The sequence below is a fragment of the Nothobranchius furzeri genome, chromosome 13, assembly GCF_043380555.1.
Source record: "Nothobranchius furzeri strain GRZ-AD chromosome 13, NfurGRZ-RIMD1, whole genome shotgun sequence".
Taxonomy (NCBI): Eukaryota; Metazoa; Chordata; class Actinopteri; order Cyprinodontiformes; family Nothobranchiidae; genus Nothobranchius; species Nothobranchius furzeri.
Window position 1 is genome coordinate 25,478,695 of NC_091753.1, and position 72,089 is coordinate 25,550,783.

The window sequence follows — 72,089 nt, forward strand, 5'->3', positions numbered from 1 at the left end:
CCCAAGGACACAACGACAGCGACAGACTGAGCGGGGCTCGAACCTGCAACCTTCTGATTACGGGGCGAGCACTTAACTCCTGTGCCACCGTCGCCCCAAATAAGGTGGAAAATGTCTAGATATCGGCCATGGAAATCAACCCATAAAAATCAGCAGTATCAGCCATCAGGTGACCATGTCTGCCTCATATCGGCATGGGTATTGGCAAAAACACAACATCAGTCGACCTCCACTTCATTTGGTTTAATCAGTATCAGGACTGAAGTTAGTAGGAGGAGGTGTGTGAGAATCGGTCATCATCAGTCAACAAACTGCAGAAGCATCTGAATGAGGAGGAACTGAGAAAATCACAGCTTTGCTTGATTCCCAATTTCTAAAAGAACAAGATGAGAAATATGCCTGTTTGATCCTCTAAAACACCTACTCTGCTTATTGTTGTTAGGATTATAATATAGCAGGAAGATCTCCATCACAGCCTCTCCATGGGATGCTTCCTTTCCTCCTTCCTGCTATTTTTCCTCAAAGATTCCAGAAGAGGAACACAAAAACAACTAAATAATCAATAAAAAAATAAAAAAATAAACTCAGAAATGAAACATCACGAACACCTTTTCAACCTTTAAAGTTACTGAATTGACTCACTGGAATACACGAGTCTCCTGTTGCGTCAGTGACGCACAGCAGTGTTTGGAAACATTAAGAAAAGCGAATTAATGAAGGATTGAGTTCCTCCACCTGTTCTGTGGCTGCATGTGCGCATGCATGAGGAACCCAAAAAAACAACACGGAAAATGGGATTTGGAGAAGGATCACCGTGAGATTGAGGGAGGGACTAAGTGTGTGCGTGATATTTCTTCCTCTGCGGGGCTCGCAGCGCGCAGGTACAGCATCTTCTGCAAGTCCACCGCTCGGTTGACCGGCGCTTCCAGCACTGCAGGAAAGTTTCCAGTCGGTAAGTGCGAACGTTTATGACTTTAACTCTGCTGTATTCCATTTCCCGACTTCTAAAGGACAATGTTTCCTTTCCTCTTGTGTTTACTGTGTGAAAGTTTCAGTTTTTCCTGACAAGAATTCTTAGGAGCAGTGCGCTTCCAGGAGACTGTCCCAAGACGCGCCACGTTAGATCTAATTTAATTATTTGTCGCAAAAAATCTTTTTCATTAAAACCCACAAACTGTTGTTTCAGAATTATTGTCTCGTTTTCAAATAACTCGTGGGTTCCAGATTTTTCTTAATAAAACGAGATCACAGCAAATCTGAAAAGTCAACATGCTGAAGGATTTATTTACACATTCAGATCGGTTGGATTTAAAAAAGCACAAGGTGATGATGTAAGCATCTGAATGGAAGAAGTAATTTGAGTTGGATTCACTCAATGGGCACTTTTCCCCCTGAAAGAAGAGCATCTGAGTCTTTTTGAGCGGCTGAACATCTGTACGCATTGAGCGCTGATGGCGCATCTCTCCTCCGCCTGTCAGCAGCTGCCTGCCGCAATCTAGAAATGCCAAAATGTTTCATATATGAATGCGAGAAAGATGCAAGGCTGCCCATGTAGGCTACGCCATGTATCCGCCGATGTAATCTCGCTGTTTAGTTTCTAGTGTCCTTTTGTTGATGCAGCTCCTACCGCTCAGTGTTAGTGAAGTGGTGAAGGGAGGAGGAGGAGAGGAAAGGAAAGGAGAAGAAGAGGAGGAGGGGTAGGAGGAAGAAGTGGGCTCTATGAGTGAGTAATGAGGGAAAGATCGGAGGATGCTTCAGAATCAGATGAAAATAACTTTTAATGAAATAAAAAATACAAATGATTTATAATAATTGAAATACCAAATAGTAATAAAAGTTACATCAGGACAACATTAAAAGAGTATCTGTGACCGAGTCACAGATCCAAAAGCCACATAGAAATAAGACGTAGAAACATTGAGAAAAGGGACTTGTCTTGTCTCTAGGGGCAGATCATTCTACAGTCTAAGGGCAACCACTGACAACAACTAGCAAACACTGATCGGTAGGGATGGATGCCGTTCACATTTGAATCAATTCGGTACCAGGTACCCAGCTCCATGGACTTCCATTCCTCTTCCATGCCCTCTGGAATAACTAAGATGAGGAGTATTATAAACTACAAATGAATCTAAAACAAACTTTGATAAACACCTATTTGTATTTTAATACAGTGGTGTTTCGCAAACTAAACCCAGATCCATGTACTCCTAATCCTCTGCATTCCCGTCTGGACTAACTGTGTGATGGTGGGTCTTTGTAGTTTTTTTTAAACTGCAAAGCAAACGTCTTTGCTGCGAATTAAATTTACCGTCTATCTTCATTCCTTTTGAACAGTCACTTCTTTCTACCCAGAAGTCAGAATTTCCGAGAACCGAGGAGAAAGCGAACACGCCATTAGCTGATAGCAATTTAAAGCTTCTTTCTGGAGTATTTATCTTATCCGATGACGCCATCTAGTGGCTGACAAGCATATCACACTCCTTCTGTTTTTTGATTTCTCGTTTCTGTTTATAAATGTGCTTCTGTAGCCAACAGACAGAGCTAAAACAAGCTGTTTTACGAGTATTATTCTCATGTCATGTTGTGTTTTCATATATTTACATTTTAGAGACTACTTGTCCGTGAAAAGTTAATCAACTCTGCATCAGCCGAGGTATTCCTTAACTTGGAAGCAAGTAAGCGGTAGTCTAACACTATTGGTTAGTTCTGGTCGGCGCTCAGTTTCCTATTGCATGGAGCTCTGCAGGGCAGAGGGCGTGCTTAGCAAAAAAAAAAAAAAATAAAATAAATGAAGTATTGCACACATCATATTAAAATAAGATAATCACTTTTACGGATTTATAACAAATCATACGTAATTTATGAAAGGGGAAAACTCCAGAAAGATACTTTAGGCTAAAGTATCAAGCTCACATTATCTTAAACAGTTTGCTTACCTGCTGGAGCAGATTAAGATGATGATGCCTCACTTCAGTCACCCATCGCATTTAGTGAAGTGGACCCAAACTTTAGAGCGCTTTCTTTTTACCACGCTGCCTTGTTTACAGCTCGCCCGCAGCGACTGACAACATAATGCTCTCGAGCTGCTGGCCATCTTGGCAAATCGCTGTCTCGCAAGCTCTTATTAATGAAGGAAAGGTACCAAACTCTATGGTACCGAAACAAGGCACCGTTTCATATCACGTGAATCGGTCCTCAGTCAGTACCACAGAATTCGGTTGGTGCCTTAAAAACAACAAACACATTTTGTACCCATTCCTACCGATCGGCCGATCACAGAGGCTGCACGGGAACGAGATGACACAGAAGCTCCTGTAGATAACACATCCTGACAGAATATTAAAAACAAACACAAGAGTCTTTACTCAGTTTTACAAAGTGCTTTATGATGCGTTTAGAATAGCATTGAGTAGACTACGCCTTTATTATCACACACATGAGAATGTTATGTATTACACAGCTCTTAGCAAAATGAATGTAAATGAAGACTCAAAGATTTCTCTACGTACGTAACAATCAAACAAGGATTACAGAAAATGTATAAAAACTAACAAATAGGTGTTTCACATACACTCGTCCAGTTCTTCACATTATATTTTCCTGCTCTCTGTACTCACTTATACAATATTAAATATACTCCCCGCCCATTAGACGACGTCAGTACCGCTGGGCTGAAGTAGTACGATAAAACAAAGCTAGAAAAACATTTATTAAAAGATACTGAATAAAAACAGAGATCTAGAGTTTACATTCACCCCAGCTTTACCTTCGAATGAGGAAATTAAGTTTAAGGTTTTTGAAACTCAACACAAGTTTTGTGTTTCTTTCCTTCCTTGTTCCCTCATTGCTCCTCTCTACACAAAGTGTAAACAGTGTGATAGATAGGCCATTCCACCCAGCCTGGACTGTTTGTGTGTTGATCCATTCAGCAGGCCCTGCTTCTCCTGTCCACAGCGTCTGTGATGAGTTACTACATGGATCCAGTTTCTTCCTACCCAGCCCTTCACCCCTGTGACCGTCTGGGCACAACGGTAAGACCTCTGTCGTAAATTATGTCTGCGTTTACGCTACCTACCACACAGCTGGCTAGCAGTGAGAGTGTGTGTGTTTGAAATGTCTGCATGTATATTAGCGACTGGATTTCATCACTTCATGGCTGAACGTGTTAAATAAGTTGCACCAACAGTTTCTTTTTTGTACATGTTGTTCCTCATGATTTTGCTAAACATTAGGAAACAAAAGCTGTTGAACAAGACAAGAGTTCTCTGCGTTGCACAAGCCCCCCCCCCCCCCCCCCCCCCCATTACTTAGCAATAAATATTGTAAATCGTGAAACTTGCAGGCCTCCAACGTTGCCTCTAACCAATCAAAGAGCAGTCAGACAAATCCTCACCAACTAACTCTTTTCCCAGCTGAGCCAACGGCGTGGTCTGTGTGCAAGAACACAGAGACCCTTAACGCTTTCCAAATGAGAGACCTGAGCATTGAGTCAGAGCGACAGCAGTAGCTGAGAACATTTGGATTCCTGTCAGGTGAGCGTTTGAAGGGTGAAGGCCAGAGAGCAGCAAAATAAATGCCTCCATTTGTATGCAGAACACCAGCACATTAGGATAATAGACTGGGGTTACATGCAAATGGCAACCCGACCCCGAACCGATAGACAACATGGATGGATTCAGCTCCCAAGGCCCTAATTGGCTCAGGTGGTGAGGCTTGGCTTTGAAATTGTGAATACTGTATACCAGGGCTGCTTGGTCAAAAGGTGAACCCATGTCACCTTGGTGCTTTTATTCTTTTGAATCTCCATAGATTATCAACAAGAAAACAGAAAGTTCGATGTGTTTTGAATTTGCTTATTGTAAAATAATGGTCTTGAACGTATTTCAAAGCTACGAGAAGTGATGAACAATCAGATTTCCTGTTTGCTTGTTGTAGCTTGTAAGGAGATAATATCTAAAAATCAACGTTTGCATCCTTTTGTGTCTTCATGTAGGTCTCTACTGCCTCTATAAAGTCTCAGAACATGAATATAAATCTATCCATCCGTTTTCTGTCAGTGTTTGCTTTTAGGAACTATATACGTAAAACAAGCTGTTTCAAAAACTCCCTAATTGTGATGTCACAAATGGGGAAAGTAGTGCCTGCAGGAGAAGCTGTGGCTCTACTCTGAGCCCCTCCTTGGTATCTGAACCTCAAAGTTTAGAGCTGCCTGAGTGGGAATGGGTGGGCGTAGCCACCCAAAGCTTGTTTTCTTAAAGTGACAGAGCCCTGCATTGGCTCATTCTGGAGGGTACTGAAAATGATGAAATTGTTTTATGTAAGAGGGATTTTATGCAAAGAACTTCATAAACATGTTTGGAATGGACCATAAAAATATTCTAACTTATTATAACTAAGAAAAAGTAATCATATTTCCCCATTAAAACGTATGCCTCTACACAAAAGTAACGATTCTATTTAAAGCATAAAGCTTTTCTGATGTGACACCATCATACTACATTTGAAGGGTCGCCTAATTTACTGCTTTTATTCAAGCTGTGGTTAAATATTTCCCCACAAAGCATTTTTATGATTGAGACACCACTGGATGACTACACGGCCAAAGGAAAACAATCACAGTCAAGCATCCCTGTGAGGAACTCAGTAGAACCTGTCTGATGTGACAGAGGTTGAGGCCAAATTTCCACCGCCAGGTCTGGTAAGGTGTGGCGTGGGTGACCATCGGCGGTGTGTACAGGTATGGATCAGAGTAATTCTATTGCAGTTTGGGCTCTCATGTCAGCAGGTGGGGATATACGACTCGTCATGCGCGATTTAAAAAAATAAGTTGTGCAACTATTCACAATTTTTTTTGTGTGTTACAATAAATGGTCTACAGAGCTAAAGACAAAACAAAATGCTTACCCACGAGCTCCACGCGTGACTCCAGAGTGCGGTCACTGAGCACCCCCTAGGCTCTGGAATGCGTTAGTATTAGGCCGGCCTCTTCCCTGTCTGGTTTTAAGTCTCTTTTGAAAATCAAATTTTATGTTGTGTGTTGTTTAGAATGTTTTTAATTGCTATGAAGCACTTTGGTCGGTTTTATTCGGTTGTAAGGTGTGATACAAATTAAGCTGGCTTGGCTTGAGTCCAAAGGCCTGCCTTGCTCCGTAAATTTCTCCCATTTCCACTCTGAAAAAAACAACAAAACAAAATCCACTCCGGCTGTTTCTGTCCTAACTTAACCGGACCTTGCGCTTCCAGGTCCTTTTGTTGAGTGACTCTCGGACCATTACATTTGAGTTGGTCTAGCTGCTCCTGAGGGTGGACTGTCACGATGACGGTGAAGAATGTATAGAGCTTTGAAAACGATCAAATCTTTTTGCCACTTGCTGGTATCTTCTCACATTCATGTTCAAGTAATGAAAATATAAACAACAGAACTCTGTTTGTTTTGATTTTGGCATGTAGTGACGTATTTCTGTCCTTGTATCCGTGGACTGTGTTGTTGCTCCGCCCTAACCATACCTCTCCAGAAATTTCTGGACCTACAACAGAAGGGGCCCCAAAAAGTCCCCTGACTGGCGTGGGTTGTCTGGACCGGTTTTACAATGGGGACAGATAAATTAGGGAGCCTATCCTCCCCATTCCATGCCAAAAAGGGCAGTGGAAATTAAGCTTTAAAGAGCTCAAAAAGTAACACATCATGTTTTGTGACGAAGAAACGTACAAACGAAAGAGCCAAACCAAACTCATGCAGACCCAGAAGAACAAAATGATCTGTCTCAAATGAACCACACAACATTTTTTCCAGAACTATTGGTAAAAAGAACATGTCAAAAGAACATCATACCAGCAGTCCAACATAGTGGTGGTATTGTCATGATCTGGGGCTGTATCAGGACCCGAACCTCTTAACTGATGTAACCATGAATTCTGCTTTCCATCAGAAAACTCTGAAACAACAGTGTTTGACCTTTAACCTGACACTTCAAGCTGGAAAACCGTCCAACATGTGTGTCTTTAACAATTCTGTCAGAAATAGAGAGACAAAATTCTCCAACAGTGATGTGAGAGACTCATGACCACAAACATTTGAATATAATTAAGGGTATTTGTGGTCTTTTCCACAGTTTTGTTCTCTAAACTGTCAAAAGTGGCTCTGTAACATTGATTAAAGCCTAAAACAGCTCAGACACTAAACATTTTTCTTTAAAAACATGGATACAGAAAAATCTGGAAATAACTTAGATTATAACTGGATTATTGATGTTAAAGTGAGTAAATTTAGATATTTTCCCTGCTTAATGACCAGAAGAACACGAGACATTCACAGACGAACAAGAATAACACATATTGTTCCCTGAAGCAGCAGCAGCATGGGGGTTTTAAAGCTTTGTGATTGTTGAGCAGCAACGTCAGGAACATTTTTAAGTGGATAAATTGATTGATGGCAAATTGGTCTTAGGTGAAGGGTGAGACAAAGAACGGTTCGAAGGATCGTTCATGGCGGTTAAAACGAAGAGTCGGAGTACCCGGCCCGGAGGGTTACCGGGGTCCCACCCTGGAGCCAGGCCTGGGGTTGGGGCCCGTGAGCGAGCGCCTGGTGGCCGGGCTTTCGCCCATGGGGCCCGGCCGGGCCCAGCCCGAACCGGATACATGGGCTCGTCCAACTGTGGACCCACCACCCGCAGGAGGAACATGAAGGGTCCGGTGCAATGCGAATCGGGTGGCAGACCAAGGCGGGAGCCTTGGCGGTCCAATCCCCGGACAAGAAAACTAGTTTTTGGGACATGGAACGTCACCTCGCTGGCGGGGAAGGAGCCGGAGCTTGTGGCAGAGGTTGAGCGGTACCGGCTAGATATAGTCGGACTCACCTCGACACATTGCATTGGCTCTGGAACCCGAGACCTGGAGAGGGGTTGGACACTCTACTTTGCTGAAGTTGCTCCGGGTGAGAGGCGGAGGGCTGGGGTTGGCTTTTTGTTAGCCCCGAGACTCTCTGCCTGTGTGTTGGGGTTTACCCCGGGGGACAAGAGGGTAGCTTCCTTGCGCCTTCGGGTCGGGGAACGGGTCCTGACTGTTGTTTGTGCTTATGGGCCAAATATCAGTTCAGAGTACCCACCCTTTTTGGAGTCCCTGGGACGAGTGCTAGATAGTGCTCCATCAGGGGACTCCATTGTCCTGCTGGGGGACTTCAATGCTCACGTGGGCAATGACAGCTTGACCTGGAGGGGTGTGATTGGGAGGAACGGCCCACCTAATCTGAACTCGAGCGGTGTTTTGTTATTGGACTTCTGTGCAAGCCGCAGTTTGGCCATAACGAACACCATGTTCGAACATAAGGATGCCCACCGGTACACTTGGTACCAGGGCAGCCTAGGTCACAGGTCGATGATAGATTTTGTAGTCGTATCATCTGACCTGTGGCCGTATGTTTTGGACACCCAAGTGAAGAGAGGGGCGGAGCTGTCAACTGATCACCACCTGGTGGTGAGTTGGATCAGATGGCAAGGGAACATGCCGCGTAGACCTGGCAGACCCAAACGCATAGTGAGGGTCTGCTGGGAACGCCTGGCAGAAGAACCTGTCAAGACGGTCTTCAACTCCCACCTCCGGCAGAGCTTTGACCACGTCCCGAGAGCAGTGGGGGACATTGAGTCCGAGTGGGCCTTGTTCCACTCTGCGATTGTCGAGGCGGCTGTTGCTAGCTGTGGTCGTAAGGTGGCCGGTGCCATTCGTGGTGGCAACCCCCGTACCCGCTGGTGGACACCAGAGGTTCGGGGAGCCGTCAGGCTGAAGAAGGAGGCCTACAGGGCGTGGCTGGTCTGTGGGTCTCCGGAGGCAGCAGACAGGTACCGGATAGCCAAGCGGGGTGCAGCAGTGGCAGTTGCCGAGGCAAAATCTCGGGCGTGGGAGGAGTTTGGTGAGGCCATGGAGAAAGACTATCGATCGGCTCCAAAGAGGTTCTGGCAAACTGTCCGGCGCCTCAGGAGAGGAAGGCAGCAACTCGCTCACACTGTTTACAGTGGGGATGGGGAGCTGCTGACGTCAACTGAGGCTATAGTCGGACGGTGGAAGGAATACTTTGAGGAGCTCCTCAATCCCACCAATGTGCATTCCGAGGAGGAACCAGAGCTGGGAAGCCTGGGGATGGACTGTCCGATCTCGGGGGCAGAAGTTGCTGAGGTAGTCAAACAACTACACAGCGGCGGAGCCCCGGGGGCAGATGAGGTTCGTCCTGGGTATCTCAAGGCTATGGATGTTGTAGGGCTGTCGTGGTTGACACGTCTCTACAACATTGCATGGTCATCGGGGGCAGTTCCTAGGGAGTGGCAGACCGGGGTGGTGGTCCCCATCTTTAAGAAGGGTGACCTGAGGGTGTGTTCCAACTATAGGGGGATCACACTCCTCAGCCTCCCTGGAAAGGTCTACGCCAAGGTACTGGAGAGGAGGGTCCGATCGATAGTTGAATCTCAGATAGAGGAGGAGCAATGTGGTTTTCGTCCTGGCCGTGGAACTGTGGACCAGCTCTATACCCTTGCAAGGGTGATGGAGGGGGCATGGGAGTTTGCCCAACCAATCCACATGTGCTTTGTGGATTTGGAGAAGGCTTATGACCGTGTCCCCAGGGGCACCCTGTGGGGGACGCTCCAGGAGTATGGGGTGGGTGGCTTTCTGTTAAGGGCCATTCAGTCCCTTTACCAGAGGAGCTTGAGTTTGGTCCGCATAGCCGGTAGTAAGTCGGACCTGTTCCCAGTGAGGGTTGGACTCCGCCAGGGCTGCCCTTTGTCACCGGTTCTGTTCATCACTTTTATGGACAGAATTTCTAGACGCAGCCGTGGTGTGGAGTGTGTCGAGTTTGGTAGCAGGAGAATCTCGTCTCTGCTTTTTGCGGATGATGTGGTCCTCCTAGCTTCATCCAGCTCTGACCTTCAGCTCTTGCTGGGTAGGTTCGCGGCCGAATGTGAAGCGGCTGGGATGAGGATCAGCACCTCCAAATCTGAGACCATGGTTCTCGACCGGAAAAGGGTGGCTTGCCACCTCCGGGTCGGGGGAGAGGTCCTACCTCAAGTGAAGGAGTTTAAGTATCTCGGGGTCTTGTTCACGAGTGAGGGTAGGAGGGATCGGGAGATCGACAGGCGGATTGGTTCGGCGTCTGCAGTGATGCGGACACTGAGCCGATCTGTCGTGGGGAAGAGGGAGCTGAGCCAGAAAGCCAGGCTCTCGATTTACCGGTCGATCTACGTCCCAATCCTCACCTATGGTCATGAGCTTTGGGTAATGACCGAAAGAACGAGATCGCGGATACAAGCGGCCAAAATGAGTTTCCTCCGTAGGGTGGCCGGGCTCAGCCTTAGAGATAGGGTGAGGAGCTCGGACATTCGGGAGGGACTCGGAGTAGAACCGCTGCTCCTCCGGATCGAAAGGAGCCAGTTGAGGTGGTTTGGGCATCTGGTCAGGATGCCTCCTGGACGCCTCCCCGGGGAGGTGTTTCGGGCATGTCCTGCTGGCAGAAGGCCCCCAGGTCGACCCAGGACACGTTGGAGAGGTTACATCTCCAATCTGGTCCGGGAACGCCTTGGGGTCCTGCCGGAGGAGCTGGTGGACAAGGCCGGGGAGAGGACGGCCTGGAGCTCCCTAATTGGTATGCTGCCCCCGCGACCCGGACCCGGATAAGCGGAGGAAGACGAAGACGAAGACGAAGACGAAAATATAACATTCAGACTGCATGAAGATCTAAGTGGTTGAGTTACTATCTCTGCCTGACCTGACTAAATGCTGCTTCATGGTTCAGAACGTTTTCTCATTTGCAATCCTCCCTAATAATTGATGAAACTCAGCTGATGAGAAGGAAAACTGTCAAGAAACCAGAAAGAAGCCAAACATATAACAGCATAAATTCACTGCATGAGGTTTCTAATCCTATGGAAACTTCCAGAGAGCGTTTAACACTAAGATGTTGACTTTATCTCCATGTCAGGCTTTTGCATTAGTTTACTGTGTCCGAAATGTTACGAGTAGCAAAATAATATATTAATTTATGAGATTAGCTTGGGATGAGGATCAGCACCTCCAAATCTGAGACCATGGTTCTCGACCGGAAAAGGGTGGCTTGCCAACTCCGGGTCGGGGGAGAGGTCCTACCTCAAGTGGAGGAGTTTAAGTATCTCGGGGTCTTGTTCATGAGTGAGGGTAGGAGGGATCGGGAGATCGACAGGCGGATTGGTTCAGCATCTGCAGTGATGCGGGCGCTGAGCCGATCTGTCGTGGTGAAGAGGGAGCTGAGCCAGAAAGCCAGGCTCTCGATTTACCGGCCGATCTACGTCCCAATCCTCACCTATGGTCACGAGCTTTGGGTAATGACCGAAAGAACGAGATTGTGGATACAAGCGGCCGAAATGAGTTTCCTCCGTCAGGTGGCCGGGCTCAGCTTTAGAGATAGGGTGAGGAGCTCGGACTTTCGGGAGGGACTCGGAGTAGAACCGCTGCTCCTCCGGATCAAAAGGAGCCAGTTGAGGTGGTTTGGGCATCTGGTCAGGATGCCTCCTGGACGCCTCCCCGGGGAGGTGTTTCGGGCATGTCCTGCTGGCAGGAGGCCCCCGGGTCAACCCAGGACACGTTGGAGAGGTTACATCTCCAATCTGGTACGAGAACGCCTTGGGGTCCTGCCGGAGGAGCTGGTGGAGGTGGCCGGGGAGAGGACGGTCTGGAGCTTCCTAGTTGGGATGCTGCCCCCGCCACCCGGATCCGGAAAAGCGGAGGAAGACAACAACGATGAGATTAGCTTGATGTACCAAAGACCATTTTCCCTGTTTTCCCTCCTTGTGTGTGCTCAGTATGCTGTTTCAACATTTGGACAGTGAGACACTAGCCAGTGACCATAAGAATGCAGCAATCGGTCCACAGCGCTGTCCACTGCCTCGTCTCTCAGACGTAACCAAACACTTCTGACTGAGTCAGCACTAATTGCTGAATCCTGATAAGTTATAGAGATGCTGCACTTTCCCTCCATGTTTCACTGACATGTGAAGTAGGGAAAAAATAAAGGTTTCTCTCTCTGATTTAATGCTCCAGAGATGGGAATTGTGGCATCAACAAGTCAGACAATTCCCACCTTTAGCTTTTTCAGCAGCAGGAACTGAAAACTGGGAATTTCCATCTTAAACTGAAGCAAGCTGAGTTCCTGCAGTGCAACCGTTTGTGTGAATCTGGAAACGTTAATGCACACAAGCTAAACAAGTAAAAAAAAAAGCTTTAATTAAATAAGTCACAAATCTGATGTAAGTGAAACTAATGGAGAGGATTTTAATGTTACAGAAATATTTATTACATGAGCTGATGAAGGTGATAAAGATCAGATGCAGAAATGATCCTACAGCTGCCAGGAATCACCTCCAAACTGTTGACTGGTTTACACGTTCAGGTTGTTCCACACTCAAACCGATCAGAAGATACGGCGCTGTTTGCTATCTTCATTCTTATAGCTCCACCATGCCTCTCTAACCTTCCCCTCTCGCTGCTCTCCATGCGGATCTCTGCAGAACCCTAAGAGTTGATCTCCCTGATTCTCTCACCACATCAGCCATCCGTGAAGCTGGACAGCTACTGATAAACGCTGCCAAGGCCAAAGTGGCGCTGTGTATCAGATTGGCAGTCACTCATTCTACCAGGCTGATGCACGGATGACACGTGACATTCAAAAAGTCAACTTTGCTCTTGGTGTTTTTATTTTTTATGCTGCTGATAAAACATTAAACAATTTCTGCGTTTGAAGGAAGTTTGCAAAAATCCTGAGATTTATAAAGACTTTGTAGCATTAATGACCAGTCTAACACGCATGCAGCTAAAGGCACAGCAGAGCTGTCACTTCACTAGATTGTTACACAAACGTCAAACACCATCTCCTAATTTTTGTTGACACATGAAAACTAAAATGCTAGAAGAGGCCTAGTGAACGGCCCTTTCCCCCTGCCTCACATCAGATGTTATACCTCTACTCTCAAGCGCTGAGTTCAGATGTTCCTTCACTAGTGCAGCCTTTAGCGGCAACATTTCTGTGATTAGCAGCACAGAGGAAGAGGAAAAGAACCGTACGACGACGCTCATTTAGCTGCAAGGCTTATTTGTGCAGAAAAACAATAAAATCATACAAGTGGTAGTTAAAACCCAAGGTTGTACTCTTTGCCAAATCTGATGAACTGTTTAGTTTATTCATTCGGCAATAAAAGAACTCCCACATTTGATTTTCAAAACTTTTGAAGAGGTTGTTGCATTAAATAACTAAATAAATCAAAAAGCATCTAAAGCTGCACTGCCACACTTTTTATGTCATTTTCAGTCAATGTATTTAAATTGTTTAATGTAAAGCTTGAATTTCTTCCAGAGGTCTTCATTTTGCCCTCCATTCGGGTTTTAGTGGCAACCATTTTTATCTCTGAGTCCCATAAATATAAAGCTGTTCTGTTTCTTCCAGCTAACTCCTGAGATACAAGCTGATGTTTAATGGCCTAAGTGTTCTCGGGTTTTAATTGAAGGAGCTAAAACACGTACATTAGTATGACTCTCACATCTATGGGCCGTGGAAAATTGCTTTTCAACAGCCACCCTATGCAGATAAATCACCCCGCAGTAAAGACGTGCAGAAGCACTTTAACTGTGGAACTTGTGCGCTCCTGCGACTGAACTGCTTTTTCTTTACAGAGACCAGCTGGAGGAGTTGCAGTGGGCCCTGAGACCCACCTCCCAGGTGTGGTTCACCCCCAGCAGCAGTTTTACCCCTCACAGCCCCTTCACCCCCACGACATACCCCTGCAGGAGGTACCGGACGGCCGTGACATGTGTCCTACAGGTAGGAAGGAAACACACTTGAAATCAAACAGGTTGTGGTTTCAATCAAATCATGCAGTAAATAAAAATTTTGAGCATATTTAAGAACACTCTCTCCTTCCAAAGGGTTTTAAACACCAGCAACCAAAAACCCTGGCTGTTACAGCTCTCTGAATGATTTTCTCTGGTTTTTAGATCTGTTTATGCATCACGCTGAATTTATTGTTCTCAGTAAAATGTGCAACTTTCACTGAACTCCATTTCAAAAGATGCTTGAATGAACTTTATGATTTTCGTGGAATTTCCTCCAAACTTCCGCCTTGGCATCAGTCATCATCCTAATTTAGGCCCTGAAGTCAAATTTGTTGCTTCATGTTGTTGTCTGTGTTATTAAACTGGGTCCCCATGTAGGTGAACAGATTTATCTTCTAAAATAACACACACACACACACACACACACACACACACACACATGCATGCACATACACACACACACATGCATGCGCATACACATACACACACACATGCATGCACATACACACACACACACACACACACACATGCATGCGCATACACATACACACACGCATGCATGCACATACACACACACACACACAAACACACACACACACACACACACACACACACACACACACACACACACACACACACACACACACACACACACACACACACACACACACACACACAGTACTTGCCTGCACTGTTATTTCTGGAGCTGCTGCTGATGCTGACCCTGAGGCCAATGCCTTTACCAGATATCACTCCCCCAGTCCCTCCAGTTCCATTCTCCCTCCTCCCAGTGTGTTTCTGGGGACAACTGAATACCCTGAATTCCTCTGCCTCCTGCTCTCTGGTTCTAGTTTTTATTTCATTGTTTTCTCATATTAGTTTTTTTTCTCTGTATTTAAAGCTGGAACATTCTTTCCAGTGCATTTGCCTTGCACGCGTTTGACTCTGGCCTTCTTTAGTTGACAAGAGTGATTGATGCTGGAGGACTGGGATGCATGCCAAGGAAGGAGGGTGGGGGAGTGCTGGGGGACACAAGCTTTCTTCCGTCACCTCCCTGAGCTGGATGCAGGGGGCAAGACAGAAGGGGCCAAAGGGCGGCCATCTTTTTCCCAAGCCTCTTGGTCTCAGGAGAGGTGGTGGTGGTGGTGAAGGGAGGGGGGTGGAAGCAAAGTGAGCATATTTGTGAGTTGCATGAGAGGGAGTTTGGATTTGATGGGATTTGCTGATGTTTGTTGCCAGAGACACACACTCCTCTCTGGCCCTTGCTTCATTCCTCCCAGCTCTAAACTGTTGACGCAAACGCTGATGCTGGGTGGAAAAAAATGACCGAGCCCTGACCCGATGTGTTTTCTTTTTCTTGTTTGCATCTCTAATCCAAGCAGAACACATTTCAGCTTTTTTAGACACCTGGAGACGTTAGAGTCATTTGCATCTTGCCATAGAGAGTTGCTGAGGTTTCTGTGCTAGGAGCGTAGGTTGTTATGAGTTGCTGCAAACCTCAAAAAGCAGCAGAAAAACCCTCTGACACACTCTCTGCGCCCGGAGTCGTTGGGCCGACTCATTTCTCTCAAACTGAACACGGTTTCTCACTAAACTGAGGGTTGGATCCTTTGATGTTTGACTCTTTATCTCAACGGTTGCTTGATTACTTTTTGAACAACCTCAGTTTGGAGAAATTTAGATCTTCTTAAAACAACTCCAGCCCCCAAATTGTCACACTGGTTCTTAAACCGCCATATGCAGGTGAAACTGGAAAAATCAGATTAAGGTGCAAAAGTTAATTTATTTCAGTAGTTCAAATTTAATAATTGAGGCAGACTCGTTACACACAAAGCCAGATATTGAACCCTTTAATTCAAGATTCAAGATCATTTTACTATCATTGCACAGGTGTGAAACGAAATTGACTTTAATTTGTTATAGTTGCGGCGATTATGGTTTACAGCTTATGAAAATCCCACACTCTAAATCTCAGACAATAAAAATATTGTGAAGACTCAAAGTGTCACACTCTAATCAGCTAATGAATCCAAAGCACCTGCAAAGTGTTCCTGAGCCTTTAGGTGGTCTCTCGGTCTAAGTTGGATTTCTGAAATAAAAATCACACTATTCTAATTATTTGAGTTTCTCCTGTATGTGTCAACTTTTCATTATTTACAAATAAATCATTTTCGTCTTCGCAGAAACAAATGGCAGCAGCAGCTAGATGTGGCTGCTTTACACGATTAGAGTTGACACCCTCCTGTTGTGTAGTTTATTATTGAAGGCTGCTTGATTAAGGGGGAAAAATCATTCACACAGTAGTTTAAAATGATATATTGTTTACTATCTGGTGTTCATATTTTATTTTGTCCATATTTAAAACTCACAACAGCAAACTTTATGCACTTAAATTAACTTTATAATTCATAAATTCAGCCATTTATCAAATAAATATTCAGGCAGTTTAAAACATACAAACATACCAACTAGTTAAGCCTATTTATCTACAAGATAAATCAGTCAGACGATCAAAATACAGACAGACCTCTGCTATAAAAGCAGAGAAGAGCTGCTAGAGAGCATAATTGTTAAGACAGGAAGTCAGTGTGAAGAAGGTTTTATTAGAAGGGTTGGTAGTCAGGGCTGCACAGTGGTTAGAGCTGTTGCCTTGCAGCAAGAAAGTCCTGGGTTCGCTTCCCAGCCTGGGATCTTTCTGCATGGAGTTTGCATGTTCTCCCTGTGCATGCGTGGGTTCTCTCCGGGTACTCCGGCTTCCTCCCACAGTCCAAAAACATGACTGTTAGGTTGATTGGTCTGTCTAAATTGTCCTTAGGTGTGTGTGTGTGTGTGTGTGTGTGTGTGTGTGTGTGTGTGTGTGTGTGCATGATTGTTTGTCCTGTGTGTCTCTGTGTTGCCCTGCGATGGACTGGCTCTCTGTCCAGGGTGTACCCCGCCTGATTGCCCGTTGACTACTGGAGATAGGCACCAGCCCCCCCGCGACCCTGCGTGGACAAGCGGGTTCAGACAATGGATGGAAGGATGGATGGGTTGGTAGTCAGAGATCAAACACAGAGCACATGGAGGTCATAATTGCAAATAATGGAGCTAGATTTTTATGTGCACCGTATACGTGCTTTATTTTTGCACAAATAGCAAATTTTAAAATCCCAATAACCGGAGTTTACAGATTTCAACTCTGAAATCACAACAATATGTACCTACACCTTACATGTTCATGTATTTGTGATTTAAGAAGAAAGGTGTTTTGTGTGATTAATCAATTACAATCATCCAATATTCTCAAATTTTAATATAATGAAATGCAAAAAATGACTTTCTAATATTAATAGATTTAGTCGTTTTGTGACATTTTCACCAACAACAGCAGTTTCAAGGTTATGCACTGGAGGTACTTAAAATTGTATTTGTTTTTTTTTTTCTAATCTAATCTTTGAAGGCATTCAACAGAACTCTGAAACCAAACCTGCTTTTTCACATAAAATTCATACAATTTATTTATCTTTTTGTCTTTCATCAAGGTTTTTTTGGCTAATGTCACCCTTTTTCTTTGGTTGAGTTTTTTAAAAATGAAGGACGACAATGTGAGAAAAGAAATGCCTAGCAGATGCGAAGTGGGGATGTTGGATGGTAAAGAACCATTGCATGCTTGGTCCTGAGCCCAATGTCACACACACAGCTTCCTGACGACAGCCATGCCATGCTGGTGTTTACACTAAAACAGCTCTAACCCCTCACAGTCCAGCACTAGCAACAACAGGACCTGCCTCCAAAGCCCCAGTCTGGAAATAAATCTCCACACTTACACGTATGGGAGAAAAAAAAGAAGAAGATGAGTTCATCTGTGCAGTCTCATTGAAATCCAGGCACAGATATCCCACGTCCACTCCTCCAACATCCTGCAGTGATGCACACTCTGTGCGTTCATTCATTAAATTCACACCCCACACTCAGGCGAGTATTGTGTTACAGCATCCTTCCAATCAGCAAAACACACACACACACACACACACACACACACACACACGCACACACACACACACACGCACGCACGCACGCACACACACACACACACACACACACACACACACACACACACACACACACACACACACACACACACACACACTCACACACACACACACACACACACACACACACACACACACACACACACACACACATCCAGTCCCAGGTGCTCATGAGTTCACTGTACGTTTAAACGTGCACTCACACTTAGCGCACACAGACACAGCTGTGGTCTGGCACCCGGGGACCATTGGCCTGTGTTTTATTTGATGTGATGTGACAGCTGGACAGTTGGAAGAGGAGGGGGACGGGGGTGGAGAGAGGACAGATAAGGAGAAGGATAAGGCTGGGACAGGGATAGTGGGAGGAGAAGAGGGGAGGAGTATCTGAGACGTGGAGCTTTGGGTTGTTAGGGGGTGGGGGGGTAGTGGCTTTGCTGCTGATGAGGGGCACGTCCTCACGGGCGCAGGCCCATTTTTTATGTCTAAAAGTAAACAGGCAGCCTGCTGAGGTCTGGGGGGTTATGGGAAAGGAGGAAACAGTGATGCTAATCAGACCAGCGCACACTTCCCCCTCTAACAATATAACAAAACAAGAATGGAAACATGGAAAAGCAACAGAAAACAGCAGAGCTGCAGAGGGCTGCACATCAGCTAGGGTCCTGATGCACAGCCTGATGAGAGCACAGAAACTCAGTCAATAAACACAGAAAAAAGACTATTTGCTTTAAGTACTCCAACCATTTGTGTATTTCTGAGTTAGTAAATCTAAGAAAACAAAGGAAAAAAGTCATAAGTGTGCGAAAATGATGTTAATCTGGGATTTTTATCACAAGATTCAAAGCGCTGCCCCTGAGAACCACCGCTTCAAAGAAAGCGCCACTGTTTTTCATTTCACAAGCCATTTATTGTGATTTTCTAAATGACTTCTCATGAAAACCAAACACATGTTTGTAACTTCTTAAACAGTAACTGTTAAAACTCCTTACTACACAGATTCTCGTTCTGAACTCAGTGCCTTAACGTGTCAGGACAAAGGTCTTTAAACTTCCTTTTCTCCAGAGAGTTGCATGTTTTACTTCTACGAAGTTTTAGTGTGGTAAGTTCCTCTTGATTGTGACTAACTACAAACTTTAAGAACATGCAGTTCTTAAAGAAACACGGTCACTGACGGGTGATGATGCAACATATGCCAAATCATCAGGGTAGGAGGTGCTTTAGTGGTCCCTGAGGGAGACTTCCCATTTTTAGTGTAATGCTGTTAAAGGGAAACTAGTGGTGACAAACATGGATTATTTTGGTGCATCATGAAAGAATTTATAGTCCAGTTTGTGGTAAATGGTTAAAGAATATAAAAAGATGCTTCTATGTTAATAGATTTCTTTTGACTTGTTGTTATTCACAGAGACCTGGCTTTAAAACAATAAAAAATATAGTATTTTATGAATTTTTGTTATAAAAAAAGCACACCAAACAAAATTAGTTCATGCACAACCTTCATGTATCCAGTGAGAAAATAAAGCACACACTGTCATAATGTCCCTTAAACTCTGGGGTAGAAGAGGCTCTTTTTTCAGAGCATGCACTGTTAGCTGTGAGGAGGGAGGGCAAGACGATGAGAGGGGAAGTCTGGGAGGCAAAGAGCCTCAGAGGGGGTGGGGATAATTGAATTATCTGCACAGTAGAGTGATGGGGGGCACGTGGTGCCGCTAATGGAGGAAGAGATGTCCTTTTTAGCGAAGCTAATTGTTCAGAAAAGAGCTGAGCCTTTGTTCAGGGAGGCCCCGCTACTTTCCCAGTGCACTTACATGCACACGATTGAGCAGATACACACACACACATACACACACTCAGAAGAGACTTTGGAATGTGAGGAAAACGGAGAGATGCACATTCACATGAACACATTCTGCAGGGACTCTGTCCCAGCTGAGCGTCTGATCTCAGCAGGAGAGCTTTGAGCTGGTGGCACCTTCAGGCAGCATTCACCGCAGATAGCTGCAACCATGAAGCCAGACGGCGACCACAAGGTCCCTACTGTTTTACTGTTTGACTGTCTGCGCTCTTTCTGTGTATTTGTGTGTGTGTGTGTGTGCGCGTGAGTGTGTCTGAGTGCCTGTAAATGAGTGACTGATTAATGTCATACTAAAGGCTGCCTATACACGCAACATACCAAACCAATCACATCATGTTCCCCTACTGTCCGAGACACGTTACAGTTGAGATCCATGTCAATCGCCCTTTGGTGTTTTGTGTGCATGAGATCCATGGAGAAAGAGAAAAAGAAAACCCCTTTACATGCTTCAGGCAGACCCGACTCTCGACCTGCAGTGAGGGCTCCAACATCAAACACAAACATCACTTGACAGCTGCATGGATTGCTCCAAATCGAATAACCTTTCCGTTAACTCTGTGAAAAGTAGCAGGTGCAACGGTTACATCTAAGGATTACAGACAGGCGGGCCACGCAGATGTACCAATGAGAGACAGACAGCAAGCAAGCAGCAGAGAGCACTGAGGAGAGAGTGAGAGAGAGAGCTGTGTTAGGATAAGTGACGCCTGCTAACTGTCAAAACCGTGGAAACAGCATTTACCAGGTGAAGACAGGAGGCTGAAACCAAACGTCTCTGATCAAAGACAGCAGACTGTTTTATGACAGAAAAATAATTTATAAGTCTTCGATCCAGAAGGGAAAAAAGTATGGTTGTTTCAAAAATAGCTGCAGAACTTTGATATGTGCACATCCTGCAGCAATGATAACATGAATGTTTGGTAGTTCACATGTCAGTGTGCTTCTAATGAAGATGTCTTTACTGTAGTCATCTCAAACCAGTAAAGGGATTCTTCTGCCATGTGTTTTCTAAACATTCTCTTGTTGGATCATGGCTGTTGAAGGACTTTCTCTCTTTCAGAAGACTAAACATGTGCCTGAATTTAAAATGCCAGTCCACAGTAAAGATGGCAAAATGAGGGCAAAACACACAGATGGAAAATGACAAGTGTTCAAATAAAACATGTCCCCCCTGAAGTTAATCACAACCCCCACATGCATTTGGTGCAGTGTTCAGTAATATTTTTCCATATTGCTTCATTATAAGTGTTGATGCTCCTGGTGAAAGACATTTTTAAGCACACTGACTCCCAGTTTGGACATCTGGGCTACAGTAATGGCTCTTCTCTGTTTTTATAGCAGCGGCATATCCATCTGTTGTTCTTGATCAGACAGAAAATGAAGTTCAGTCAGTTTGTATCTAAGTGTGTTTAAAACACACGTAGACACAGTTACATATTTCTGTATTCTTAACCTGAAAATAGGGGATTAATCGTAGTTTAAACTAGGGATGTCCAAAATTATTGGTCTACCGATATTATCGACTGATATTGACCTTAAATGTAATATCGGAAAATATCCGAATAAATAACATGTTACACGTCAAACTCTTCGGCTTCATCTACTCTGTTTCAAAATCCCAAAATATAACAAATCTGAGGTTTAGTTTTTGGGATATTTTATTTTTAATTGGCACAAGTTTAATTAGGACTTTGCCCTGTGTTGCGAGGATCTGCTGTCGTAACAGCTTGTAGCTGTATGAAGTAAGCTAGCTAGCAACCAACTAAAACAAGCACAAAAATCTTCACCCAAGGCTTGCTTTTCTTAAATGAAGATTTCTATAAATGTTTCATCACGTAAGTACAATAAACAGAAACAGAAAAAAACATATTACTGACTAAAGCACATGTCTTAGGATGTGCACTTAGCAATTAGCCTAGCTTAGCATATGTATGCTCACACTGCTTACATTTTATCAAGTAAGTAACTTTAACACACGCCTAAACATTGTTTAAACAAATCGATACTTTCAAAGACAAATGTTCTCCAAGGTGTATGAAGCAAAATACGTTCATTATCTGTTTATTGTCCCGTTTCTGCCTAAATGTAAGATATAAACACACCGGCAGCAGAGAAAACAGAAACTACGTCAATGATAGGTCTGAGTTGAAAGCGCTCTGTCGCGTTTCGCGTAGACATTATAACAACGATTGTTTGCAACAGCAATGTCTCACTCTGACCCATTTTCAAAATCAAAAACATTTTAACTATTTATTAACTTATTAATTAAACTTTTTCCCATTATGAACTTAATAATTATCTGAAGCCCAAAGGCATCACAGAGCATTTGTCAGAATTATCTCTCGAATGTCATTCAGCTGCTGTTGGAGACAAATTAAACATGACATTTTTCAATATTACTAACTTGAATTGAAGTAGTGATAAGCATTTATGATAGGAGATATGAGATGTTTGCAACCTAAGTGATTAATTGTTTTATTTTTTAGGGGGAACCCTGCATATAGGTACCGGCTTATATCAGTATTGGAAACGAAGAGTTACACAACATCAGACATTGGTAAAAAAAAAAATTAATAAATAAAGCCAATATCGAGCATCCCCAGATTATACTGACTCTACAAAATTTTCATTGCCGCTGCTGACCTGCAGTCTCTTTAAAATATATCTACAGTAGTCAATGATAATAATGTCATCTGAAACCTTTTTATTACCAGAAAAACAATGCTTATGTCCTAAAGGATTGATTAGCTAACTGCTACTCCTGGCTCATACAAATTTGGTATTATAGCTTACACTGTAACTAATTTCACAATACTTGGTGATTCACATACAGTTCTATTGTTATTTATAAAAATCAAGTAAACTGAGTACTTTGATAGCCTGGCAAGCCACCTTATATAGTCTGACCACGACCCATAGACAGAGCTCGGTCGTGGGGCAGAATCTACGGTTGTCCTTCAAACTGTCTCCACATGCAACTGGACAGCACTAGGACCAATCAGAGCAACAAACAAGTTGATGTATTCATGATTACGGAAATCAGTCTACGTGGGAGTCCACCGTACACTGTCAAAGAAGGAGATGGAAAAGAAGCAAATACATCCTTTTCCCAAATAAAAGGTTTAAGTACCTCTATCTGCTCATGTCTCAAACAAAAGCCCAAATCTAAATTGTCCAAAGTTGATGCCAAAACAGTTTCAAACAAGTGCTTTTCCAGAGCAGATGCCATCTTTGTAGTATCTCAGACCTTATAAGTATTCACACCCCATCCCGTTCTCTCAGATCTTCTTCTTCCATCCATCTTGCGGTTCCTTCTGCCCATCTCGCTACCATGGGGAGCAGAGCTTTCAGCCGCTCTGCTCCTCGTCTCTGGAACTCACTTTCCCCAGACATCAGGAACATCAACAGTTTTACCCTTTTCAAAATAAAACTCAAAACACATATGTTTAAATCTGCCTACAACCTCTGATTTTATTGAACTGTTTCTCTCTGTTTTTTTTTTCTTGTTTGGGTTTTATTATTGTTTTATTGTATTTTATACGTGTTTTCTGTCAAGTGACCTTGGGTGTTCTGAAAGGCGCTTTTAAATAAAATGTATTATTATCATTATCAGTTTTTCTCCATTGCAGCCCAAGTGCCATGCCTGTCCAACATCTTTCTACAAACATAAAGTGCTGTGATTGGTTGGAACTATAACAGTTGGGGCCAGTGGTAGACCTACTGATGCTTCAATGGAGCGTGACTAGACCAACCTGCAGAGCAAAATCATTTGCTCTTTCTACGGTGTGTCTAGATTTCAGTTAGATGTATCCAGGGGTCAATGATTTCTTTCTCCATAATAACAATAAAATGACACATTTATGGTGATTTAAAAGAAAACATTGATATAATTCACTGCAAATGTTAAAGTTTGGAGTTGTTTTACACACATAGGTCATTAGCCATTAGCTTAACATTCCTAAAAGCTGTAAACTCTATTTTCCCAGAAAATAAGCTGCCAGAAGTGTGACAGTAGCCCATTACTTTTTTTTTTCCCTTTAACACAGAAACCTACTTCTAAATGGCAGACAATTCCCTTTAAGGACACCTGATATACCAGAAATAGAAAAGTAAAAATTTAGAAAGAAATTTTAGTTGTAATTGTGGCTGCTTTTTATATTTTTATTTTTACATTGCTAGTTTGTTTTTGCAGTAAAATATTTAAATATTTTTGTCCATAATTTTGCTAAATGTAATTTTGGAGAAAACAAAGAACCAAAATGGACTTTTTTATTACTCTAAAAGCTAATAAAAAGTATAAAAAACAGAAGATTACCTAAAGTGAAATGGACTACAGAGACGCCAGACTAGATATTAGTCAGCAACACCATTAAAACCTAAATGGCTGCCCTTAGGCGCTAAAAGACCCAGGCTGTCCTTTTAAGAACAGATAGAAGGGAGTTCATTAACAGAAAACAAAGAGGTTTAGTCAGACAGAGTAAGAGACCAATGGGCCGACCGGCTGGGATGAACTGAGACGTACTGTTCCATTCTTTTCCTCCACCCCCCCACCTCCTCATCTGCTTTGTTTGGCCCCGGTGAGGCAACTCTTCTCACCGACCGCAGAGCCCTCCCTAAGATCAAGACTCCTATCAGGCCAGAGAAACCTGATACGGAGCTGCTAATGGAGCCAGTGAAGTATCACCGGTTTTCAAAATCCATGCATGATCAATATCCCTGGCTCCTCAGCCTCTTCCCACATCATGCCATTTAGAGATCCATGCAGATGCATCATAATGACAAGCATCCCAGTCAAACATGACTAAGACATCTACACAATTTAAGAATGAACTTCGGGCAAAACTGGGTCCACACATCAATTTTCTTGCTTTTGTAAAAATAAGCAACAACATTAAAATATTACTGTTTCTGTTGCCATGGGAGACGTTTTCTAATTGCACTTCCTTATTCAGAGTCTCACAGTGGCTGGGGAGCCAATCTTTCTCATTGTTGTCCTTTTTTTCTTTCATATGAAGACAAAACTCTTGATTTAATTTCCAACAAGGCAGGGGTTTGTGATGACTGTCAATATAAAAGCATAAAACTGCTTGAAAAGAGGAGAATTAAAACATGCATTTTTGTCAGACGTTCACCATAGCAGGCTTCAACAGATGTGTCAGATGTGCAACTGAATGAACCCATGATCAAGTTTTACTTGAAATAAAACAAATACAATATAATACCGTAAGATTATGGTAGCTTGATGGAAAAGAGCAGACAATACAGCTTTGTATTGTAAGAGATTACAGAAGCTTGGCGTTAATATTTTGTTTCTTAAAGACGTCAGAATTGACAGTATTCAACTGTATTAAAAAAACTGTACTGCAGTTCACAATAGTCCGTATTATTATAGCAGTTTCTTACAGCGTGCCTAACACAGATCATTGCTGTTTGCAAAGTTAAGGAAAATATTGGGCACTTTAACTGATTTAACAGTGTGAGGTCATAGACATGGCAGCTTTTATTGATCAGGACAAGGTGGACAGGAAATACGCTGAAGTGTTTATGAGGGTATGTTTCAGGTTATGGGGAAGCCTGCAGATCTGACAAGAAACAACGCAGCATGAAAACCGATTCTGTTTGTAATAAACTTGTTTTTCACTCACCTTAGATTTAAGAATCTTATAAATAAACCTGTGGACATCGAAAAAAAAGATCAATCAAGTCATGCTTTAAAATATGAACACGTGTTTTTCAAGATTCAACATATTTTTCTTTTCCTCGTTTTTTTTTTTTTTTTGTTTGTTTTCCAGTGAAATAAAATCATCGGTTTTCGGGAATGAGTATGGACTAATACATGTCTGATGACGTTTGGGGGTCTGGCTCTTGCATGTTCTCACAGAGAGAACAGGGAGGTGTGTGTGTGTGTGTGTGTGTGTGGCACTGTAATTGAATTGTGAATCAACTGGCAAGTCAGCCCTCCAAACACCGCCCCTTCTGCGTTCGTAGCTGTTTGCAATGCAACGCCCATAGCTGAGATAGAGAGGAAGGAGTGTGTGAGTGAGTGTGAAAGAACGAGGAAAAGAGGGAGTGTGTGTGTAGGCTACGCGCATCGGGGAGAGAGGAAAAGAGAACGAGAGGTTAAGGGGGGAGGAATCTCAGCGTTTTGTTGTTGTTTTTTTTATTTTTTGTTTGTGAAGAGACCGACAAGAACCAGCGGGAGGTGATCTTTTCCTTTCCTCGAAGAGTTTTGTTATTTTTTATTATTATTTTGGAGCTGTTAGAATAAAAAAGAAGAAAGGACGCGTTGATAAGTCTCTGATCTGATGATCATGACGGCAGCTGTCGATATGAAACCCACGTTAACGATCATAAAGGCTGAGAAGATGGACGGTGAGTAAGCCAACTCTTTGACAGCTAACACGAGACTAACATCCCTCTAACCGCCTCAGCAGCCGGCTGATCTCAGATCAGGCTGATGTTCGCTCCTCTTGCCCTGTTCTGTGCCAACGCCGGGTTACAGTTACTCAGTAATGGACAACGGTGTCACGCCTGCAGGCTCTACTGTACAGACTTACTGTAATCGTGTTTCTTTTAACAAAATAAGCTACAAATGCCTGAATTATGGTGTTTTAAAAGTCACGTTTCTATGAAGAACTTTTTACACCTTTAATGACATTCATCAACTTATGTTCAAGATGTAGACTTTTACATTTATTTTAATCCAGGTCATACAGGATAATCACAGAGGTGCTACCCATGGCACTGTTCTGGTACCATCAGCTTAGTGATGCACTGATTCTGGTTTAAAGGGTTACGCTTCTATTTCTGTTCAAATATGACTCTGGAAGTAAAATCTTGTACATGGAAGACATTTTTTTGAGTATTAGTATTTGATAATGGCGAGTTCACAGATCAAGAGGAAAAAAAAGAGTTTTCACTTTCAGATATGTCTCAGTCAGTCCATCATTTGTCAAGGTGTCATGCAAGCAGCAGGGCTAACCAGCTAGGTGTGTTGTCCAGCTCAAGGTTACCATAGTCTACTGTTTAAAGACAATTTCAATTTAAACTTTGATCAAGTTTTTCATTTTTTTAGTTTTTTTCATTAGGCACAAGTGGTCTCCTAACATTGTCCCTCACCGTGTAGGATGATTGTTATATATTAATCGTTTCTTACTTTAGAACAAAAGCTCACCTTTTAGAAAGTGCATACGTCCAAACTGAACCACAGGTGCAACCAGTGCTTCTTCTGTTGACTTATTTTTTACTGTTGTAATTTAACTGATTAAAGTTTTCTGCTGAAAGTCGTCTATCCGTATCTCTGTTTCTGTACAGTTTTGTTTACCTCTTTGCTCCCTCTGGAGACCTCTCACCTGTCTCTGACCTAAATATCTAACAGGACAGAAAGGTCTTCCTAGCCAACAGGGGAGACATGCAGGGGTCCTTAATAACCCCCCTTCTCCTGTCTCCCTTTCTCCTTTCATCTCTTCCTCCCTTTCCCTCACATCCTCCTCCTCCTCCCCCTGAGTGGCTGAAACTGACTTTCCAGAGGAAAGTAGAGGCAGGCTAAGGTGATGAGTCTGCACAGCTGCCTCTCCTGCTCCACTGCCTGGAACACTTGCTCCAGGGGTAGTACGAGGGCAGGTGGGGGTTTGGAGTGACATGGAGGGCCACAACCATTTTTGCGTGCAGGCTTTACATCTTTGTGGCGTTTCACTTCTCATTTTTAAGCAAAGTTTTGGTCATACATGGTGGCATGTTTGGTAGATTTGCATTTTCTTTCATCTGAGATTTTTACATGAACTAATCCCTTGTGCCTTTGTAGTTCAGGTGGCTTTTGGGTCTGTGAGGGGATCTGTAAGCTGCATTGGTGTCTTATGGAAATCTGACACTAATTGCCAGCTTTGACCTACTAAAGGAGGTGGTTCAATTCACCACAGTAACCAGCTTCACCCTGCTGTCAATACCTGCAGAGCGCAGCTTCATACATACATGCATGCATCACATACACAGAAAAATGTGCTGATGGCTGCAGCCACATTTCCAGAGTGTATCACTATCTTGCAAAACCGTTTTGCAATGCTAGGTCCTACTTTTGCTCTCTTGGGTGCACTCAGGTCACATAGGCCTGTCAAGGAGGAGCTCAAAACCACACTGAAACTTTTCTTTGACTCACACTCACACACACACACACACACACACACACACACACACACACACACACACACACACACACACACACACACTGCAGGGTTGGTATCATCCTTCTTATTTGATAAACTAATGTTCAAGGGTGCTCCCAATGCTAATTAGACAAAACAGAGTTTAAAGCAGGACATGCAGTTTAATAAGCATTTGTCTTAAAACGTCTAAACACTCTCTCTGTGGATGCAGCTTAGTAGCTTCTCGTTGCACCATGGCAAGTCCAGCTGTCGCTGTTCTCTGAAACACCTGCAGCAGCACAGCCTTCCATGCTGTCTATCCCACTGACAGGCTTAAGGGGCGTTCAGCCCTCTCTGCTATGCCGTTTGGGTTTTTTTTTTTGTGACGGAAGTGCAGTTGGCGTCAGCTTACTCGAGGTCTCTTCTCGCTCACCAGATGAGGTCCTTTTCTTTCAAAGTGTTCATGGTTTCAAGAGGTGCCACCAAACTGAGCTTCTAACGTTTCGCCTGCATTACAGTGAACAGTCCCTGGATCGCTGCGCCAAATTCACAGTGAGCCCAGACAATAGGAGCTTGTTTCTGACATCACTGTGTAGCCAAAACAAAACGCAGCCCTCCAGAGGACGGGTTAATAAGTGGTTAAAAAGTTACTTAACAGTACAATCAAGTCAAAATTTCACATTTTACTGCTTGATACTCAGTCAGTCATTTACAAGGTAGGTAGCTTTTTTAGGTTGAGCTGCCCCTCGTTCACATTAGGTGCTGGTTTCATAAGGCCTCAAAGTTGGGGTTCAGTGACTGATAGGAATGTTTGTGAGCATGCCCTGTTGGGTGGCATGCATGGACGCCTGGAGAGAGCCTGAGAGCTTATCTGATTAAAATCCTGCAGTTGTGATGTTCCTGCAGAGAGGCCTTATATGGCATCTATTTCCACATCTGCTATGTAGAGGACAAGCACACACAGGCCAAGCCACATGAATGACTCTTAGACGGACCTGAGACTCTGTGGTTTTCCATGGAGACACCCTTGTCAAGGCTTGGAGGAGAAGGGGGAGCTTGTGACAGAACAGAGTTACATAAGCTTCAGATTTTGGCTATAATGTGTCAGTGCTGCTTCAGCAGTGTAATATATGGCAGTGGTTGAATGTGGCAGCTGTGTAAACACTGTTTGGGTGATCCAGGTCAGTCTTGATGTGGTCCGTTGGTGAACCTGGCCAAACAATGTAACATTCTTTTTTTGTGTGAGTGAAAAAGGGTGTGATATCAAGCTCTGATTGGTCAGTTCATGACATCACTCAAATGGTATGAGAAAGTATTTGACCAGGCCATGTCTGGACCTTCAGGGCCAGATACCAGCTTCATCAATGGCCTCTCTATCCTAGCAAGGCTGATCAACATCTCAGTGGCTACAAAAGAAGCTGAAATCTCCACACTGACACAGGCTTTTCTTTTTTCCCGTCCTGTGCATTACGCCACTTTGTTAGATGAAATGGGTTATTTTCCATTTTTAGCTAGGGCTTTATTCCTTGCACCTTCATCTGCTCCACTGCCCATAAATGAAAAATCACAATACTGCGTGGGTCCTTTCTCAACGCCTCTCTGGTGACTACACGCCTTACTCTTAGCTTATAAAGCTTAGTCATAAAACAGGGCGTGCTAGCTCCAGATACAGAACTCTGCTAAATAATAAACATATGGTGAGAGAGGGGGTTGGAGGGGCTGGGGAATTGTCAAGGTGTGGTCAATGTGATGGCAGTAAATGGTTGAAATAATAGTCATCAAATCATAGACTGTGAAACGGCCCTTTTTTTAGTCATGTTCCACAAAAAAAGCCAAAATAAAAGAAAAAAGTTCATTAGCTTGGAAAATAACATACAAACAAGCATTTTTTTGTAACTATAGTAATTTTATCAACCCACTCAAACAATCCTTCCTCAAGTGTTCCTCCCCCTCCTCTCTCTTTCTTTCCATCTTTTCCTCTCATTGGCTACATGAGTTTTCTCACGACTCCTTGATGTGGTATATGGTGAGTTCCCTGTGAGTGCACTTTGTCCCATCCCCAGTCATTCCTAGCTTGTAATCCTTGAGTCACAGCGCGAGACGCCTGCTGCACCACACGCCACTGGCTGTTTGACTGACTTACTGGTTTCTGGTTTTGCCGTCCACATTCTGGTCTGTCTAAACCAGCTTTACACCTACTTTAAATGGTCCTATCACTGATTATATATCCTACTATTACTTATCATGTGTTGTTTCTCTTGTGTTTTACATTCAAAGCTACTATTTCATTTATTACCAAGCTAGTCCTAAAAGGTCTATTTCAACACGGACACACTGATGTCCACATTGAGGCCGTACCGCTCATCTTTTTTAGGGTTCGCTCCAGATTTTCTTTCTTTATTAACTTTTTTTTGCCACACACCACCTGTTTTCTTGAGTCAGCATACTCTGAGTGACGGCTCTGCAATCTGGTGAAAAAGTAGAGCACAGCCACAGATGATCAGATCTACAGCTCTAAATTCTGTATTGACTGGCCATCTTGTTCCATCAAAAACATACAAAAGCATGAGAAAACAACAGGTAAAGGAGAGTTGGATGAAGTCTGCTAATTTGGTGCTATGTTATGGTTCTTATGATTATCTTTATCTCATAGAATCTAAAAAGGAGAAACTTTCTCCAGATTTGAGGCTGTTTCAGATGCAACTTTATTTTCTGTGTTCTGGGTTTTCCTTGCCCTTTAAATGAAAAATGACCCACACTTGTATAGCGCCTCTCAGAGTAAGGACTCCAAAGCGCTTTACACTACAGTGTATCATTCATCCATTCACACACACATTCACACACTGATGGTGATGAGCTACGTTGTAGCCACAGCTGCCCTGGGGCGCACTGACAGAGGTGAAGCTGCCGAGCACAGTCCCTCCGACCACCACCAGCAGGCAAGGGGAGTTAAGTGTCTTACCCAAGGACACAACAGCAGAATTCACTGTCCAGAGCCGGAATCGAACCTGCAACCTTCCGATTACTGGACGACCCGCTCAACCTGTTGAGCTACTGCTGCCCTAACCACATGTGGTGCAAGCCAAAATCTCAACAATTGATTTTTGAATCTGTGCAGCAAATTTGTCTTGTGAAGATTATGTGCGGCCCCAAATCTAGCGTTTGTTTGATTCATAGTTACGTGGTTTCACTAAACAAATTATGAGTCACCGTGTGGAATTTTACAAGATACGGTCATCGCTCGTATCATGACCAGTCACATTGTCTAATGAAGCAGCACGCTATCCCCTGAAGTCCAGTCATTCTTTGATGAAATGAGTCACAACCCGTCTGTGCATGTTAATGTGTCTCTGTGTGGAAGAACTGGAGAGAGAGAGAGAGAGAGAGAGAGAGAGAGAGAGAGAGAGAGAGAGAGAGAGAGAGAGAGAGAGAGAGAGAGAGAGAGAGAGAGAGAGAGAGAGAGAGAGAGAGAGAGAGAGAGAGAGAGAGAGAGAGAGAGAGAGAGAGAGAGAGAGAGAGAGAGAGAGAGAGAGAGAGAGAGAGAGAGAGAGAGAGAGAGAGAGAGAGAGAGAGAGAGAGAGAGAGAGAGAGAGAGAGAGAGAGAGAGAGAGAGAGAGAGAGAGAGAGAGAGAGAGAGAGAGAGAGAGAGTTTACATAACTGCTGTGTTATCCTCATGAGCTGGAAATCGCTTCCATCTCTTCTTGCAGAACACACGGACTCGTAACTTTTTTCACGTTATCAAACTCTGGAGTACATCTGCTAATCAGTGAAGTCAGCTAAAACATGAGGTGTTTCGAGATATCATGCGTAGAAAAAACACTTGTATCTTAATAAGATAAAGGACAAAATATGCGTGCAGGTTTTTTCCGTTCTATATTTCATACGCCTATTAGCCGTAGAAGCGACACAGAGCTTAAAATAGAAGGGCAATTCATCATCCAGAGCTGAAACCATTTTGCCACTTATACCACAAGTCCTTTTTGGTCACATTAAAGGAAAACCAAAAAGCTGTGAGAAGCACATTAGCGATTGTAAAGCAGAGGTGGAATGTGAGGCATGCAAGATGAAAACACTGTGGTCTAGTGGGAATGCATTTATCAAGTATTCATCTGTGGACCATAGCCTCCTTATATACAAGCAACAGTCTCTCATGTGTATGCATCATGTATAATTAGAGCCAGTCACTGCATGTCTTGTGTGCATACATGTTGCATGCACTGGCTGTGAAGCATCGGTGGAGTGTGGATGTGTATCTGCACAGTGTTCCACATCACTCACACTCGTATCAGAAACCTGGTTGTGGAATGTATCAGTTTGGACTGAGAATAGTGCAGGCACCGTGTTTTGTGGGAAAAAAATGAAACGCAGAAAGTAAACTGTTTGTCAGATATGTCGTGTGTTTGGTTTAATGCCTAAACAGTTCCCCCAGAGCATCCCATGTCTGTTTATAACAAGAACAGACGCTTTGGGTGGGGGGTATCAGGCTTGGAGTTGCTAGCTTGGACATGGCAGGGCATCCCGCTATGCTAAGTAGCAATATGGCTAAAGATCATCACAATCTTTCATTTTCATATGTGTTCCCATGTTGGGTAGTAAATTTCTGTTATACACACTCTTGCTCAAGCCTAATGACTTGTTGCGTACCCCAAAGCCAGTTGTTTTCTTGTAGCTGAGGGTCACAGAGCAGCAAACCTTGAAGCAGTTAAATATGAACCACTGTGCCAACTTTTGCGGAAACCAAACATTTCCTCTTTTTCTCTTGTTCATTTTGGATGCAAAATAGTCCCAAAGACACATTTTACTGGCTTCAGTGTCATATTGAGTACTGGGACGATGTCTTAAACACTAGAGTTAATGTGCTTCTACATCACAAGCTAATGTGATTTCATAAATGGAGGGAGTGGAGGAAAGAAAGACAGACAGGGAGTTATAGGGAATTAGTCGGACTTGTTGTCTGCTCTAGTAGCCACTGTGTCTGTGGTAGCTATTGTCCAGAGCAGCCCTACTTTCCTGGCCAAAGACAGATGTCAGCAGTGGTCGTCTTACCCCACACAGCTGCCTAACATCACCACAGGCTTGTGTTTCGGGAGGGCATCCAGAAGCTAGTGGTGTAGACATAAGAATAAAACTAGTGTTTTAGCAAACACTGCTGTCTGATGGTGGGATTTTCCTGGTTTGGAGCTGGAATGATTTAAACTGTTGTTGACCTGCTTTGGAGCTTGTTTCGGTCTATATCTGGTTTTGCTTCATCACCTTGCCTCTACTTCTATTCCTGGTCTTTGGGTTTGGGGTGGAAATCTAAACAGCTGGGATGGATGAACAAGCAATCCTCTGAAAACCAGACCGGCACCCCATACTCCTCCTCTTGCTTGACTGGAGCTCTCAGTAGGCACTTTATCACCCCATGGTACTGAATGGACCCCTTCATATGGGTTGAGTTTATGACCTTGCGTTCCCAGACCAAGGGTCTAGATATAGATCTTCATCAAAGACTCTCTTAGCCACCCCTTTTAGCTCAGGTCTGATGTGGGCACCATGGTCCACCAATCACAAGCCTTTACCTGTACAACTTTTGTTTTATTTTTTCATTAACTTTGTTGTTATGGTGTTGATTTACATTGGGGGAAATTCAGAAAAGCCTATAACTTTGACCTAAACTTTACCTCACTTCCCACAGGAAGTTGCAGCTTACCCACAGGAAATGGACACTTTCACATATTTAAAGAAGACCAACTTTAAGCTACAGTGGGGCACAGACACAGAAACAAATGGTACATTTGTCCTTTGTCCACTCCTTTTCATTTTAACTTACTCCCGTTTTTTAACTCTCTTGGGCTATTTATAGCTTGGTCTCATGATAGTAAGCATATTGTCTCTTATTTGTTAGGCCTGGTTGCCTGCTTTGCTTCTATCATTGCATCATTCTGAGTGGAGGCTGCAGTCCAGGCTTTATGAATGAACCAAGCCTCTGCCAGAGGATGGGAGATGGCACAGATCCCATTGTGATGTCACTGTAAAGACGAGAAGAAGAGAGGGAGCTTTATGAATCTTCTCATTCATTTCTTTGCCTTTTTCTCTCTTTTTTGGGGTCCAACCCATTCTTTTGTGAAGGGATAGGCTCATTTTTAAGGCCAATCACTTTCTCCTCTTCGACCCCGTCACCCATCACTCTTGATATGTTCCTAAACCTGGTTCTGCTTTGCCCAGCAGTGCCTGATTTGAGCCAATGAACTCTGCATTCATTCACAACAACACTAATTCAACACTGACGATATGGGACGTGAGTCAAGAGTCACATTACAACCCATTATCTCATACATCATGGTAGGAGGGGAGTGGCTAATCAATACCTTTTACTGTACATCCAGATTAAACACACGTCTCAGTTCATCAGTCAGTCTCAGAATAGATTTACTTTCATTACGAAAAAGGGCTTCAGTACATATACTTTCCACTCCAGAGCGCCCCCCTTCCAATGCCAGCCTTGTTGGTGAAATGTGGATGCCATAATGCTGCATGTGATTTACACCCTCTCCCACACTTGGTGAGCTAAGTGGATGGGACTCGTTTTGCGGACAGACCCACGCCGTCTAATGTGGAAAGTGATGACTGGTGGATGCTTTAAGCGTCAGTGCGTACTGACCATTCTGCATCTAATGGGACTCGCAGGCATTGAAATCGTATCAGGACTTCATCATTTACTAGAGATTGTCTAGAACCGAGCTCGCCTCCCTCACTAATGGATGCACATTGTACATTAGCACTGCCGCAGATAACTTTCATATGGATCATTCACCATGGAGACTGCTCTATTATCATTCCACTTTAACATTTAGAGTTTGGCTTTCAGTGTTGCTCTGCCCTCTACTTAATGTTGTATTTTTTTTTAAAGATTTCAGCTCTGTTCATAAAAGCACATGCATATAAAATACTAAACATGGCCGTCTTTGCTGCCGTCTAACTTTGCAGCCTGCTCTGAATTCCTGCAAGGAGCAAGCAAATATTCCACTTCAATTCCACTGTGAGGAAAAGAAACAGCAAAAGTTGCATTTCACAATTTAATTTGGCCTTTAATCATGACTCGCATATTTCCCTCTTGAGTGTGCCTCATGTTAGTTCTCATACGATGGTGTTGAGTGTCTTTGATGGAGGATTTGGTGCTAAAGTGGGTTCAAGTCTGTGTGGGCGAGCACACACTGGGGCCGAGTTGATAAAAGCGACAGGGAGAGCGGGAGTGGAGGGGGGTTAACGGTTCGAAAGTGCACACAAACTCCACTCGATCCAGCTTAAATAAACTGCCACATTTTGCCTCTGCCTTCACTTCAAAGCGCAGTCTGAGCCCAAGTCCCATCTTAGTTTGCAGCGATCTGCAACATGAGCGCGGCGCGATAAACCAAAGGCAGACAGCTCACTGGATGATTTTGTAAAGTTTATTACGATGTGTGAAAAGTGTGTGACGATAGTCCACAACCCGCAAACCTGCATCAATAGAATAAACAATGTTTTGTTTGTTTACCGGTCCAACATGACAGCATGTCTATCAGAGTTGCATGGAGAGTGATCCATGATGAATGACTCGCAGTCGCACTTTTCAGAGGACTCCAAAGTGCTTTACACTACAATGTATCATTCATCCATGCACGCAGACATTCACGCCCTGGTGGCGATGAGCTGCTTGTAGCCACAGCTGCCCTTGGGTGAAATGACAGAGGCAAGCTGGGTTAAGTGCCTTGCCCAAGGACACAACAGCAGAATTCTCTGCCGGGAGCCGGGGTTGAACCTGCAACCTTCTGATTACTGGACAACCCGCTCTACCTCCTGAGCTACCGCTGCCAAAAAACAAAAAAAAAAACAGTGAGTTATCTGTATTCTGTTTCAGGTCTGCTGTGACTCTTCTTATTTTAGGGAGAAAGAAAAAAAAAAACAGAAAAGAAAAGCAACCAAAAAATAGAAACTAAGAGATCTAATTTTACAAACAGCCAGACAGACACTGGTTACATGGGTGAAGGAGGGACAGCTGCTGTGCATTCCAGACAAGGTCAAGACATCAGAGGGTGGTGAAAAAAAGCATGAACTAAATGTTGCCCTACTGTGTTGCTGGCAGATACAAACCGCCAGCCGGTGGAGATGCCAGCACATCCAGGGCTTGACAAATGAATGTGCTCCTCTGGGGAGTGGCAGCACTTTCCCCATAACTAATCTGCTGGTAGTGATTTGGTTATTACAGCCTTAACAGCAGTGAAAGATGTGGTTATTACAGCCTTAACAGCAGTGAAAGATGAAGTGAGATGATAGCTATGTCACAAAAGTTTGCTGTGCAGGTCTGTAGATATCACAGTGTGGTCTGACTTTCTAGCATCTTACACTGTCCACTAAGTTTATCATGCAAAATGTTTTGAGCACAAAAAGATTTGACTAGATGCGGGCATTATGGTACATAAGCTCATGTGGTTTCTGCAGATTGGGTGATAAAACTGCTTATTTGGCTTTCGTGCATCTGTTTATAACCATTTGTGGAGTTAGTTTTTGGTTTTTTTGCAGCTCCTGGAGGCTCAGGGAGCTTCTCATCCCCCCCATCCCACATGTCTGCAACTCAGTCAATCTAATTAAATGAGTGCAAGTCATCAGGCACTGTTTAAAGCCATCAAAGGGAGCTCTGTTCCGTGCTGGGTGCCCACTGGCAGCAAGCAGAGAACAGTAAACCTTGTGTGTCACTGAAGCCCTCAAGACGCGTCCCCCCCTCAGGCCTCTAAGCCACCCGCCAGCAGCCACTGTGACATCATCACCCCATCCTTTGACCCTTGACCTGTCAGAATGTTTGACCCCATACTTGGTCTTGTGACAGCAGGCCCAGTGTGTTGGAGGGGGCGCTGCAGGAGGGCTAGCTGGGGTCGTGGTGTCACTGATGGGCACCAGGCGTTGCTATCCCACCCAGAATGTAAGATTAGAGAAGAAGAAAGAGTTTAAAGTTTCTGTGGCATGAGTTTCCACAAAAACTCTTATTTTTTAGTACATTTGACACAAACACTCAATGTAAATATTGCACTGTGTTGTTTTTTTCATAAATTTCTGCTTTGACCATACTGTCAGGTAGGGATGTGAATCTTAGAGCAACTCACGGTTTGATTCGATTCTGATTCTCGGGGTGCCGATTCGATTCAGAATCGATTCTCGATTCTCAATTTAAATCAATTCACAGTCAGTATTAACAAAGAGTGTCAGCTCCAGGATGAACTACTTTGTTGTACAAGTTAGTTAAAGCTTTGGGACATTTTTATTTGAAACTGGTCATGCTCCAAAAATGCAAATTTACAATGTAAAATAAAGTGATTCTAAAACTGTAAACAGAAGCAATCTTCTGACCAAAAGGCAACATTTATTTTTGCTTACCTTGTAAAATATAACACATCTGTAGTTACCTAACAGTAGCTTTGAAAGTAATATGGTCAAATACGTTTCAAGTATGTGTAGAAACAAGTTACATGAGTTATCCTGAGTACTCATTTATCAGCTTAGAAAATAAATATGAGAATGTCTCAAATTTCTGGGTATGGAAAAAATTACATTCATGTGCCCTCTTATCAGCAGATTCAAACATAAATCATCTCAATTTATGGGACCACAAAAGTAAACGGAGTACTGACTCTCCTAACAAAGATCAAAAAGTGCATCTCAAACCTGTAACATGCCAAATATTTGAGTTCTTGGAATCGATTCTGAACCTTTGTGAATCGATTCTGAATCTTTATAAATAAGAATCCCGAGTCAGACTTGAATCGATTTTTTTCAGCACCTATACTGTCAAGCCTGTCTGATCCTTGTAATTATGTATTCTGTAAAGTTTACCGTTGATATTTAAACATCAACATGCGTTGTTGTTTTAGCTTGCGATTCATGTGTACATTCTTGTTTTGCAGATCCAGAGTTTGGAGATGTCCCCATGTTGACTCCAGGGAGCAAAGAAATGATGGCCCAGGCTCTGATGGCCACCTTCAGTGGCTTCACAAAGGAGCAGCAGCGACTGTGTATCCCCAAAGGTAATCTGGTCGGATGCTTGGATTCTCATAAGTGCCTCATAATGTTTCCACTGAGATAATCAGAATTTAATCAGCCAGGCACGAGCGAGCAAAATCACCAGAATGTGCTTTGTATTGGTAGAGTCAATTGTTCCAAATCACACGCCAAGTTTAGAGCATTTAATTTAGTCAAGGCATCTCTTACATCAGCAGGGTCCAGTGCTTGTCCTTGAAGGAGGCTGTTCTCCACCAATGGTCCCAAATATTCTAATGTATGTTTCTTTTCCTTTTATCTTTTTACTAGTCTAAGTGACAATGTGTATTTTCCCTGGCAATAGGGAGCAGTACATACCTAAATCATTACAACCGAGCTGTATTTTTGTGTTTTAGTAAGACCTTACAAATGGCATTAGGGTAAAAAAAAAGGCGTATTTTGTCAGGTTGTTTAACCTCCAGCAAAGTGACAAGAACATCAGACCGAGTTTCATCACTGGCAACGAGTGAAGAGGTAAATGTGCAAAATAACGTTCATGAATGGAGAAAGTTTTGTAACCGCTTGTTACAAATCAGTAAATGCATTTTGTCCTCATGGGTTCCTGTAGAAGGAAACATCCATCCATCCATTTCCATCCGCTTATCCAGAGTCGGGTTGCGGGACAGTAGCTTAAGGTGAAAGGCCCAGACTTCTCTCTCCCCAGCCACTTGGGCCAGAAGGAAACATGCCATCTAATATGGCGTCGCCCAGAGACCTACACCCACTCCCATGTATTTTAGACCCGTTAATTATGGTTTTATGAGGCTGCCATTATTTTTCAACAACTGGGCATCATTTCATTAATTTTCAGCAACATTTTGAGGGATGTTTCCTGAGCTCAATGGTAAAAAACACACATGATCTGTTTGAGTGCAGTATATTGCCCCCCCCCCCCCCAAATAAGAAACATATATATGTGTGTGTGTATATATATATATATATATATATATATATATATATACACACGCACACACACACACACACACACACACACACATATATATATATATATATATATATATATATATATATACACACACACACACACATATATATATATATATGTGAGTGTGTGTATATATATATATGTGTGTGTGTGTGTGTGTGTGTGTGTGTGTGTGTGTGTGTGTGTGTGTGTGTGTGTGTGTGTGTATGTATGTATACAATATGTTTGTGGCACAAATTGTGTTGTTTTGTTTTACTAACCACCTCTAGGGCATAGTGGTCAAAAAACTGTGAATTATACAATTTAAAGTATGGTTAATATTACAATAAATGCCCCAAATGTCTTGAAATGGGTCAAGATCAAATCTCTCGGCAACTGTTTGATAGCTTGCAGCTTGTGCTGAAAAAGAGTCCATCTTTATCGAACCCATCGCAAATTTAAGTATGCAACAAATTTATGTATGAAACAAATTTAAGTATGCAACAAATTTATGTATGAAACAAATTTAAGTATGCAACAAATTTCCATCAGCAGTGTGGACACAATCCAGCCTTTAACATTATGTATGCTTATTTTCCCTTTTAATTGTGCCCAGATCCCAGACAGTGGACAGAAAACCACGTGGCGGAGTGGCTGACGTGGACCGTGAATGAGTTCAGCCTGAAGAACGTCGACTTTGAAAAATTTAACATGGATGGAGCCACGCTGTGTGCAATGGGGAAGGAGCGGTTCTTGGACTTAGCACCGGACTTTGTTGGCGACATACTTTGGGAGCATTTAGAAATGCTTCAGAAAGGTAAGAGCTCGCAGGATTGTTTCTTAGGATGACGATTTAAAAATGCATGCTAGAAAAAGCTAATTTCACTATTTATTCCAATTGAGGGTTTTGTAGCATTAGTTTGGTAACAGGAGCTGAACAGGAAGGCACGTTTTGGCTGGAGTCATTAATTTTTGATAGTGCTGGATGCAGTTACATGATAGAAAACAAAAATCAATGATGAGGTCACTGATGCTCACTCTCTATCCATTTTTTATGAAGAGGATACAAAGCATTACCCCATCAATGGACTGACCTCCAACTTCCAGGAATCCCGCTATACCTCAGACTATTTTGTCAGTAAGTACTTATCCCAATCCTTGTCAATCACTATGTCTTGCAGGGTACACGCTCAAGAAATGAATACAAATGTGGCAAACATCTACGTTCACACCTGGAATTTGATCCCCCACAATAAAAGATGCTCTTTTCTAGCTTAAACATTCTCATGTGTTCCCAGGCTATGGCATTGAGCATGCTCAGTGTGTCCCTCCTTCTGAATACTCAGAGCCCGGCTTCATCACAGAATCCTACCAGACGCTCCATCCCATCAGCTCAGAAGAGCTGCTCACACTCAAATACGAGAGCGAATATCCTGGCATCATCCTGCGAGACGCGGCACTGAACTCCATGCAGGCCGACTACTTCACCGTCAAGCAGGAGGTGGTGTCCCCCGACAACATGTGTGTGGGACGCCTGAGCAGAGGTGAGACGTCACACTGCTGCAGAGGACAGCTGCATTTCATAGAACATTTTCCAGAATTTGAACAAAGCATCCTCGCGGCGAAAGGCACTGTGTTTGTAAATGGAATATTTGAGAGGATGTTGTGATGGTGCGTGCGAGTGCGTAAGGTGTCTGCCTGCGTGCGATTGTGCTGAAGTAAACAAAATCTTGTCGTGCCACATCAGTGTGCACGTAATAGGAGAGAAACTAGGCAGGCCCTCTGGTTGGTTTGTGGTTCGAGCTAACCCGCCTCACACACTCAGAGATAGGGTTGGAAAAAAAAAAGCCCTATTGTTTTTGTCAGAGTGATACACGAAGCAAAGCCACAGTCTGTTTTCTTCTTACCGCCTGTGTCCCGTATGTAAAACAGCTCAAGTGGTTTAACCTTAAAGCAAAGGTGTATATTTTTTTCTTGGCCTCTTTTCCTCAGCTCCGCCCCTGCGTTCTGGGTAAGGAGACAGAGGTGTCATCGTCAGGGTTTTCTCATGAATCGCTTTGTTGTTATTTTTCAAAAAAATGCACAGGCTTGTTTTGTCTCCCAGTGATCGTTCACAGTAGAATTAGCCGCCTGGTTTACATTTACAGCCTTAGAGTGAGGCTTTTCTTCTTACAAATCCCCCAGCTGTATAAATGAGTAGCATGCATGCCAATCCACTGCAGCGCTTTACGCATTCGCCTGCAAGTTTGAAGGTCCAGTCGTCACGCAACACACATACCAGGCTTTCTGAGCGTCGTCTTGTTCTTTCTCGACGTGGGAAAGTACGTTGGAGCTCCGCTGATTTCCACATGTGGCTTCAATTTCACCAGCTGAAGATTTCAGCATCAGTGGAGCTGCATTATCTGTCATTTGTTAATGACCTACCATTCAAAGAGCACGCGTATCTTTCCCAGGGCCAAAAATAGCAAGACCATTTGTGTGATTGTCTCCCATTTAGAATCAAATCCAAATGGTGGTTTTAAAAAAGTAAATGAGGTGTGAAATGTAGAAACAGGAGCTTTGGCACAGTAATATTTATTGTTGTGTTGTTGCAGACATTTGCTATTGTGTTAAAATATTTAAAAATGTGATTAATTCCTGTGTTTGGATACTACAATTATAAAGGACATGTGCATGGGGTCCTCACAAAGTTGTGGTTATTTCAAGGTTATGAAAGTTAATGACTACTTAAAATTATGATTGACCAGGCCTGCCAAGCTGCACATGGTTCACACCTTTTGGCTTTTAAGTGAGAAAACATTTGTTTTTTTACTTGTGATTTTTTAAAATATGATCGCATATGCAGGCTGAATGTAAAAACAGTCTTTTACCCTTTTTTCCTGCTTTAGCCGGCAATTTATCAGATTGGGACACCCACTGAAATCTACGTGACGCTGTAAACTAGCATTCATGAACCACCCATCTCGGCTTGTGACCGGGGAGGCTGTGACGATCTTTGCATCCAGGAGAGAGCAGAGCACCTCTAGGCTAATAAAAGCTAACCGTTAGCATTAGCAACTCTACAACATAGCAGAACTCCTTCAGGCTTGTGTTCTTTGTGGAAATAAAGCATAAATGTTGCAAAGTCAACGAGGCAAAAGAGTCGCGTTGTGCTGACTCAGAATCCTGCCATTTTCTGCTGCCCACTCCTCCGGTTGTCTTCCACCTCCTGAATCAGGAGCTCCAGAGCTTTCCCACAGGACATTCATTTATACTAGAGACCACAACCACTGGAATCAAATAATGAGTGAATCTGAGCTATAAAGTGAGGGGTTTTAGTCGTTCACACAATATACAAACAAAGTCAGTCACACCGATTTAGTGGAAAACAAAACATGATAAGAGGAACTGGACCAATTAAATTAGAGGATTTCATTCTTTGTACCCACTAGTGATAATGATGTAATGCCGCATGACTAATTATCCTTTTAACACTCTGAGATCTATACAAGACACAAGGTCTAAGTGTGGAAAATTCTTTATAACATAATGGCTCTTGGGAAATTGAAAGTGAAATATTAATTTGGAGCATGCTGCGATGTATTTTACAATGGTAAATCATCACATTGTAAGAGACTGGAAAGCTTTAAAAAGAAACTAGAAAATTTCTTGATTTTGATTCTGGTGAAGGTGATGGAAGCAGTAGAAGTGTGTTTATTTTTGTTGCTCCACTTCACAATTAAAACCATCACAAAGTGACAAAACCAATTCAGACCAGGTCCAGATTCAAAGCCAGCTTATACTGCATATAGTACATTATGCTAGTAGTAATATTCTGTTCTGTATTATTGTATGTCATTCTATTAAAGGAAACTAAGCAGAGTTCTTTGAAACTTTACTTTGATGCACTCTGATAGAGTAAAGTCAGGAATACTCTCTTTTACCAGGAGGAATCCTCCAGAACCTGAATGAATGACCAGCAATTAGAAGTTTTATGATAGAAACTGAAACAATAATTAGTGTCAATCCAAACATAGACAGTAAAGAGAAGCATGATGGCTTCAAACAACCAGAATTTCGACTAAATTTCCTTCTCATTGATGAACCCTTGTGCCTTTCTTCCTCTCAGGTAAGCTCGGAGGCCAGGATTCCTTCGAGAGCATTGACAGCTATGAAAGCTGTGATCGACTGACCCAGTCGTGGAGCAGCCAGTCCTCATTCAGCAGCCTGCAGCGGGTACCGTCATACGACAGCTTTGACTCAGAAGACTACCCCACTGCCCTACCTGGCCACAAGCCCAAGGGCACCTTCAAAGACTACGTGAGGGAGCGCTCCGACCTTAGCAAAGATAAACCCGTCATCCCAGCAGCTGCGCTGGCGGGATACACAGGTAGGACGTTTAGTATTTTTGACCTCATTCATTGTTGAAAAATTGTTGAATTGAAAGAATAGTTTTGATAGGCGTCATTTGTAGAGTTAAATAAAAAAAAGTAATAGTTTATTCTCCACTTTCACCACTTTGGCGCAGAGCTGTAACACTTGATGCTCTGCACCAACACGTGGGAGTGCAGAGCCCAAAAAAGACCCCCCCCCCCCCCCACCAAAAAAAAAACAACACTCTTTACTCAGCCGATGCCCAAGTTACACACATCACAGACAGCAAACTGGATTTACTCTCACCTCCTTTTCTTTTTTTCCTTCTCCTTATTTTATGTTTCTCACTTTCTTTCTCTGTCTTCACTTCTCATCTGTCTCTTCGTTATCTGCAGCCCGCATCTCAACCTATTTTCCAGGTCGTCCTAGCAACGCTGGGGAAAATAAAGGAGTTGTGCCTGCCCCCTTCGCGCAGCACTAGAACAAAACTATCTCTACATCTTCGCACTCATACATGCTCCAAAAGCTGCTTAGCACATGTTCTTCAGGTTCACTAAGATGTGCAGATATTTGCAACCTCTGAAGCAAATGCACTATTTTAGCATCTGCAATCTGCTGCACTTGCTACCATGTGCAGCTTGAGTCAACCAACTGCATTAGCACACGCAGAAGGTCCAAAACCAAACTCCAGCTTGCTTGAACACCAGACTAACCTGTCGATGCTGCAGAACGCTGGGATTTTTCCAGTCTTGTCTAGAATTACAGTCACACGACAGCGTGATCGCTTACAATTAAAAAGGGGAAGTCCACCACTTTTTTTCACATCATGAATGATGCCTAAATCAGATTTCATTAAACTGACAAAAGGCCAGTCTGCACAAGTTAAACTGGTCACTTTCAAGGCTGTTGGTCCAAAAACCACTTTTAAGACAATTAGTCAGTCATTTGTAAGTATGCTGGAATGCTCTAATGTAATCAGATTACTGTTGGATCCACGCTGAAACCAATCCAGCTGACCAAAACTAAAAGACCCAAATATTCTAACATTGTGTATTACTGTTAGTATTTTGTGACTCATAGATTATTAACATGAGCATTCATGAAATATTTCTTCTGCACACTCATACGTGGACAGTTTTCATTCTCTTCTCACTGGCAAGTTTTATCCAACGAAATGTCCCTTACAGCCGGGGTATTCAATTCCAGTCCTGGAGGGCTGATGTCCAGCACATTTTTGTGGTTTCTCTGCTCCAACACACTTGATTCAGTGGTTGAATCACCTGTGCAGCTGATCAGGCTCTGCAGAAGTCTGTTAATCACCTGCTGGTTGAAATCAGGTATGTTGAAACGGAGTTAAAACTAAAATGTGCAGGACACCGGCCCTCCAGGCCTTGCAGTAACAGCCCCGTAAACAATGTTCATGGCAGCTTGGTAAGCTGCTCTTGACTTCCTGTTGAAGTCTTGGGGTGACAGGTGACACTTGTACCAGGGAGAAGGTGTCAGATAAGGTTGGTGAGAGATAAATGTGGTATTTTTTTTTAAGTTTCCACTGATAATTTAGTTCTTTTTCACACCTCCAACACTGACATCATGCAGCCTAAAAACAAGTTGAATTTATAAGAAATTACTTGGAGCACTGGCTTGTCTGTTGGTCTGTCTCAGACAAAAACAATAAAACAATCAATGTTCTCATTGCAGTGAGAAATAGTTGTGATGTTAAGGTTTTAAATAGCTTTGGCCTTTTTGTTTTCTCCATAGCCTCAAACACTGTGATTCATTTAACACGCAGTGAATTCGATACTGAGCGTAACTGTGCATAGAAGCCCCCGCCCTCTGAGCTCTTCAATGAGGCCCTTGTGCATCCAAACTGAAACATATTTTTGGAAACTATTTTTTTTTATTCATGTGAGAGGGGTCGCCTGAATTGGAGCACGGGAGCACGGGGGATGGGTGAGGGGGTGGCATTGCCCTCGCGTGGGCTGACTTTTGAACATGAGCCGAATCTTTCTGCGTGCTGCAAGACCACCTATTTCCAGACTCTGCGTGACTGCTGTTATGCACCTTCAATCGTAGCAGGAGCTTAAAAAAAAGGTGTCTAAAATGCCGCCTCAGGTCTTCAAACCCACACGTCTGTTTCCCTGAAAGCTTTGGTTGGCGTAGTTTAAGGGCGCGTTTGGTTTTCTTAGGCACTTGAGAGGTGAGTTCTGCTCAGCTCCAGTTCTTTTGCGTGCTGCACAGGCAGGTGTCATTTCAACATGCGAGACTCAAAAGTGGCTTAGTTCTCGTACGTGCTGAGAAACCACACGATGAAAGTGCAGCGCTGCGAATCTAGTTCACAGACAAAACCAGCCCCCCCGCTTTTTGCGATCGTCTTTGTTCTTCTTTCCCTCCTTTTTTCATGAACTGCATAAAACTCTTGTATTAGTGTTAAAAATAGGCTTCACTGGGTTATTAGCTGCATTTTGTATTTAAAACAAGCATGTCATTGTAGCAGATCTGATGACTTAAGAGCTTCTCGTTCATCTGGAGCCGTCTGTGTGTGAGTCCCGTAGATGTGCTGCAGCGGCTCTCATTTTAAAGCAGTGATTTCATCAGCATGGAACTCATGCAGACAGGCTCTGGATTCACATACAGGACAGGGCAACGGGCAGACAAGGGAATGCATGATGAATGAGACCGTTATATTTAAGAGGACATTTGGTTCCACTGCTTTTTTCTTCAGCCGGACCCACATTAGAGGGTTTACTTTGTCCCTATTCAAACACAACGGAATTACTTGCATGAATATTTAACATCGAAGCGGTGCAAAGTCTTTGACCCCTTTATTTTCTCTTATAAGGCTTGAATACCTCTTGCGCTGCACTTCAATTTGTAATCTAGTTATGCTGATGCAGCCCCTTTTGGACGGCTTTTAGCTTTAATAATCCATGCACAGAACTATTGTCTGTAATGCACAGTTGTAATGCATCAGAACGTGAACATGTACCCTAAAACCAGATTTGTTTGTTCTGAAGTCACACTTACCTCCTGTGCATCGGCACAAACAACGATGCGTGCTTTTCTCAGTTCAAACACCTTGTCTTGCATCTGTTCTGCAGGCAGCGGGCCCATCCAGCTGTGGCAGTTTCTGCTGGAGTTGCTGACCGACAAGTCTTGCCAGTCCTTCATCAGCTGGACAGGCGACGGCTGGGAGTTTAAGCTTTCTGACCCAGATGAGGTGAGAGGTTGTGACCCCGCTAGTCTCTGGCACACGAGATGGGAGGTCCTAAGTAGTTGGCCAGATGAACAAGATGTCTTCTTTGTTCAAACAGTCACCTCTTGTGTTTGACGTTACTGATGTTTTAGACTATTTTAGCCCGCTTTACATTAGCATCATTTCTGTTCTGGAACTTTCAGCTGTTATCTACTGTAAACATCTCTTCTTGGTGTTCCAGGTCGCTCGTAGGTGGGGCAAACGAAAAAACAAGCCCAAGATGAACTATGAGAAACTGAGCCGCGGCCTGCGTTACTACTACGACAAGAATATTATCCACAAGACGTCTGGGAAACGCTACGTCTACCGCTTTGTCTGTGACTTAAAAAGCCTATTGGGCTACACGCCGGAAGAGCTGCACGCCATGTTGGACGTAAAGCCCGATACGGACGAGTGAAAGCAAAGATGGGAAAAAAAACCCAGAAAGGAGCGAGGACACAAGCTAATGAGCCACTTGGACTGAGGCTCGTAAAGTGATCTTAACTGTTTGGTAGAGTTGGTAAACCGGTTATTGGAGGACCAAAAATGTTTTTAATGACAAACTGTGGTCAACTTTGAGCTCCTGTCTGTCAGGCCATGTTTTAAAAGGAAGGCAGAAGCCAAAAACCTGTAATCACACCTTGTTGGATCTGAGATGTGTGTGCGTGAGTGTGTGCATGTGTGTGTGAACACGAGCGTGTCTGATGCATACTGGTATTATTTAGTAACTCAAAGCAAATGAAGTGCTTTTGGGTAGAGTTCAGGTTTTCTTCTGTTCAGAGTCGCTGAGTGGAGGAAGTGAAAAGCACAGAGACACACAACCAAAAGAGATTTTCTTTGTCGGGTTACATAAAGAGCAGGTGGAAAGTTCCTGCTGAAGTAACGGTTGCCAAACTGTAAGGTATTATGTCGTATATATTATAATACTAGAACTCAATTCAAAACAGTTTTTTTTTTTTAGTTAGGGGCGTATGAAAACAGAATCAACCATTGGATGCAAGACTGTTATGTTCTTAACGAGCCTTTTAGCTGAAATGTGTTGAGTTGTGTCAGACAACACTATAGACTCTGGCCCTGTTGTGTGAAGGGAGGTTACTCATACCCCGTTTGCCTGAAAGACAACTGAAAGTAGCCGTTGCTTTTGAAACGGGTGCTTTCACCTTTACGTCCGCCTTGTTCGAGACACGCGTTGTGACTGAAACCTTTTTGTTTTTCTTTTGCATATGCCATGAGTATTAGCAAACTGTAGACAATCTGTATGGGAGGGGAGATTCAAGAGGTTTTGGGTAAGAACTCTTGGAATGTGTCACTGTTCACGCTGGCATTTTGTCGTGTTTTTGTTAGTCCTGTAAATCCATCCAACCACACGTTTTCTAACCGAGGGAAGGATTTGAGAACAATCCTTGGAATGTAGAGTTTGTTATTGAGGAAGGAAAGGAACCAGAGTACAACATACAGGTACATCATAATGGAAAGATGATGAGGATGGAGAGCTGTTTGGTGAAGATGAAGGTGAATAATGCAGGTGATGACCACTGATGGTTGGAAACAGACAGAAACGATGTTGATTTGCTTGACATGTACAAGGCTCACGAATGAAAACAGCTTTATACATGTAGGTGTCAGAACTCAAGGATGTCTCCAGTATGTGCTTCGAGTGCATCTGTGTCAGTCAAGTGGTTATTTTAAAGTGGATAGGCAGCCTGTCCCCTCCAACAGTGGGAACTGTGTCTGCAAACTGGGAAATGCCAAAGTTGAACATTATCTTCGAATACAAAGTTATTGTTTACAGTGGCTGAATGTTACCCTATGGATGAAAATAGCTTTTGAGATGTCTATTTGTTCAGATTGTGTTTCATAATGCTTTATTGAGACCCGGATTACACAAATAAGCAGGAGAGACGAAGCAGGAATAATAACCAAAACCCATGTGAGGTCTTTGGCTGCACAAGACGTGGACCACAATTCTCTTATGTGCGTTGGAAATGGTTGTCTTTTATCTTTTTGGTTCAATGTTTGTAAAGCAGACCGCTTTAGGGGAAAAGTCTTTGCTGATTTGGGTTTTCCACCGAGTGCCGAAACAAGATGCTGTAGTTGTTGTTAATATGTGAAACGCTTGTCCGTCGTTATCAAGCACTGACTGTAAAAACTTGTGTTGCTTCTACAACACAGAGCATTGGGCCAGAAACAAAACCACGTGTTATAAACTGCACTGTATGTTCATTCCTTTTGTTGTGTTGTTCTCAAACAGTGTTTTAAAATTTTTGTTTCTATTTTTAGTCACTTTCTATTAAGTAAAATATTAAACTTGTTTAGTCAGGAATTTTTCGTTTTGTTGTTTTCATGTGGGAGACTCCAATCTACGGCAGGACTGATGCATTATTGACTCACTCACACCAATACCTGATGGCATTTGCATATCTCAAAATGAATTCAGAAGGAAAGCCTTATTGTTTTGGATGTTGTGCTCTTTTTTGTATATTTCAAAATGTTGTTTTGTTTAGTTTTTTATGTTATGAGATAATTTTTTATTGTATTTAGTTCACAAACATTTTGAATATTTTTCAATAATTTATATTTTATAAAAGACAAGAGATGCAGACAGCTGGTGCTTTCACGGGAATTTTAACGGTAGTGCAGGACAAAATAATGTAGCGATTTTTATTTTCCAATTTTTGTTTTTTTTATATATATATATAGAAAATAAACCTGTCTGCTAGAGAGGAAAAAACAGGCTGATGCTGGCCCATCAATGACTTCTGCTGGAAAGGTTTTATAAACTGTAGCTTCTATTTCTAAAGTGTACTTAATGTACTTCAAAATGTTATAAAATATATGTGAAGACAAATTGTATCACTGTGTGGTGTTTCATTTTATTCAGTCATGATGTATTTAGTACATTTTGTCACATATATTGCCTCGGTAGCTCTCTCTATTGTTTTACATAAAACAATGTAAACGTCGGAGTAATCCTAGTGCACTAAAACATTTCCAGACATTATCGTTACATTTTCCAGGTCTTCTATGAAAATCTTTTGGTTTGATGCACAGCATTGACTCATCAGCTTTTAAGGGACATTCTGTCTGATGTTTCTCAAAGTTGCAACTCATCAAATTCAAAGAGTCTGTCAATGTCAGTTTGACTTGCAACACAAAACAGGAAACCTATATATGTCAAAAGCAGCTAGCAAGCTGCATGATCATTTCTACTTTTGAGCTTGATTGTTGAAAAGTCTGATAGCAAACAGTGTTCAACCTTCGTCTGACGAGGCTTGATGATAAGATCGTAAAGGTAAAATGGGATCAGAGCATTGAGAGTCTTAAAGGTGTGGTTCGCTCCTTCAGTCATTACATTTGCAGGGGTTTCTAGAAGGAATGAATGCCAGTAACTACTAGCAGTTATCCAGATCACAGCTGAGCTTCAGACGGCAGGTTTTGGGAGTCTTATTTATGATATTTAAACATCTCTCCTCGGTAACGTGGGTGTTTTATCTCCACAAATAACACAAGCCTGGAGGAGCTTCTGCCATGTGGTGGTGTTACTAATTTTTAACGGCTGGCCAAAAATAGTCGGGACATTCTCTACTGTTTCTTGAACACTAAACCAACAACAGGCGTCCCCCTTCTGAGTCAAGATGGGTGGGTCCATGATCTGTGACGTAGATCTGTCAGGCTTTTCAAATCCTAGAGTTTTACCATCTATTTTCTATCAGAAGTAATGCAGGAGATAGGTGTAGGAGACTATTTTCATGTTTAGACTGCATGAAAAATTGAGAGTGACCCATTGTAAACAGAAATAATGATTAAAAATGGATTTTCAGTGATCCACACCTATAAAAAATGTTATATTATTGCAATTTACCAATCAAAATTTTATTCCATGCTTGAATGAAGCCTGTTTAATTATAACATGTAAAACAGTGCTTAGAAATAAACAGAAACAGAAGCAATGGATCAAGTTTTGTGAAACTGCTGATCTTGTAACAATTTAATAGTTGAAGTGGAGACAAAGTGGGGGGAAAAATTGAAATTTGCACATTTGTTTCCTCGTAATTTACCTCTCATACCCACCTCTTCTACGTCCCAACACTGACACAAAGCTGGCTCGGGCAGACTCTACTCACACATTCACCCCCCCCAAAAAGAAATGATTAAATCTTCCACTGATTTAAAGAGTGTTTAGGAGTGGAAAGACTTGGTGGGGGTTATGGGACAAAGTAAGAATTTCAGTGTACACTGTACAAGTGACAATAAATACTTTGATTGAGCTTTAAAAAAATCCAATCCCAACAGTTCATTAAAGACCAAGTTCACTGAGAAACAGTTTTTTTACTTGTTATTTAGAAAATGATTGGTCTTTCTGAGTTTAACATCATGGCTACTCGTGAAAACAGATTTCTACTTTTATTTCCTAATTTGTCTGCTGATAGAAAATAGACGGGGTAACACTAAAACTATAAAGCAGCCAACTGCACGTCACAATGAAAATTAGCATATCTGGACACACCCATCTTGGCTCGTGACAGGGGTAAGGTTTTCCAGGAGAGAGTAGAGCACTAGTAGAAGCTAATCTTTAGCATTAGCAACTCCACAACAAGGCAGAACTCCTTCAGGCTTGTGGTATTTGTGGAGATAAAACACCAAAGCGGGTTTCCATTAGAATACTTTTTATGTGTATTTATGTGGGCTTTTTGCATCATATACAAAAGTTGAAGGGCTATCTACAATTACCCAATAGACAAAGATCCAAAAGAAAAAAAAAGCATGACAAAAGCATACAGTACTAAAACGATCATAATTCATATCAGCACGTTTCATATGGGTTGTTCCGGTTTTGACTGGTGTGTCCCAGGAACACCGATAAGGTGATGTAAAAATGAAACCGACACACAGGGGCCCATTCATGTTCTTGCAAACCGCCTCATATAAATTCCACTGCAGATGGAAAACATGCTGCACCGTGGCCTGCTGCCCAAACTCCACAGATGTTTGGCCTCTTTGCAGCCATGTAGCGTTGGGAATCAGCAGAAACAAAAAAACATCAAACTCACAGTATTTCTTAGAGGTAGAGAAGATAGATAGAGCAGATGAAACAAACAGCATAAGTGTGTGTGAGTTTAGTTTTTGACATTTACATATTAATCACATTTGCTGTGTGAAATCTCACAGTGACTCTTGTTAACCATGTTGGAAGAATCAATAAAATTAAGTCACAAGTCTGACTTTATTCACTTGTAAATTAAAACAGAAGAGTTGACTTTATTCCAGGTACTCTCTCGTCTGTGCTGTTTCTGGTGGAGGGCAAACTGAGGTTACCCAGGTGGTTCTTCTCCTGTTCCACCTCCTCGCTCTGACTCTGCTGATGATCTAGACCAGACACGATTGCTAAGGCAGGTTTTAAAATACTTTTCCAGACAGCACATGTTCCAACAGACCTGGAACAGACTCCAAATCATTATGTTACCTCTCATACCCACCACTTCTACGTCCAAGCACCGACACAAAGCTCTTAACACAAAACTAGACTCTTCTTACACAAAAAAATCCATCCATCTATTGTCTGAACCCGCTTTGTCCACGTAGGGTCGCGGGGGGTTGGTGCCTATCTACAGTGGTCAATGGGCAATCAGGCATGGTACACCCTGGACAGAGAGCCAGTCCATTGCAGGGTAACACAGAGACACACAGGACAAACAATCACACACACACACACACACACACACACACACACACACACACACACACACACACACACACACACACACACACACACACACACACACACACACACACACACACACACACACACACACACACACACACACACACACACACACACACACACACACACACACACACACACACACACCTAAGGGCAATTTAGACAGACCAATTAACCTAACAGTCATGTTTTTGGACTGTGGGAGGAAGCCAGAGAACCCGGAGAGAACCCACGCATGCACAGGGAGAACATGCAGACTCCATGCAGAAAGATCCCAGGCTGAGAAGCGAACCCAGGACCTTCTTGCTGCAAGGCAACAGCTCTAACCACTGGGCCACTGCGCAGCCCCCACAAAAAAATAAATTATTAAATCTTTCACTGAATGAGTGTTCAGGAGTGGAAAGACTGCAAAGAGCAAAGGAAGTCAGAGCAGAAAGTGAGAACAGTCACAGCTGACAGTTACATAAATATGACAGATAATTTCTTCAGCTCCTCACAATAAAGAATCAACTCTCAAAGTTATCGACTGTTTTGAAAGTTGAATATGTTAGAACATAAACTTAAGTATTTTTTCAGTTTGCTCAACCAATCTCTAGTTGTTTTATGGATTTGGAGAAGGTGTTTGACTGCGCTCCTCGGGGGGCCCTGTGGGGGGTACTCCGGGAGTATGGGGTACCAGGCCCTCTGATATGGGCTGTTAGGTCCCTTTATGACTGGTGTCAGAGCTTGATCCACATTGCCAGCAGTAAGTCAGGCTCGTTTCCAGTGAGAGTTGGACTCTGCCAAGGCTACCCTTTGTCACCGATTCTGTTCATAAACTTTATGGACAGGATTTCTAGGTGCAGCCAAGGTGTTGAGGGCATCCATTTTGGTGGCCTGAGGATTGGGTCTCTGCCTTTTACAGATGATGTGGTCCTGTTGGCTTCATCAGAACGTGATCTCAGGTTTTCGCTGGAGCGTTTTGCAGCAGAGTGTGAAGCAGCTGGAATGAAAATCAGCTCCTCTAAATCTGAGACCATGGTCTTGATTCGGAAAAGGGTAGAATGCCTTCTCTGGGTCAGGGATGAGGCCCTGCCAAGTGGAGGAGTTTAAGTATCTCTTTTTCTTGTTCACGAGTGAGGGAAAGGTGGAGCACGAAATTCAAATTCAAATTCAAAGATACTTTAGTAATCCCAGAGGGAAATTCGAGCTTCAGTACACAAAATTCTGAGATCAGACATACATACATAGGCATAGCCAGATGACAAGAATTGGTGACTGTGGTCATTCGCAACCCGAGTCACGCTACCTTAATAGTGATCAGAGGGTTTATATGAGGATTGGGTCAGGTGGAGGAAAAAAAGGCACATCAGAGTTATCCTCCACAGGGAGGGCAGCTTTGCTATGCAAAAAAACACCTCAGACAGAAATGCAACAGACTCTAGACATCACACAACATAAGTGTCCACTAGGTGGGGAGGTAGGGTTGGGGACTATCCTCACATCAGTGCATGCAGCCGCGATAAGCAGCGCTCATCACCTCTGTTTGGACAGAGGAAGGAGGTAATTGGGTTATAGATCACAGTGACTCCTGGAAACGATTTAACGACCTTCACCGGTCTCAGTCCCACCCAGGCTGGGATAGGGAGACAGAGTTGCCATGGCGACAGCAGCATTCCACATTTCTTCTGAGGGGGAGTATTCACTTCAGCCTCACAGGCTCAAGGGCACCAGATTCAGATAAGAAGTTTGTTTGGGGCCAGACAGAGATAATTTCCTCTGTGTCTTAAAGTTATGTTGGTCTCCAACCCCTCTGAATCCAATAATGGCGTAATTAATCTATCCCATTCCATGCTGATCCGTCAACTTTCTCCTTGATGGAACCCACCTTCTGTGCTAGAGTCTGAATCTCAGCCAAAGTTCCAAGCTTACGACTCATCTCGACAATTATATGAGTTCGTGTGTTCACAGCGCGGTGTAATCCATCCCTGAGCTCCGGGATTGAGCCAATATTCCTCGACCTCTCATTAATTTTCCGGTAAGCCAGGTAACCACTCAGGCCAAACAGCACAAATCCTGACACCAACGCCACGAATATCCAGACGTTTTCAGAATCCTCTACAGACAGTTGAGAGAGGCAGATCAGGTTCCACTGTTTCCAGGAGTCCATGATATGCCCAGCTGGCTCTGTCCCAGAGGGACATCTGGGAGCCCCTTCTCCCGTTCTCATCGTTGAAATAATTTTGTCAATCGCGTTGAGAGACCAACTGACCAGATCCATTTTTAATAATTTCCAGTTTCCAGAAAAAATGGGGAAGCTCCGTACACCCAGAGACAGACAGACAAAGAGCCTTGGGAGGCATTTAAGTATCTTTGGGTCTTGATCATGAGTGAGGGATTGATGGAGCGTGGAATTGATAGGTGGATTGGTGCTGCATCTGCAGTGATATAGGCGTTGTACCATCTGTCATAGTGAAGTGAGAGCTGAGCTAGAAAGTGATGTTCTCGATTAACCGGTTGATATACGTTCCTACCCTCACCTATGGTCACGAGCTTTAGGTAGAGACAAAAAGAACGAGATTGCAGATACAAGCGGCCGGAATGAGTTTTCTCCGCAGAGCCGTTGGGCTCTCCCTTAGAGACAGGGTGAGAAGCTCGGTCATCCAGGAGGGGCTCAGAGAAGATCCGCTGCTCCTACACATTGAGGAGGTGGCTCAAACATCTGGTCAGGAGGCCTCCTGGACGCCTCCCTTGTGAGATTTTCTGGGTACGTCCAACCAGGAGGAGTACTAAAGGGAGACCCAGGACACATTGGAGGGACTATGTATCTCACCTTGCCAGAGAAAGCCTTGGGATTCCCACGGAAGAGCTGGTCCAAGTGGCTGGGGAGAGAGAAGTCTGGGCCTCTTGACTTATGGGCCATTCCCATCTGTACCGGGTCGGCCCGGGCCGGGTAGCGTAGGTTGTTTACATATCTGGGTGGCCTGGTATTTTTCCGGGGCAACCAAGGCTCATTCTCAGCCCTCTTCTCGAGGGGGTCTGCTTCAGGCCGACCAGGGCCAACACACCCACTGCTGACAGCAAATTCACACCTTCCATTAGAGCAAGCCTCTGATTGGTGGGTAGAAACAGCCCACATGGGCTTAAGACAAGGATGTGTGGAATCAACCGGGCCAGGCTGGGGCCGACTGGGGCTACCCGGCCAGGGCCGACCCGGTACAGATGGGAATGGCCCATTAGGCTGCTGCCTCCGCGACCCAAGTCCGGATAAGCAGAAGAAAATGAATGGATTGACATTTTTCTGAAAGAGTTTCATCAAGTGAAGTGACATCTTGTCTTAATGGAGAGAGAGAGAGAGAGAGAGAGAGAGAGAGAGAGAGAGAGAGAGAGAGAGAGAGAGAGAGAGAGAGAGAGAGAGAGAGAGAGAGAGACTTAGGCCCAATCCCAATACTCACACTTCCACCCAATTGCGCGATCCCAGCCAAGGGTGTGAGTGCGTGGGGTGTCCTGGAGTGCAGACATTAGCCACACCCCTTTGGCACCCTTTATCCGCACTTCACCCAAGTCTGCATCGATGCAGACCTGGGTGAAGTGTATTACCCACAATCTATTGCTGTGGTAGAAAATGCTCAAGTGCCTTTTCTGAAAATCTGTATTTTCAAATGAAAGTAGTACATCTAAGACGAAGCAGCAATGAATGTAAATGTATTTCAAATAGTTGTTTTGCTGTTTTTTTAAAGTTGTTAATAAAGATTTATTTTTAATTAGCACAGCGATCAGCATCTCAGCATATGTTGATGTTGATGACGCAATGCTCCCTGTCTAAATTCAGCAATTATTTGCACATGTGTGTACTACGCACTCAAAGCCTTACTGCGCACTTCCTCCGAGGTCACTTCACAGTGGAATTTGGGGGTAAGGCGCAGTGCAAGTGTTGGGATTGGGCCTAACAAGTGTACGACTATAGCCACAAAGCTACAACAAACAGGCTAAACTTCTGACAGAATTGCAATAAAAGCTTGTTTCTTTGGATTTTGTTTATTTGCAATGAGCAAAGTTGGACTCCAGTGTCACTGAGCAAAAGAAAAGTCACAAAAACACTCATTTCCAACAGCTTTCATTTATAAATCTGTCAGCTGATTAAAAGTCCAGCCTCAGCAACGAAACTTTGCACTCAGCAGATTCCACATGAAAGAATCATCCCAATGCAGCAAATTGAACAAAAGCTGTTTTCGAATGTGTCTCTCCAATTTCCTCTTTACCATGACAGATGTGAGTGTTTTTGTCTGCATCTTTCCTGTTTGACAAAGGCTAATGTCCTTCATTTTCCAAAGTTTCTCTACATTTTCACTTGTTTTATAATTCAGGCTGACACTTTCACCCAAAAACGTAGCAATGGAAAACATTCATCTGGGCGTTTTAATGAAGTGGCATTTCAGTGGCTTAGTTTAAATTTGTGTGACAGTTAGATGGAAACACAGTTTGTGTGTTATTCATTATTATCTGTGTTTAATTTAGCTGTGTGGCCTTAAAACTGCCAAGCTGAAACCTTGTGTATATTTAGTAAGTAGTAAGTAAATTTTATTTATTTAGCACTTATCACAGACATAGAATCACAAAGTGCTTCACATAGATCAAAACAAAATAAAACAAAGTCATAAAATCATAGTGATCTCAAAACAGAAATAGATTAACATCAGAAAAAATAAAGTCATAAAATTATAAAATTTCATAAACAGACAAAATATTAAAAATTTGAGTTAAAAATAAGAAAATAAACGATTTGTGTGAAAGCAGCTTTAAATAAAAGGGTCTTTAGCTGGTTTTTAAAAGTGTCCAGACTGTCAATGCTACGTAAGGGTAAAGCAAGATCATTCCAAAGTCGGGGTGCAACAGTCTGGAAGGAGCGATTACCTCGACTTTTATAGCTGGTCTTTGGAACCTCTAGAAGGTTCTTGTGGGTAGACCTGAGGGCTCGGGTTGGAGCATAAGGCTTTAACAGTTCAGTAATATAGGGAGGAGCTTGACCATGTAGCTCATTGAAAGTTATAGTCAGGATTCTAAAATGGACTCTAAAGTTAATGGGTAACCAGTGCAGAGATAACAGAATAGGAGTGATGTGTGCTCGTTTGCTTGCTCCAGTTAGGAGCCTCGCTACAGAGTTCTGGACCAACTGAAGGCGGTCAAGTGCTTTAGACATTTAGACACACAGTTAACCCTTTTGTGTCTAAACAGAGTTGCAGTTTCATTTCGTAATTGTATTTGGAAACGTACTGTATAGATTTTTTACACAGTCCCGTTGAAAAGTTTAAGACAGCTTGAAATGTGGTGAAAAATCACATTTTACTTCATTGGATCTCAACAAGGCTCTAAGTAGAGTTTCATAAAAACCTTTTCTGAGCAGAAATGTACTGAAGACAACTCATAAACTGTTGTTTTAGTTTGAAGCCTCATGCTTTTTGGATTCATCATCATTTCCTGTCAGGTAGTCATGCTGTCATGATGTTCTGATGGTGAAGGCAAAAGAACAATCTGTTTTTGAACGTGGTCTTTTGCAGTGCACCGCCGCTGCTGAGACGGGACACAGTAAGACGTCAGCTGGAATGTCAGAGCAAGAGAATCTAGACTCTTGAAGATCGTTGACGCAACTGAAGGCCGTTGCTGGTGCCGACCACCACCCCATGATCAAATCTGAGACAGAGGGGTTTAAAAACAAATAAAAAACATTTGGTGGGCTCTTTGAACGACAGAGAATTCACCATTTAGATCAGCGGTGCTCACTCATGATAATGGACAGCCAGTATCCACCATGTTTCAGTTTTAACTCTGTTTCAACACACGTGATTTCAATCCACAGGGAGCAGGCTTCTGAAGATCTTGATGAGCCACTGGACAGGTGATTCAACCACTGAATTAGGTGTGTTGGAGCAGAGAAACAAGCAACACACGCTGGATATGGACTCTCCAGGTGTCATCGTTCTCGGGTCTAGGTGAGTCCTCCTCCTCAATTAACAATCTTTGGGGTTCTGTGTTCCACAGGTGAGGAGCGGAGATATACCAGCTGTTCTGAGTTAATCATTTGGAGCTTGGGTTTAAAAGGAGGATGGAGACACTACTCGAAGCTGGATGATTACTCCAGTATTGGTAACGCCTGCCACTTGTACTTGTTTGACCTCGCATGTTTGGATTACTTGGATTTTGACCTTGGACTGTTTATTGGATTACGGCTTTGAACTTGCTCCTGAAGCTCCGTTTGTTTGCCCTCCTAGGATTACCACCCCAACCTTCACCAAATTCTGCTAAGAACCATGGATCCTCATTCACGTCTCATCCTCCTCCACCGCTCCTGCATTTCTCCTCTCTGCTTCCTCACCTCCCGTCCGGCTGGATCACTACACTCGTCTCCTTGGCACACCGCAGCTCGCTAGCTAAGAACTCTGAACAATCGCCCTCAGCATCATTCACTGGATTTCAGTGCTACTTTAGTTCCCGTTTGTTTAAATAAAGACTTTAATGTCTTACCTCCTGACTCCTGAGCTGATTCTGCATGTCTTGGGTTAAACGCCTTCCACAAGCCATGACACCAGGACCGGGAGTGAGTACCACTGGTCTAGATGTTTGCAAGAGAAGACTGAACATGGGTCATTGAAAGGTAGAATAACGTTTAGCATAACAAGCAGATCTCACCTGAGATGTTTTCTACGCATCACTGGAGAGGGTGCCATAATGGTCTGGGGTGCTTTTTCCTTCAGTGGAACAATGAAGCTTCAGGATTCGGGCATCAAAAGGGTGTTGGCTATGTCCAGATGTTGGGGAGAGCATCTCTCGTGGCAGAGGACCTTCATATGTGAGGTAACCACTGGGTTTTTCAACAGGACAACGCTCCAGGAAGGGATTCAAACCTACAATTTTCACAGTGCCACCAGCTGTGCCAGTGTGCAGCTCAAGGCTTTGTTTTGTTTCCCAAGAATATGTATTGATCAAATCTGCAAAAGGGACAAAACGGAAAAGACACAAACAAACCTGAGCTGTTGGGAGTCTACACTGTGACAAATTCATGGTGATGTGTTGGGAAGTTAGGTCAAAGACTCAGGAAGTTTGTGGAACAATTGTTTGATATGAGAGTTTACTTAGAATGACCTGATTTCAGATAAAGCAGCACATGTTCTGTGCTCTGCGTTTCCAGGAGGAGGTATTCAAGGTTAAAATCAGCAAAAACGTAGGGAAAAGCCCGGTGTTACTGATGGTCTGAGGGCAAATGGTTGCTATTGGCTTGGTCTGCATATGCGTCAAGGTTCTGGAGCATAGCAAAATATCTGGATGTCCATTGTTGCTTCAGATCGGTTTTTACAGGAAACGTATTAAAGAGGAAAATCTGAAGAAAATGAATGACCTGCTTAGCAGCTGAATTCTTATCCTCACGCTCCCTTATGGACTTCAGTTAACTATATGAAAAGTAATTTAAAGGAAAAAGTAATCAAACTTCTCTCCAAATATTTTTAAAAATCCAATAAAACTAGTAGGTGACGGTTGTAAACATTTATGATGCTAGACTGTCAGTGGAGGTCATGGTGTCAAACTGTGGTGTTAATGCAAAAACTCTGCTATGAATGGTACATGAGTACATGTACTGTTCTTGTCCTAAACTATCCACCTCTTCATCAAAATATAGCTCCTATAACTCACAAGGGACCAAATCATTGGTTCCATTACGCAAAGAAGTTGTGAAATAAGACCAACATCTCCTCGAAGGCCATGAACCCGGCTGGGGCTGGAATACACTCCAGTGGTGCTTAGGGATTTTAAACTGTTCGACATGCTGTCTTTTCAAATATGAGAGCTTCATAGAATTTAAAGAGAGATTAATCCTTTTTTCTGTGACTTCTACTGATTTAGTCCTTGTCTTCATCAGCGGAGTGGAAAATCAGAGCACAAAGTACAACGTTCACATTTTCTGGTTGTTAATCTTTCTCTATTTATAGAGAAACAATACAATCTGTAAATAAAGTCAGTTTAATTCTGACATCCAAGCCACAACTGACATATGTCCTCATTCAGAAGTTTATTTTCATTAGAAAATATCTGATCTGAAAACTGAAAGTAGATTTTTCTGATTTTAATTGGTCACTTTGAGTTTTTCATGCAGGATGAACATGAAAACATGAATATAGTATCCTACACCTACCTCCTGCGTTGGCCTCTGTTAGAAAATAGACGGTGAAACTCTAGGATTAGAATCACCTGAAAGATCTACGTCACACTGTCCCTTAACATTCATGGAGTCACTGATCTTGACTCACGACAGGAAGGTTGTTGTTAAACATCCAGGAATCAGCAATGGACCATAGTCTAGTTTAAGTTAACCATTAGCATTAGCAACTTCACCACACAGCAGAAGCTCCTCCAGGCTTGTGTTATTTGTGGAGATAAAACATCAGTGTTGCAAGTCAGTGGTAGAGTTGCATTACTTATCTCCAGTCAGAGGTCGTATGAAGCTCAGCTGTGATGTGGACAACTATTAGTTCAGAGAAATGGTGCATCGGTATATTTCTTCTAGAGACCCCTGCAAATGTTTTGATTAAATTAGTGTTCGACTCCTTTAAGTCAAAGGGCCTTGTTAAGTGGATCAGAATGCTGAAATAATTTAATCACATCAGATATTGATGCACGTTGTGTCTATAATTATCAACCTGACACCATTTAAGACTTAGACTTAAGATTTGTGAGAACTGGTGGAAAAGTCACAGAAAACATAAAATTCCTAAAGACTAACAGATGTGAACAGATTGTGCTTGTTTTGATCAAAAACAACCATTATCTATCTGGAATTATTAAATAAACAATAAACATTTTTTGTTCATTTGAAAACTTAACTTACTGTAAGAGGTGACCATTGTTCCTGTGTCTGCAAATCCAAAACATCACTTTTAATAAATCACCAATGATTTACCCAAAAATATTAAACATAAACACTTTTTTAGTCAAGACTCATTTCCACTCAAAGTCTAAGCCTCTCTCCATACCTTTAAACCTGCGTTCTCATCCTCTTTCCTCATTCATTGTCTTGTTTTGTTTGAGTCCTGTTGAACCACTTGTCTTGGCAGGTGTGGTGACTGTATTATCTGGCTTTATGAAGGGCAGATTCAGGGCATCCCCTGCTTTGGCTGGTGATTTGCATTTTTATTGCCGCTGTCACATCCTCAGTTAATACACCATTGACTTCCTAAGCCACCTCTGGACCGGACGGCATCACCTCACTATCCCACCTGAAATGAGAGCGCCTGCTGGCCTCTGGATCTACATTGGCTGAAGCTCTGGTAGAAGTCGACCTGGCATTCTTGGACGGAAATGGAGTGTCCTCTCGTGTCAATGTGGACTTTTCATTAGGAAAAGATGATTGATTTGTGTTGCAATGTTCAATGAATAGGCAATAGACCCACAATAGAAGAAGAAGATTAGGCTTTGTGTGCAGGTGAGGCCAGATGCGAGCTGGAGTGTGGCTGAGTCAAGCTGTCAATAAGTGGGGAAAGAAGAGAGGACTCACCGATGAAGAGAGATGAAAAATGAAATGGAAAGCTGAATGTGAGAGGGTGAAGGTTAGGAGGTGAAAGGGAGCCAAGGAGCAGGGGAGGGGTTTGAAGGTGTGAAGGGATGGGGAAGCTGAGTGGTGAGAGATGGCAAAGGTGTTCAGACACTCAAATACATCACTTCAAACGATGCCTCCTGTGAGGAGAACAGGAGACGACAGAAAAATTAGAGCAGTGGAGTTTTTATTTTTTTACCGTATATTGTTAGATTTCTTTTTGTTGTACAAGCAAAGTCCAGTTCTAAAGGTCTAATTGATTTAGATTGTAAGTCTGAACAGAGACCTTGCAGCATTCATCCTGACCAGGGTCTCTAGTGTGGGGGCAGAGGATTTAAACAGGCTTTGGTCACTCTCCAGTAACACGAGTAAATGTTTTCACTTCTTTTTACTGTGAGTCAACTGGGAATTAGCAACTTTCCCAGGACATCTGCTCCTGACGCCCACGTTTGCGCCTCTGTCCAATAGAAGAGGTTCATTCACAACTAAAGATCAGTGGGGGCGGTGCAGTGATTGGCCAGCCAGGCCATAGTCCAGAAAGGGAAGGCTGAGCTCTGAGAATTTTCCGAAACATTCTCCTCTCTGTTTTGGCTCTAGCTGACATCTGCTTCCAATCAGTGGTAGAGGACTTTCTTTCTGTCTGCTGTGTCACTTTAACCTACATGTAAGGGAATACGAAAATGTGTCCACCTGCAGCTACAGGAAGAGCCGTTTATATGACCAGCAATGGAATGTCCTTTTTTGGATAGTCACTTGGCCAAAGGAGCACATGGAGATCCTTGATATCAAAACAGGAGAACTCCTCCTAATGTACAGAGGTTTTCACCGTTAGACCAGAGGTGGGGAACGCTGGTCCTCAAGGCCCCTAACCTGCATGTTTTAGCTGTTTCACTGCTTGAACACTCTTGAATCAGTGGTAGAATCACCTGTTCTACAGCTCATTAAGCCCTGCAGAAATTGATAATCATCTGCTTATTAAAAACAGCTGTGTTAAAGCACGGAAACAACAAAAACATGCAGGATTCTCGAGGGACCAGGAATTCCCCTGCTTGCCTTAGACCAGGGCTATTCAAGTTCGGGTCTCGAGGGCCGGTATACAGCACATTTTAGTGATTTCTCTGGTCCAACACACTAGATTAATTGGTTGAGTCACCTGTGCAGCAGTTCTTCAGGCTCTGCAGAAGCCTGTTAATCACCTGCTGATTGAAATCAGGTGTATTGAAGCAGGGTTAAAACTAAAATGTGCTGGATACAGCCCTCAAGGTCTGGAATTGAATAGCCCTGCCTTAGACTATTGTGGAAAGGCCAAAATACTGCATACAGGCAGATCAAATGAATACCCAGCCAGTATGCATAGGTAGGCCCCATGAGGATACATATGGGCAAACCGTATGGGTGCCAACAGGGTATGTCCAAAGCTTCCATGGTGGCCCCACGTGAGTTTTCCCACATAGATTTTTGCCCACATATATTTTAACGGGCCCTACGCGGGTTTTCAGAGGGACCCATCGTTTGACGTATGCATGGGCTCGTTAAAATGTATGTGGGTAAACCTTTGTGGGGTCACCATGGAAACCATGGACAAACCCTTTTGGCACTCATGTGGTTTGCTCATATGTATCCACATGAGACCCACCTATGCATGCTGGCTGAGGAGGAATCTGGTGTGACATAAAACAGACACAAATCAAGAAAGTAGAAGAGCAACACAAGACTAAGGCCCTGTCCACACGTAGCCGGGGATCTGCCAAAACGTAGATATTTTTCTACGTTTTGGCCTGCCATCCACATGAAAACAGAGTTTTTTCACACGAAAACGGATCTTTTTAAAAACTCAGACCAAAGTGAAGATCTGCGTTTACTCTGTTTTGGGTGTCTGCGTGTGGACAGACAAAACCGGAGTTTTAAGGTCCACAACGTCACTTTCGGCGACAAAAAAAATGCTGACATCACGTGTGCGACCTGTGTTTACACTAGCCGACAGCATGATGCCCTGAGAGCTGCGCTCGCTTTATCAATTGTCCAAGCGCTTTTTGCTTGTTTGTTTTTGCAAGCGGAATTACTGCTCCTTGCGGAAGACCACAGAAGAAGGACGAGGTTAAGAACGGGGGAAGTACTGCCGCCTACAGGTCTGGCATGTCCTTAACAACGTATTTATCCGGGTACGTGTGGACAGAGGGTTTTTTAAACGAGGTGGTGTGGATGCAAGTTTTTGGAGGGGCGGATATTCGTTTAAAAAAAACGGCTATGTGTGGACTAGGCCTAAGTATACAACAAGCTACACCCATGCTCCAAAGGTAGTTCTGCACATATTAACTGGTTGGCAAAGTGTTTCTCAGGACCATGGCCCTTTGCTGGGGTAGAAAAGTGAGAGCGCATAACCCCCATATTGTATGATTTAAAATGGATGTCAGTAAAACACTCAGTTGCCATGAAGGTACTGGTCTTAGTATTTAAGGCCCTGGCAGGGACCATCCTACCTTGCTGAGTTGCTAATATGTGCCAGTGTGTGTCCTTTGCCCCTCTGAAAAGCCCCTACTGGTGGTCCCACAGGCCAAGCTAAAGTCTCGTGGTGAACGTGCATTTGCAATTTTAGCACTGGAACTGTGAAATCAACTTCCAATCGCGATTCGAAGCTCAAGCAAAGTATGGAGCTTTAAAGCTATAGGGTTGCTCAGTGTCTTAGAACAACTTGACCTGCATTGGATTTATTTATTTATTTTATTTTGTTGCATTGTTGGACCCATAGGCATTTACCTGGTCTGCTTTCTAGAGTATTATGAGGAGTAGTTGACATGCCACTTTATCATAGGTCGATTTTTAATGTTTTATGTATGAGTTTTCATTGTTATCTGGTATGTTCTTTAATCTATCTTATTTATTGAGAGTGTTTATTTGTGTTTTAACATTTGGGAGTGTTTTGCCTATGTCCAGCACTTTGAACCATTGTGACCAGTGGTGGTAACGCAATTTATAAACAAAATAAATGACATAAAATACACAAAACCTAACTAAGTAGCTAGAATCGTTCATGGGAACATACTGTAAGTGCATCATTTAAAATCCCAAAAGTCTTCCATTCATGGTGGAATTTAACAGGGCTAAGATCTCTGAAGCGTGAAAAGGTGAAAACTAGCTAATTAGACATTGCGGTGGCCAAGAAACGACAGAAGAAAAGTGATAACTACAATTGTAAGCAACATCAACACAGAGTATGAGAAGTAAGAGCGATACCAAGGTCTGAAAACAAAGCAGATACCCGGGACCAGTTTAGCTTCCCCAGTGCTCCTCAGGGCAGCTGTAGCTACATCGTAGCTCATCATCACCAGCGTATGAATGTATGTGCATGGGTTGCTGAATGATTGTATTGTGAAGTGCCTTGGGGGGTTGAAGAACCCTAAGAATGTGCTACAAAAACAGGCCATGCCCCATAACTTGTGGAACATTGGTGCCTTGTTGTTCATCGGCATCCTCAGCTCTGTGCTCCCAAAATTAAACACTTTCTAAAAATCTATACTAACGTCTCCATCCAAATCTCCTGACTGGCTCACACATGGGAGATTTAAAATGCATAAAACGTCAGGTTTGCATTTGACTGGAAACATGCTACATCATTATTTAGTTTCTGAGTCATCTCTGAATCAAGTGAATGTCAACAAAACAGGGAGGTAAAAACTCCAATTCTGTGTAACTGCTGCCATCAGCATTTCAACATTTTACCACAAGCACTAGTTTTTACTACAGTCTTTTCTTTTCATTCATTCATAGCTTCACCTACCTATGTGGTCATCACTGTTGCTCTGGGGGACCTGGGTTTATGAAAAGCAAACAGACTGCAGAAAACCTTGCTTTTTATAGCAGGTACTTTCCAAAGATATTCAGAAATCAACCTCATGATTCACAACAGTCATGAAGAAACATGCAATGAAAGTAACATTTGCTCCAGTTCTCGGCTTGCTCTAAGAACTATCTGAGTTGTATCTAGTAACAAACTGTTCTAAGTAGCAATTGTAGGAGAAATGTCACACATTTTTAATCAAAAACATTCATAAAATAAAAGCTACTCATCTTAGAGTTAAATAAGAGATGAAGAAACTGCTGTACATGTAAGAGCTCTGAGCAGATAAAGCTATTGACAGTGGCTGCCTGATTTTAAGCTTCCTCTCATTGACCCTTGACCTTATGGCCCTGCTCCAGCAGGGCATGTCCTAATTTATGGAGCACTAGAGCTTTCAGGTCTTCAGCAGTAATCCTGGGTCAAACTTAAGCCGATAAATCTAAGGTTGGGTCTGTCCAGGAGAAAGCTCCAGTTTAGATATTACCATTGCCGCTTTTACCTTCCTAAACCTTGACCTGAAATATGTGTTTTATTAAAACATTGATCTATTCTTTAAGAAAATATTTAATATCCCTTTGTTGCTCTCATGGATTTGCTGCCCATTGTCTTTATGCATTTTTCATCAAACACATTGTCTTAGCCTTGATTAAACCAAGCTATGGCCTTTTCATTCAAGATCCAATCACAAAAACGACTCAAGCACAAAAACAGATCTTAGAATACAGCAAATACATATTTTAAGATAACTGTACACATTTTAGTTGATGTAATGTTCAGTAAAATAGATTATTATATGCATGTTTGGGCAGAAACATCATGCCTTCAAAGTAAAGTATGATCTTTTTAATAAATAGTTCCATCAAAATAACATAGTCTCCTTTGATTATTTGGGATTTTCATTGGTTATCATCCATTAAACCACAAGCATATGTAAATGGTAACCAGGTGAAGTGATTTGGTGTTTATGAATCAGTAAGAATGGTGGCCTTCCAGTCAGAAGGTTGGTGGCTCTATCTCTGCCTCTCCACCTAGATATAGACTTCAGAAATCCCCCCCCCACCCCCACCCCTGCAATGAAATAGTGTGTGTGACTTTATTTCAATGTGACTTGTAGATTTAAGTGCTTGCAGTGGCCAGTAAGACAACTAAAGTTCCTTAGACATGCAGTACATTCACCATTTGTTCAGAAGCAGAGATAGCATGTAAAAACCTGATGTGCTCTCAGCTCCGACTGAAACAATAAAGAAGACTCCTTACTTATGTTGTTCTTCTACATAAAACAGAAAACTGCAAATTATTGACTAAGACATGTGCATTAGAGTTAAAGCAGTAAAAATAATTTGTTGCTGAAGGTGAAAAGAAAAAAGAAAAAAATCTCGGTGGTGACTGTCCCACAGTTTGTACTGACCTAAGCAAACCGGCTTGGTTTTTGGCCTTCGTGACATCTCCTGCTCTTTATTTGGATTTACCATCTAGACAAGCAGGTTGAGTAATTACCACATACAGATGAGATCAGACACTTTCTAAAAAAATTCAAACGTCCAAGCTAAACCATTAACTTGTGTGCTCACAGGGAACTTATGCGATCGCCAAAAGTGAGGAAAAATGACAAACGGTGGCATTCAAGGCTTTAAGATTTGTGAGAAAGAACAGAAACTCTCATCATTTGTGTATGACATGAAAGGACTATTTTAGTGCGCTACATAGCTAAGTGTGCCTGCTGTAGTCAGAGCTGTAAGAGTAAAGGAAGTGATGAGAGGGTGGTGACATAAAAAAACTAAATAACATTTAAAGAGCAAGTCAACCCCTACCAGCGTCTAACTCCACTCCCACTTCATGTTTGAAAAATGCAACAAATGCTGTTGCCTGGCAGACCGAGAAGGCGGAGCTGCTAACAAATACGCACGCACACAGGCTCACGACAGCATTGTGACATCCAATCCAATTCAATCCAATTTTATTTATAAAGCGCATTCACAAGGCATTACAACCAAACAAGGCGCTGTACACTAAAAATGTTAGTTAATTAAACTGGCGTTAATACGGTTAAAACGAAGAGTCGGAGTACCCGGCCCGGAGGGTTACCGGGGTCCCACCCTGGAGCCAGGCCTGGGGTTGGGGCCCGTGAGCGAGCGCCTGGTGGCCGGGCTTTCGCCCATGGGGCCCGGCTGGGCCCAGCCCGAACCGGATACATGGGCTCGTCCAACTGTGGACCCACCACCCGCAGGAGGAACATGAAGGGTCAGGTGCAATGCGAATCGGGTGGCAGACCAGGGCGGGAGCCTTGGCGGTCCAATCCCCGGACAAGAAAACTAGTTTTTGGGACATGGAACGTCACCTCGCTGGCGGGGAAGGAGCCGGAGCTTGTGGCAGAGGTTGAGCGGTACCGGCTAGATATAGTCGGACTCACCTCGACACATTGCATTGGCTCTGGAACCCGAGACCTGGAGAGGGGTTGGACACTCTACTTTGCTGGAGTTGCTCCGGGTGAGAGGCGGAGGGCTGGGGTTGGCTTTTTGTTAGCCCCGAGACTCTCTGCCTGTGTGTTGGGGTTTACCCCGGGGGACAAGAGGGTAGCTTCCTTGCGCCTTCGGGTCGGGGAACGGGTCCTGACTGTTGTTTGTGCTTATGGGCCAAATATCAGTTCAGAGTACCCACCCTTTTTGGAGTCCCTGGGACGAGTGCTAGATAGTGCTCCATCAGGGCACTCCATTGTCCTGCTGGGGGACTTCAACGCTCACGTGGGCAATGACAGCTTGACCTGGAGGGGTGTGATTGGGAGGAACGGCCCACCTAATCTGAACTCGAGCGGTGTTTTGTTATTGGACTTCTGTGCAAGCCGCAGTTTGGCCATAACGAACACCATGTTCGAACATAAGGATGCCCACCGTTACACTTGGTACCAGGGCAGCCTAGGTCACAGGTCGATGATAGATTTTGTAGTCGTATCATCTGACCTGCGGCCGTATGTTTTGGACACCCGAGTGAAGAGAGGGGCGGAGCTGTCAACTGATCACCACCTGGTGGTGAGTTGAATCAGATGGCAAGGGAACATGCCGCGTAGACCTGGCAGACCCAAACGCATAGTGAGGGTCTGCTGGGAACGCCTGGCAGAAGAACCTGTCAAGACGGTCTTCAACTCCCACCTCCGGCAGAGCTTTGACCACGTCCCGAGAGCAGTGGGGGACATTGAGTCCGAGTGGGCCTTGTTCCACTCTGCGATTGTCGAGGCGGCTGTTGCTAGCTGTGGTCGTAAGGTGGCCGGTGCCAGTCGTGGTGGCAACCCCCGTACCCGCTGGTGGACACCAGAGGTTCGGGGAGCCGTCAGGCTGAAGAAGGAGGCCTACAGGGCGTGGCTGGTCTGTGGGTCTCCGGAGGCAGCAGACAGGTACCGGATAGCCAAGCGGGGTGCAGCAGTGGCAGTTGCCGAGGCAAAATCTCGGGCGTGGGAGGAGTTTGGTGAGGCCATGGAGAAAGACTATCGATCGGCTCCAAAGAGGTTCTGGCAAACTGTCCGGCGCCTCAGGAGAGGAAGGCAGCAACTCGCTCACACTGTTTACAGTGGGGATGGGGAGCTGCTGACGTCAACTGAGGCTATAGTCGGACGGTGGAAGGAATACTTTGAGGAGCTCCTCAATCCCACCAATGCGCATTCCGAGGAGGAACCAGAGCTGGGAGGCCTGGGGATGGACTGTCCGATCTCGGGGGCAGAAGTTGCTGAGGTAGTCAAACAACTACACAGCGGCGGAGCCCCGGGGGCGGATGAGGTTCGTCCTGGGTATCTCAAGGCTATGGATGTTGTAGGGCTGTCATGGTTGACACGTCTCTACAACATTGCGTGGTCATCGGGGGCAGTTCCTAGGGAGTGGCAGACCGGGGTGGTGGTCCTCATTTTTAAGAAGGGTGACCTGAGGGTGTGTTCCAACTATAGGGGGATCACACTCCTCAGCCTCCCGGGAAAGGTCTACGCCAAGGTACTGGAGAGGAGGGTCCGATCGATAGTTGAATCTCAGATAGAGGAGGAGCAATGTGGTTTTCGTCCTGGCCGTGGAACTGTGGACCAGCTCTATACCCTTGCAAGGGTGATGGAGGGGGCATGGGAGTTTGCCCAACCAATCCACATGTGCTTTGTGGATTTGGAGAAGGCTTATGACCGTGTCCCCAGGGGCACCCTGTGGGGGACGCTCCAGGAGTATGGGGTGGGTGGCTTTCTGTTAAGGGCCATTCAGTCCCTTTACCAGAGGAGCGTGAGTTTGGTCCGCATAGCCGGTAGTAAGTCGGACCTGTTCCCAGTGAGGGTTGGACTCCGCCAGGGCTGCCCTTTGTCACCGGTTCTGTTCATCACTTTTATGGACAGAATTTCTAGACGCAGCCGTGGTGTGGAGTGTGTCGAGTTTGGTGGCAGGAGAATCTCGTCTCTGCTTTTTGCGGATGATGTGGTCCTCCTAGCTTCATCCAGCTCTGACCTTCAGCTCTTGCTGGGTAGGTTCGCGGCCGAATGTGAAGCGGCTGGGATGAGGATCAGCACCTCCAAATCTGAGACCATGGTTCTTGACCGGAAAAGGGTGGCTTGCCACCTCCGGGTCGGGGGAGAGGTCCTACCTCAAGTGGAGGAGTTTAAGTATCTCGGGGTCTTGTTCACGAGTGAGGGTAGGAGGGATCGGGAGATCGACAGGCGGATTGGTTCGGCGTCTGCAGTGATGCGGACGCTGAGCCGATCTGTCGTGGGGAAGAGGGAGCTGAGCCAGAAAGCCAGGCTCTCGATTTACCGGTCGATCTACGTCCCAATCCTCACCTATGGTCATGAGCTTTGGGTAATGACCGAAAGAACGAGATCGCGGATACAAGCGGCCGAAATGAGTTTCCTCCGTAGGGTGGCCGGGCTCAGCCTTAGAGATAGGGTGAGGAGCTCGGACATTCGGGAGGGACTCGGAGTAGAACCGCTGCTCCTCCGGATCGAAAGGAGCCAGTTGAGGTGGTTTGGGCATCTGGTCAGGATGCCTCCTGGACGCCTCCCCGGGGAGGTGTTTCGGGCATGTCCTGCCGGCAGAAGGCCCCCGGGTCGACCCAGGACACGTTGGAGAGGTTACATCTCCAATCTGGTCCGGGAACGCCTTGGGGTCCTGCCGGAGGAGCTGGTGGACAAGGCCGGGGAGAGGACGGCCTGGAGCTCCCTAATTGGGATGCTGCCCCCGCGACCCGGACCCGGATAAGCGGAGGAAGACGAAGACGAAGTTATACAAACATGTCGAACACAGATAAAAGATAAAAAGGAAATACAACAAAATTCCCCAAACTAACAGCTAAAAATCAATAAGACACAGGGTGAATAAAAATTTGAAAAAACATTTAAAAAAGAACCTCAATAGTACGGAAGTCATTAATTGTGGAGTCCATTTTTAAACAATGCAGATGTCAGTGAGGTCCATAATTATGTTCTATAAGCTAGGTTGAAGTAGTGAGTTTTCAAGCATGATTTAAAAATGCTAGCTGTTGGTCCTTGCCTCACTAGCAGTGGTAATGCGTTCCACAGCTTCGGTGTACAGACAGAGAAGGCCCTTTCTCCACGGCTTTTTAAACGAGCATTGGGAACAGCTAGGAGGAGCTTATCTTCAGACCTGAGAGCACGCTACGGGTTGTAGTAATGGACAAGTTCACACAGATATGGAGGAGCTTGATGGTTCAAGGATTTGTAAGTGAGAAGCAAAATTTTGAAATTTATCCTAAACTGCACGGGTAACCAGTGGAGAGATTTCAGAATTGGTGAAATGTGTTGTTTTCTGTCAGCTCCAGTCAGCAACCTAGCTGCAGAATTTTGGACCAGCTGAAGTCTAGAAAGAGCTGCTTTACTGATGCCGTATAAGCAGGAGTTAGAGTAATCCAGCCTTGAAGTTATGAAAGTGTGGACCACCGATTTCAGAAGACGGACACTCAGGATGTGCTTTAGTTTCGAGATGCGTCTTAGTTGGTTAAAACATGATTTAACTGTGTTATTGACCTGGGTATCCATCTTCAGAGCCTGGTCCATTTTTACTCCAAGGTTGGAGATTACAGAGGATACATTAGGTGAGAGATAGTTGAGGTCAGGTTGATGAGTAGCCGTGGTACTGTAAGGACTGAAAACGATTAAGTCAGGTACATCATAATGTACCAGTTTACATCATAGCATACCTCTTAGCCAATAGCGGTGGCAGATTAAAATAAAATACAGTGCAGAGTTTTTACCTGACAACGGCACAACACTGACAGTTTTAGGCTGAATATTTAAATTTTAACTAAGATGCACTGAAGTGCCAAATTATTGACTACATGTGTCTGCAGCACGATTAGACACTCGTTTATTTAGTTTATCAGCAAAAAAAAGTTTGTTTGGGGGTGACTTGCTCTTTAAAGATGGCAGATAACAAACATGCTTTACTGTCATAGAAATTACTAATTCATTCTAATCTAGTGTTTCTTGTTTATTTACTGCTGTTCTGAAGATGTTTAAAAAGTGTTGCTGTTTAGCAATATTTTCAGGGAAAAGAGTAGAATTAACCT

The 72,089-nt window shown here is 43.5% G+C and overlaps 1 protein-coding gene across 5 annotated transcripts; it reads left to right on the forward strand.

The window, feature by feature from the left end:
* The first annotated feature begins 747 nt into the window (after positions 1 to 747).
* ets1 (v-ets avian erythroblastosis virus E26 oncogene homolog 1) lies at positions 748 to 49,280 on the forward strand. 5 transcript variants are annotated; one of them, XM_070543180.1, is made up of 10 exons: positions 748 to 952; positions 3,958 to 4,034; positions 13,687 to 13,834; positions 37,785 to 37,904; positions 39,459 to 39,659; positions 39,903 to 39,980; positions 40,141 to 40,386; positions 42,951 to 43,211; positions 46,294 to 46,412; positions 46,630 to 49,280. In XM_070543180.1, the coding sequence occupies exons 1-10, from the start codon at positions 751 to 753 to the stop codon at positions 46,843 to 46,845; spliced, it is 1,668 nt and encodes a 555-aa protein (XP_070399281.1). In that variant the 5' UTR covers positions 748 to 750; the 3' UTR covers positions 46,846 to 49,280. The 5 variants fall into 5 exon arrangements, with proteins under 5 accessions (XP_070399281.1, XP_070399282.1, XP_070399283.1 ...); XM_070543181.1 differs by having other exon boundaries at positions 40,189 to 40,386; XM_070543182.1 differs by having other exon boundaries at positions 823 to 952; positions 3,933 to 4,034.
* The last annotated feature ends 22,809 nt before the right edge of the window (positions 49,281 to 72,089 follow it).

Bases quoted from the DNA above. Each gene is read 5' to 3' on its own strand.
- ets1 (XM_070543180.1), top strand. From the start codon at position 751: ATGTGCGCATGCATGAGGAACCCAAAAAAACAACACGGAAAATGGGAT. The intron at 4,035-13,686 runs GTAAGACCTCTG...TTTTCTTTACAG, and splicing joins GTGACCGTCTGGGCACAACG to AGACCAGCTGGAGGAGTTGC. The intron at 40,387-42,950 runs GTGAGACGTCAC...TCTTCCTCTCAG, and splicing joins TGTGGGACGCCTGAGCAGAG to GTAAGCTCGGAGGCCAGGAT.